Source organism: Trichomycterus rosablanca, chromosome 12 (assembly GCF_030014385.1).
Source record: "Trichomycterus rosablanca isolate fTriRos1 chromosome 12, fTriRos1.hap1, whole genome shotgun sequence".
Classification (NCBI taxonomy): Eukaryota; Metazoa; Chordata; class Actinopteri; order Siluriformes; family Trichomycteridae; genus Trichomycterus; species Trichomycterus rosablanca.
Genome location: NC_085999.1, coordinates 12825144 through 12884932, shown reverse-complemented (window position 1 = coordinate 12884932; position 59789 = coordinate 12825144). Strand labels below are relative to the sequence as shown.

Genomic DNA, 59789 nt, shown 5'->3' with positions numbered 1-59789 from the left:
AAATAACCAAGCATTTTTTTTAAATACCAGCCAAAATATTAGTACATCTAAAATCAGAAATACTTGATTAATCAGTTTAGTGGCCATTTGTATGTACTGATGGGCTGTATAAATGAAAACTGTTTCAGTAGAACAACTTAATGTATGATGTGCCAGACAAGCTTTGATTTTATTTAGCAGGTGAATTTAGAAGTCCAGATTTGACAAGCATGGTGTACTGTGACAGGGACACAGAAGAGGGTACATAGCGACAGGGGATGTAGAGTTAAGGGGATGTAAAAAATTTGGGGGATGGTACTGTGAGGGTCAGAGCTGGCGCAGAGGGACTATGTTTAATTTAGTGGGTAAGGTTACACATCAAATCAATTACAAGAACAAGGAGCTATAAATTGACTCAACATACCAACAGCTGTGTTCTTACGTTTAATCTTTTAAAGAGATTAAGGATTGGTTCTGAATGTTTTCTGCTATGATCTACTATAATCTGAAAGACGGTGTGACTGCTACAACAAAACACTTTTCCATGCATAATGCAGCTTTGTTAAATTCCATATACATATATATCATAGCTTGAAACTATTTTTTCCAAAGCAGTGCCATCTTTTCTATCTGTCTCTTCATTCTATCTATCAACGTGACCATACTACTCGTGCCCTAAATTTAAATTTAGTGTGCTCTCTCAGAGTCTGCCACCCAACCCAATTTCTCAGTCCACAGTCCTCAGCTGACTTTCAGGATTCATCTGTCTCAAGGCCCCTGTGACTGTGAACATGCCTGGGTGTGAAATAAACTTTCTGATAAGCTGTGAACAATGTTGTTGGACATTAATGATCCACCACACAGAAAATGATGGATGGCTGCAGTCCACCCCCGTCACCTTCTGTTCCTAATGACAGAACATCCCCACTCATCATCTGTTAAAAGATCCTGCTGTTTACCCCCGTGTCTTATTTACATACTGTTTTGTAGAGCTTGTTAAACACTGTTATGTATTCCTAGCCCTTCCTGGAATGTGTCCTACTCAGTCTTTGAGTGTCCTTTTGGCACTCTAACTTTTTTTCTTCAACGAGGGATCTTCAAAAAGTTTCTGCACTTTTATATTTTGGTTGGAAACGGTGAGGGAGGGAGGGAGGAGTAGTAATTGGTCATGTCTGAGAGACTGAGAGAGCTTATAGTTCGGATTTAGCGCCATCTGATTTCCACTTTTTTGGACGATCAAAGAAGCTTTAAAGGGAAGAAGATTTTCATATGATGATGATGTGAAAGCAGCAGTGCATCAGTGGCTATGCGCCCAACCAAAAACAATTGCTGATGGCATTAAAACGTTGGTTTGACGCTGGGAGAAATGCATCGGAAGGCGACTATGTAGAAAAGTCATGTAATTTGTTTTTAAAATTCTTAATAGAGTTTAAAAGTGCAGAAACTTTTTGAAGAACCCTTGTACAAGTATGAGTGTACCATACCCCGATCAGCCATAACATTAAAACCACCTCCTTGTTTTTACACTCACTGTCCATTTTATCAGCTCCACTTACCATATAGAAGCACTTTGTAGTTCTACAATTACTGTAATCCATCAGTTTCTCTTCATGCTTTGTTAGCCCCCTTTCATGCTGTTTTTCAATGGTCAGGACTCTCCCAGGACCACCACAGAGTAGATATTATTTGGGTGGTGGGTCATTCTCAGCACTGCAGTGACAAGACATGGTGGTGTGTTAGTGTGTGTTGTGCTGGTATGAGTGGATAAGACACAGCAGTGCTGATGGAGTTTTTAAACACCCCACTATCACTGCTGGATTGAGAATAGTCCACCAACCAAAAATATAACCAGCCAACAGCACCCCGTGGGCAGCATCCTGTGAGCACTGATGAAGGTCTAGAAGATGACCAACTCAAACAGCAGCAATAGATGAGCAATCGTCTCTGACTTTACGTCTACAAAGTGAACCAACCAGGTGGGAGTGTCTAATAGAGTGGACAGTAAGTGTACAGCAGCGCTGCTGTGTCTGATCTACTCATACCAGCACAACACACACTAACACACCACCACCATGTCAGTGTCACTGCAGTGCTGAGAATGATCCACCACCCAAATAATACCTGCTCTGTGGTGGTCCTGTGGGGGTCCTGACCACTGAAGAACAGGGTGAAAGCAGGCTAAAAAGATATGTAGAGAAACAGATGGACTACAGTCAATAATTGTAGAACTTCAAGGTGCTTCTATATGGTAAGTGGAGCTGATAAAATGGACAGCAAGTGTAAAAACGAGGTGGTTTTAATGTATTGTACGTGGCTGTCTGTAATCTGTAATTTGACTAAATACACATATTCACTGACCATTACTGGTCAGTTATATGGATTAAACAGTGCATTCATCCATAGCAGAACCGAGTATGGTCACTGTCATGAATAGCTTTAATGACCGCTCTGTAGAAGCCCTTTTCAGCTGATTCCCACACTGCATGTGTGATCCCTGTGTTTGGATTATGCTGTAATTCTATTGCTATAAAACCACAGAGAGCTGTTAATGTTAGAGAAAAGGCCGGTTAAGGGGCTGTTAAGGGCCATAGGTTTTCTCTGATGCGTTGGTCTGTGTCGGACAGTACGTACTACAGTATGTGTCCAAACCAAAATTGCTTGGAAAGCGGCAAAATGATTGGTGTTGATGTTGGTTTTAATGCACAGGCCTAATGACTGTGTAGTCTACGAATGAGGTAGCAGCAGATAGCTTTGTATGTGTGTTCAGAGGTGGCTAAGGCCGACTGGTTTGTTTTTCCAGCTGTTCGAAGGGAAAGCCCAGTCCCTCGTGACTTATGTTTCTCCAGCTGTTCTCAGATCAGCGAGAGCCCCCAAGTGGCCTCTGCCAGCACCAGTGCATCAGTTTAATAAAGATTCTATGTCATATCTGTCTGCTTATTGCTCCCATGGTTGGGTTTATTGTTTGTCCATTGTTTGACCTTTGAACTACAGAAAGGTTTGGTTAGAAAGAGACCTCTGGATTTGCTTCAACAAGATCTACAAAGAGGTGGCAGACCAAATCAAGTGTTGAGCCACCACATCTTTATTTGGTTGGTGTTTTGGTGATGCTGTAAAGGAGTGCTGTTTAACACAGTGGTTAGATTCCATAGCTGTTTAAATGGGTTAAGATCTGGTGACTGCCAAAACCATAGCTTGTTATTAACATATTTTTTTCCACTTATCAAACCATCCTATGGCCCTTTAAATGGGGGCATTGTTATCCTGGAAGTGACCATTCCAATCAGATGAAAATACATTTATGGCATTGATCAGACTGTTAGAATAACTTGGAAAATACCTTCAACAGTATATCAGGACCTCCAGATTCTTTGCTATAGGGGTCAAGGATTCAGCCATAAACAGTGCATACCACACATTGCACTCACATATGAGGGATCTTCAAAAAGTTTCTACACTTTTATATTTTGGTTGGAAACGGTGAGGGTGGGAGGAGTAGTAATTGGTCGTGACTGAGAGACTGAGAGAGAGCTTATAGTCTGGATTTAGCGCCATCTGATTTCCACCTTTTTGGACTGCTCAAAGAGCTTTAAGGGGAAGAAGATTTTCATGTGATGCTGATGTGAAAGCAGCAGTGCATCAGTGGCTATGCACTCACATTTTTTGCTGTTGGCATTAAAAAGTTGGTACGACGCAGGAAAAAAAGCATCACTATGGCTATGGTCACTATGTAGAAAAGTGATGTAATTTGTTTTTGAAATTCTTAAGAAATAGAGTTTGAAAAAGTGTGGAAACCTTTTGAAGAATTCTCATATTTGATTAAAAAAATTGTGAGTGATGGCTTATCTTACTGATCTCTAGTAGAAGTTGTTCTCAAACTTTGTGAACTTGGGATGCAACAGGACGCAGTACTAGTCCTTAACTCTACATCCCCGCAGTAATGAGTCTTCATACAGTATATATAGAAATAATAGGGCCAAAGTATACATGTAGCAGATTACAGGTTGGGAACCCCGCTTTAAAACAGTGCTTTTGACTGTGTATCAAAATCTTGATATTAAATAAAGAGAAACCAAATCTGCTTAGCACAGATATTTACATTTACAGCAATGTAAATTACAATTGTGACTATATACCATTCAAAAATGGCGGCACGGTGGCTCAGTGGGTAGCACTGTCGCCACACAGCAAGAAGGTCCTGGGTTCGGTCCCTAGGTGGGGCGGCCCGGGCCCTTTCTGTGTGGAGTTTGCATGTTCTCCCAGTGTCTGCATGGGTTTCCTCTGGGTGCTCCGGTTTCCTCCCACAGTCCAAAGACATGCAAGTGAGGTGAATTGGAGACACTAAATTGTCCATGACTGTGTTCGATATAACCTTGTGAACTGATGAATCTTGTGTAATGAGTTACTACCGTTCCTGTCATGAATGTAACCAAAGTGTAAAACATGACGTTAAAATCCTAATAAACAAACAAAACAATCCAAGAATTTAAGGGCTAAGGGCATTGCTTAAGGGCCCAACAGTGGCAGTGCTGGGACTTGAACCAGCAAACTTGCAGTACACCTGTCTTCAAGCTTCTACAGATTTTTTATCTGTAATATTTTATTTAGGTTATTTCTTTGAAATTAAAATCTGGTCTTGGATTTTCTTTACATGTATGAATGAATGCAATGTTTTCATGGACGTACTTCTGTACATACAGTCCTTTTTAGGTGATGGCTGGTGCTTAGAATATAAGCTCTGTGCTTCAGTCCTATCCTTAAAGGGTTAACATGTGCCATTGTTGATAGTCCCAGCTGGTCAGACATGTCTGTCAGCACAGCTATTACAATCCTGTCTGTTAGGAGAGGGGGAGCGGGGATTGTGACCTTGGAGCTGGAGCTGAACATTATCCTCTGACTGCCCCCAAATACATGTTACTTTTAGAAATCATTGAGGGCACATGTTTGTATGTGTGCATGGTGAACGTACCACCTGTTAATGCATTTTTATGTAACTTAAAGTCTTAGGCAGCTCTTTGTGGAGTGCCGCAATAACTTCCTGCTGGTATTCCAAAAACACACTCTGGCCTCTGCAAAGTAGTGCAGTGTGATAATTCAACAATGGTTAGTCATGATCTCTGTGTGTAAGAAAGAGAGAATGATATATACAAAGAGAAAGTGAGAGTGTGCTAATGTCTTTGAGGTACCCCTGAGAACTAAGCGAGGGTGTTAATTTTGCCTGCTCGACAAAAGAGCTTTGCAATATTTAGTGTATGAAGCCCTAAGTGGATAGTTAGCCAGATGTTATGCTTCGTGTGAAAGCGTGGGGTTGCACTTTACAACAAAACAGGCACACCAGAGAAAACACGGTGGTCCTCATACCGCTCTTTATAGAAGGTCAGTAGGTTATTGCATCCTACAGGGAGGATATTTGAGTCCACTGCAACAAAGACAGCCTAAACAGCTTTAATTTATTTGATATTCTTTTAATTTCCTCACCAACATGTGGCCTCATATATCTTTTTTTATTTATTTGCAGTCTGCATACTCTTTTTTTTCTATTCCGGTCGCTCAGCACCCTTTATGCTAAATTTAGATTTGACTTCAGTTCAAAACGTCTGTTAATGAATTAACACTGGGCACAAGGCAGGAATACACCCTGAAAACAGCACCTGTGCATTTTAGGGCATCATGTACTTACATACTCACTCACTTACCCCTATAGAAAATTTACAGATACCAATTTAGATGAGAGAACATGAGAGTTATGCAGGACCCATCCCACCAGCTGTGCCACTGTTCTGCCTTAAAATAAAGTATGCTTCCAAAATGCTTAATTATATCTTGTAGAAAGTATACTTTGCTTATTTATTCAGAAAAACTTAATACTAATAAATCATCACTACATCTGTTTAGCCTTTTTTTATTTAATTTACTAATGTACAGAGTTCCATTGGTGACATCCCATAAATAAATTAAAAAAATGCATGACCACGACTTAATGCATGGAAACAAGATAATTAAGTCATGGCTACAACTTAGTAAGGTGTGGGAAGGAGATATGTGAAGATATAGTCTGGTTTGAGTTAAAACTTAAGCATTAGCTTATATAAAGCTGGGCTTATCTTTCATACATATTTATATACATGCACCCCCCTAGACCATATGTCAGATTCTGTATGCTTGTAGGCTGTGGATAAAATAAAAGCATCTTGTTGCCACACATTACCTTACTAAGGCATTGCCATGACCTAATTATCTTATTCTCATACCTTACTAAGTCGTTGCTATGCATTATTTTTTATTTATACGTGACGTCACCAGCAGAGCTCAGTACATATGTGTTTTTGCTCTTGTTTTGTTACTTTGTTGTTTTTCTTTGCATTGTGTGATATTTGTCACATCAGACCACGAGCTAAAATCATAGACAATAAGGTAAAAGCCCTGAGTGGGAGAGCTGTAAAGTAATTGGTGCTTTACACCAGCCCTGATGAGTCTCCATTGCAGTGCAACTTGTTTATTATGGTATAAGTTATACCCAGGCATATATGTCTTTGCTCTTAATAGTACAGTGTGTAACTTCTTAATGTAATTTTTAAGCATGCATTAGTCTGTTCTGAATACAACCCTGCATAAACCAATTATAACAGCAACAGAAATTATAACCAGGATGTTCGAACATACGGTTTAAAACATCAGTATCAGACAAAAGCCCAAAATATGAAATGTGAAGCCCTGCACCTGCAGGACTGAATGAATACTAGTGTAGGATGCTTAACCAAGGTAGAACAATACTGTGGCTAACAAACTAACACTAACAAACAAGGGACAGTGAAGAAATAAATAAATTGGCCAAAATAACAGAAACAAGGGAACCCAAAGTAAAATGGGAACGTTCCATCAGCTGGCACAGCCTGTGCCCAGCGTTGGTCCATGCATGGAGTCTTTTCCAGAAACGGGTCATCATGCTGTCTCTGGGGCATTTTACCTTTCCAGTGGAAACAACAGTAAAGGCTGAATGCACTGCTACCTCAGCCAGGTTCCCATTGAAAAAAAGATAAAGATTCCGGACATATATAGTTGGTGGAAAGCCAGACCAAGTTCGAGTGTCATTGTTTCAGAGAAAAGCGAGCAGGCAAATAATGATCTGTTAACGCTCACCTGCTCTTCACTGAGTAATAATTAGCTCCAGGTGTGAGATTAGAAGTAAATTACTTGCACAAATATATTTTCATACTTTCATATTCTCTATTTGCTGTGGACTATCATAGCTTCTAGTTATGACATAGCCAAAATAGTATTTCACTATTCTCAGGAAATTTGGCAAAATTTCTTTCTCTGAAGAACAAATACAGAAATGTAATTCAGGATAGCCACCACACTGTGAGGTCTGATCCCTGATTTGTGTTTATTTGTTTGCACCCTGTCATGAAAACCTTCCCATCAACTGCACGTTAATCATGTCAGCAGACTTTCCAAGCATCTTCTTTGCTTTGCATTGAAACCACTCCCAGACCAGACCTCCGATGAATTTACGACTCTCTCCTCACCTCTTCATTCCTCTCTATCCTGCTTCTAATCTTCTTCTATTCCACCTGCTTCCCGCTGGTGGCTTCTTCCTGTCACTGCACAGAAATACATATTACATGCAATCACTGACTACACTTGTTTTATATATATTAAGATGCTACCATTGTGGTGAGGGCTACTTAAAAGCTACGGTGATGGAAAACCTCCGGGTCTTGCTGAGAACCCATCTTGAGTTTCATACCAGAGGACATTCATGGCTCAGCACTGGTGCAAATGGTCTAAAGTTGTACAGTTAATTTATGGTACATTGTTGTACTTTTGGTGGCTTGATTGGCATTCATGTAATTACTGTAGATTTCTAAACTTAGTACTAAGTTAGTTTAGTACTTTAGTACTGTTAGTATTGATAATTTCTAGCAACTCTATACATTACATATTAGAACTGTAATAAAGATCAATCTGAAGATGTAAATCACCACTCCTGCAATGTTTACATTGTTTTTCTGATTTGTTACCCAATCTTTACTTTATCCTATAATAAACACCACTATATAAATAGAATCTAAAGAAATAATTGCATGCAACTTTCCTTATTTTAATCCTAAATAAGTTGTACCCGAATGTTGTCTGTGATCAAAGTGTCATACTACATATACAAACAAAATAAACATTTTCAATATGCCAGACACCTCCATAATATTAATAATCACACAGAAATTTAAACATTGCTTTAATTCCACCTTGCACTATTTTTTGGATCTCCAAAAGAAATTATAAAGTTATTTCATATAGTTATTTCATTTTGAGAATAACAGGTGGTCAGCTGTTGAACCCCTGAGCAAGGTATTCAGTGTATTAGCTCACAGCTGTAAGTTGCTTTGGTTGCTTTTGAATCTGTCTGATAAATGCTGGCAACATGCGAAACAAGACTGACATCACTGACGTCATTTGGATGGATAGATAGATAGATAGATAGATAGATAGATAGATAGATAGATAGATAGATAGATAGATAGATAGATAGATAGATAGATAGATAGATAGATAGATAGATAGATAGATAGATAGATAGATAGATAGATAGATAGATAGATAGAGATACATTACAGATTACAGACTGTGAAAAGGTTGGCATGTTCTCTGTACTTGTTTTTCCCCAGTTACTTTGGTTTACCTTTAAAACATGCCAGTGGGTGAATTGGCAAATGTTTATTACCCTGGGTCTAAATAAGTAGTGAGTAATGAGTAAGTGTAATGCTCTCCAATGGACTGGTACAGTGTAGTTCCAACTAGAGTAGGCTCTGGACCCACGGCTATCCTGAATATGTCTCAGTATTGCACTGTGCCTAACAGAAATTCATTTTAACCTTCTTATCATCTCTTACTCTCGCATGACTTTTTGTTTTTCCAAGCATGACTGGATCTGTCCACTTCCTAAAGTTATGTCTCAAAGTTTACAAAAAAAAGATACATTCATTCAATCACACAAAAATGTCCCACAGGTGAACTGATAAAGGAAGCAAAAGCAGCGGTGTTGTTACAGACACTTTAATTTTATAGTGCAGACACACGACTTTATCATCTGATCCAGCCGAAAATGCTGCCCATCATAATTCACTTTCCAGTCAGACACTGCATGAAGCACCTCTAGAATAACGCTTCATGCTGCTCTGTGGCATTTTGCCCAGGGATGACCATAACATACTGAACACAGTCTGTCCTGACCTCATGGAGACTCAAAAGACGAGCATTGTAGTTTATCCAGACCACAGAACTGGGACACAGATTCATATCATCATACAGACAATGTGGTTTTCACTCATTTTAAACTGGTCTGTCATAAATTCTGTAATCAGGAGCCAGAATAAACATGTTTATATAGTATATTATTATATTGTATTTATTGTATTAGGATTTTAACATCATGTTTTAGACACTTTAGACACAGGACAGGTAAGTTACTGGTTACACAAGATTCATCAGTTCAAGTCTTTAATGTCAAACACAGTCATGGACAATTTTATATCTCTAATTCTCCACTTGCATGTCTTTGGACTGTGGAGGGAAACCGGAGCTCCCCGAGGAATCCCACCCAGACACAGGGAGAACGTGCAAACTCCACACAGAATAATAATAATAATATATTATATACATAAATACATGCATATACTGTATGTATATTATAATATACATTAAAACCACCTCCTTGTTTCTACACTCACTATCCATTTTATCAGCTCCATATAACACCATATACAGTGGGGTCAAAAAGTTTTTAGTCAGCCACTGATTGTGCAGGTTTTCCTACTTAAAAAGATGAGAGAGGTCTGTAATTTTCATCATAGGTACACTTCAACTATGAAAGACAAAATGAATCCAGGAAATCACATTGTAGGATTTTTAAAGAATTTATTTGTAAATTATGGTGGAAAATAAGTATTTGGTCAATAACAAAAGTTCAACTCAATACTTTGTAACATAACCTTTGTTGGCAATGACAGAGGTCAAACGTTTCCTGTAAGTCTTCACCAGGTTTGCACACACTGTAGCTGGTATTTTGGCCCATTCCTCCATGCAGATCTCCTCTAGAGCAGTGATGTTTTGGGGCTGTCGCTGGGCAACACGGACTCCACAAATTTTCTATGGGGTTGAGGTCTGGAGACTGGCTAGGCCACTCCAGGACCTTGAAATGCTTTTTACGAAGCCACTCCTTCGTTGCCGGAGCGGTGTGTTTGGGATCATTGTCATGCTGGAAGACCCAGCCACGTTCCATCTTCAATGCTCTCACTGATGGAAGGAGGTTTTGGCTTAAAATCTCACGATACATGGCCCCGTTCATTCTTCCCTTAACACGGATCAGTCGTCCTGTCCCCTTTGCAGAAAAACAGCCCCAAAGCATGATGTTTCCACCCCCATGCTTCACAGTAGGTATGGTGTTCTTGGGTTGTTCTTCTTCCTCCAAACACGACGAGTTGAGTTTTTACCAAAAAGTTCCATTTTGGTTTCATCTGACCACATGATATTCTCCCAATCCTCTTCTGGATCATCCATATGCTCTCTGGCAAACTTCAGACGGGCCTGGACATGTACTGGCTTAAGCAGGGGGACACGCCTGGCACTGCAGGATTTGAGTCCCTCTCGGCGTAGTGTGTATACTGATGGTAGCCTTTGTTACTTTAGTCCCAGCTCTCTGCAGGTCATTCATCAGGTCCCTCCGTGTAGTTCTGGGATTTTTGCTCACCGTTCTCATGATCATTTTGACCCCACGGGATGAGATCTTGACCCCAAGGGAGATTATCAATGGTCTTGTATGTCTTCCATTTTCTTACAATTGCTCCCACAGTTGATTTATTCACACCAACCTGCTTGCCTATTGTAGATTCACTCTTCCCAGCCTGGTGCAGGTCTACAATTTTCTTCCTGGTGTCCTTCGACAGCTCTTTGGTCTTGGCCATGGTTGAGTTTGGAGTCTGACTGTTTGAGGCTGTGGACAGGTGTCTTTTATACAGATAATGAGGTCAAACAGGTGCCATTAATACAGGTAACGAGTGGAGGACAGAAGAGCTTCTTAAAGAAGAAGTTACAGGTCTGTGAGAGCCAAAAATCTTGCTTGTTTGTTATTGACCAAATACTTATTTTCCACCATAATTTACAAATAAATTCTTTAAAAATCCTACAATGTGATTTCCTGGATTTTTTTTCTCATTTTGTCTCTTATAGTTGAAGTGTACCTATGATGAAAATTACAGACCTCTCTCATCTTTCTAAGTAGGAGAACTTGCACAATCAGTGGCTGACTAAATACTTTTTGACCCCACTGTAGAAGCACTTTGTAGTTCTACAATTACTGATTGTAGTCCATCTATTTCTCTACATACTTTTTTAGCCTGCTTTCACCCTGTTCTTCAATGGTCAGGACCCAACAGGACCACCAGAGAGCAGGTATTATTTAGGTGGTGGATCATTCTCAGAACTGCAGTAATGACATGATAAGTACACTCCACTTACTGTCAACTCTATTAGACACTCCTACCTAGTTGGTCCACCTTGTAGATGTAAAGTCAGAGACGATCCAGCAGCACAACACACACACTAACACACCACCATCATATCAGTGTCACTGCAGTGCTGAGAATGATCCACCACCTAAATAATACCTACTTTGTGGTGGTCCTGGGAGAGTCCTGACCATTGAAGAACAGCATTAAAGGGGGCTAACAAAGCATGCAGAGAAACAGATGGACTACAGTCAGTAATTGTAGAACTACAAAGTGCTTTTATATGGTAAGTGGAGCTGATAAAATGGACAGTGTGTAGAAACAAGGAGGTGGTTTTAATGTTATGGCTGATTGGTGTATAGTCGAGCTTTTTTAAATAAACATTTTATTGTGGTCAGGATCTTGTGGCTCATCAGAAAACACTGGGCACAAGACAGGAATACACCCTGGACAAGGTTCACTGACACATTTACTCAAGCACTGCTAGAGACAGTTTAACATGGCCATTCCTTGTGTTTTTAGAAGGTGAATGGGAAAAGGGTAATAAGAAAAATAGCAGCACAGACATGAGGTGATCATGCCAAACCTTTCACCACCAGTGAACCAAGGTCCTCACTCTACCAGCTGTGCCTTTCTTTGTATACACACATTTTACTCTTTAATTTTAAAGGGCTAAAAAATTAAATAATTAAAATGTGTTTATACATCTATGCACATCGTTGATAAATTGATATCATATAAAGTATAATCATCTCAAACTTAATTCTAAAAATCCTTTTTACTGACACTAAACAGTTACAATACACCTTCTTATGCTTACCAAAGTGTAGATTTCTTGTGTTTTCTATAACATTACTTATATAAAAGTTCTACTTCTACTTTATGCACTGTGGTTAGACAGCCTCCAATTTGTTTATGCGTTTTAAGAATGCAGGAATTGTAAGAAATTAATATTGGTAGTATCAGTTCATCCAAATATTACACAGGCAGTATAATGAACTCCACCTTTAACAGCCTAAGTTGATTCATAAATGTGTTCCATATTACCCAAATAAAATGTGTCTGAAAATACCCCTTACTTTCTTTCAATATTCTGAATAAATAAAGCAAGGTTATGGAGATTACATTTATGCTTTGTCCTCACGCCCCACCATCCTTACGGTTCACAGCAAACCTCTGGAGAGCGGGTCTGTCTCTGTTTAGTTAAAAAGGTTATCTGTAATATATGAAGGTGCTAAGCAGAGATCTGTCAGAGTTAGAAGGTCTGAGGAAGCGTGTCTGTGCGCTTTCATACATGACTTGTGTAGGTGTGGGTGCGTGCACAGCTTCACACAGGCGGCGGGTCAGTCTTAATGGTTTTATTGAATTAATGACATGAGTGAAAGATCAGCGATGGCTGGAGGCGGCAGCCGGCCCTGTCTTTAGACTGATGGCAGCCGATCGGAATGCCAGTTGCGAGCCTTGAAAGAATAGACGACTTCAATTGGGTTACTGTTCTGTGGAGAAAGCGAGAGCGTGTAGAGGCACACTCTTTAACTTAATTAAACACTAATATGAAGCAGTCAGAGCTTTATACTCAGTCTTTGTTGTGGGGTGTTTGGGGAGGGTCTGGGCCCCTCACAATGTGCTTGCGCTGCAGTGAAGGTGTTATTAGTGCTAGCAGGATTACATGGAGCCCTAAGGCCGTGTCGCTGGACTCCCGTGAGAGGAAGCATAGAGAGACAGGCTGTGATTCAGGCCACGCCGCGGTGTGATCACTGACTAAATAGATTAACTTTTTCTTTTATGATTGTTTTGTTGACAGGTAGAATGGACGTGTATTTTTCTAAACTTTCTGCTCGTTAGGAAGTCTGTAAATCTGACCTTTATATTATTAATCATGTGACATATGACATTTGAGACATACAGTATACACTATACTTGGACACCTGACCATGACCTTGTTGGGCATCCCATTTTAAAACCAAATGTTATTCAAATAGTGACCTCTTTCTGAGAAGGCTTCTCATAAGAGTTTAAAGTATGTCTGTGGGAATTTGTGCTTAATAAAGAGCATTTGTATGGCTGGGCACTGATGTTGCTCCAGAAAGCCTCAATTGATGTTCCAGTTTATTCCAAAGCTGTTAAGTGAAGCTGAGGTCAGGGCTCTGTGCATGCAAACTTTTCTTCATGTCTTTGTGCCCCTGTGTACAAAGTAAGGTCTATAGTGCTGGAACAAGAAAGAGCCTTCCATAAAGTGTTGCTGCAAAGTTGGCAGCATATACAGTAATTTCTATTATATAATTGATTTATTACACCTGTTAGCAATTAATGTGGCTGAAACACATACATTCCAAAATTTGAAGGGGTGTCCCAATACTTTTGACCATTAAGTGTTCATTCATCTTTGTCAATTTTTTTTAAAGCATAATAAACTTAAATTCTTTACTGTCCAATATATAAACAGATTCTAAAATAAAACTAGTATTGCTTGCTTGGCTGTGTTTGTTTTGTTTTGAATTTCTACAGTTTGGTTGTAGAAATGAGCATGTGTGTATATGCAGAATGATTGGCATGCTGTCTGGGTGGTCAGATTGGCACATGAAAGGACTTATGTCTTAACAGGATTTTTTTTTGGTGTGCTGTAAGGAGAATGACCATACCCTGTAAGAGACCAATTCCCTAATGGCAATTCTGACACAACCAACAGTCCATGTGTTTCTGGTCAGTACAAAATTTGAAAAATACAGGTTTTATTGACTCAAAGTATCGTTGAACAGGTCATTTTAAACCATTAAACTACCTGGTATGCATGCAATAGAGAAGAAAAAAACATGGCCTAGGACATTTCCACGTTTGCTCTTTTAAAATCCAAGAATCATTTAGCTAAATTAATATATAAATTCAAAATATCCCTGTCTGGTTAATGCCGACAGTCAAAATGAGCTTGCATTTCTCACAGTTGATTTCATATCGCACTCTCAATTATTGTGTTTTCTAGTGATTTAGAAAGACTGCATCCAATATCATACAACAATATCAGTATCAAATGTGCTGTTAGTATTCTGACCCATTGTAAAGTATGCTGAATGCAATTTGGAATGCAGCCTTTGGTGTATATGGTGTATATATACGGTACATAAGGTGTCTCGATAATTGCCAATAAACTGCCTTACACCGGTCATGAGTAAAATAAAGTGATATTTGATAAAAGTGTATTTTAACAAATATTAAGCCTACAAATTATTATAGCCCTAATACTTGATTTATTATTTATGTGTCAAATATACCAAATGTACTAAAGCTAATTCTGTTTTATGCACGTTTACTAGGTTGTAATTTAATAGGGACATTGTCATCCTACAACCCCAAACCAGAAAAAGTTGGGACAGTATGGAAAATGCAAATAAAATAAAATTGCAGTGTTCCTTACATTTACTTTGACTTTTATTTGATTGCAGACAGTTTGAACCACAATAGAGAATGTGTGGAGAATTTTAAAACAAAAAATGCGACATTGATGACCCCGTACTGTTGCACATCTTAAGATGTGTTTGCAGGAAGAATGGGACAAAATAAAAGCTGAAACACTAAATCACTTGGTATCCTCGGTGCCAAAACATCTTTTAAGTGTGGTGAAAAGGAATGGCAACATTACAAAGTGGTAAGTGCTTTACTGTCCCAACTTTTTTTGGAATGTGTTGCAGGCCTGAAATGCAGGAATGGATGTTTATTAATAAATGAAATGAAGTTGACCCAGACACACCATGAAATATCTCAGGTTTTTCACGCTGTCCCAACTCTTTCTGATTTGGGGTTGTATAATATATCCTAAATATTATAGGTCGCAGTCAGATATTTATATCATTTATAATGTAATAACACTTATAGTATATAACACTATAATAAATGTAATCTCCATAACACTATAATAAATCCTAAAAAATATCAAATAGAAATTGACAAATAGAAATAAGAAAAAGAGCTAAACACTGATCATGCCATAAATGACACAAAAACTTGGTGTGATTGAGTAGCAACCTTATTTTTCTTAGATCGGCTTTCCATAGAAGTATTTGGAAAACCATGAGAATGAGCTGTCCAACTATTTTTTAATAATGTTTAATAATGCAGCAACCATAAAATGTTAGCAGTCTACTTTATTTATTTATTAACATGTTGTGTACATGTTTTTTTCACATAAACCTGATTCAGCTAGAATATCTTGCAATACATTTACTGACCGGTCTTTAGACCCAGACTGTGTGCTTTGGATATCCACCACTGATATGCTGGTTAACACACCAAGCACAGACCATGATAATGTTTGGACATAGACTGGCTGTCTTAGACTTTCATCCTCTGTGGATGTTTGGGTAATCAGACCTCGGTGACCTCTGTAAACATCTGGTAATCGCCAAGTCTGGCCTGACCGGATGGAATAACGACTGCTTATAGATCAATTGAGCAAACAAAGGCATTGCTGACAGATCAGATGAGCTCAGAACTGCAGAAGCTTTTCTACACACACCTGTTGCCAAATCCTCACAAACAGATCTGATGGAACCAGTTTTACTTATTTTGCATATTCTTACGATTTCTTATAGACTTATCTGAAGCATGGGAAGAATTAGCTGCCTCTGTTCTTTCCATTTGCTCACTGCCGAGTGTACTGCAGAGAGAAAGTTAGGTCATTCTTCAGGACAGGAAATTGGCTGTATGTCATTTGGAGCTCTGTGTATTTAGTGTATGTTATGACTGAGGTAATATCACAATCTGAAACAAAGCTGCCTTACATTCACCACAGCACCTGAATTCTATATTATTTTTGCTTTACTGGTTGGATTTTAAGACGCTTGTGATGAGAGATTGGAAGCTGTCATGTCTCTTGTTTCACAAGAAAAAGAAATTATAGTGATTAAAATGTGAGTTAAAACAGATCTGTTGTCTACTTAATATCTGTTGTATTTCTTTTACACACCTTGTCAACATGTCTTATAATACTGTTCAGTGTTTCAAGGACATTTTTTTTAGTCAGACAATTAAAAAAACATTTTCTGGCTTAGAATTACCACCTTTATGCCAGTAATATCTTAAGTAACATTGTCAGCTTTCATCAATCAAAGATTGTTTGATTTGACTCTGTTTTTGGCTGATGCACCTACTGACGCAACCCTTCTTATAATATCTGGGCTTTTAACTGACACTGAGAGCACACTGACAAATGCACGTCACAATGGCTTGGCTGTTTGGCCTTCTTCCACCGCTAGGCATAGCTAATCATGTTTGTGTGGGCACCTGACCGGCCGATAGCTCAATTGAGATTCGAATCCAAGAACCCCTGTTAATGACCTAGTGTATTTTACCACTGTATCACCTGTCAGCTTTCATATAAAGAACATGGTTAGGCTTTTAATTGATTATATACAATTAATCTGATATAACAATTAACATAAATCTATCCAGCATCTACTCAGTAGATCAGTATGTCAGTAAATAACACAAAATGGTTATTGTTTTGTTAATAAATAAGGTTTTATTATCAGTCAAATCGCCATGATAAACTACAAATAAATAGTACTTTATAACTAATGATGGACTAATAATTTGTTAGTTAATTATTCTTACAATAACCCAGAGAATGACTATGGCTCCCTCATAACTACTGCTTATTTACTGATAGCTTCAGCATTTAACTGATCTTAACCAAGGGGCCAGTTAAAGAGCCCAGAGTGGCCTGCAAAAAATGGTTCAACTACTCAAAACAACATTTATTACCTGACTAATGTAGATCAAAACAATTCTTAGCATAGTTTACTGATTGTAAAACAAGAATATTACTCTGAGCTGTCAGCCGTGATGTAACCAGGCTTAATAAATTAACTGTGCATAATTGGACAGTTATGGATTAATTATTTAATTATTGTAACATGTATTTGATGTCGATCTTAAGTCAAAGGTACATACAAGAAAATATTATGGCCTGCACTTTACACTGCTGTGAAATAGTATTTGCCCCTTACTTGATTACCTCCACGTTTGCTAATTTGTCATTAATTTGACACATTTAAATGTTTCAGACGTTCAAGTTAAATTAAGATGAAGACAACATTAGTAAACGTAAAACGATCATTCAGTTTATTGAAGATGAAGATTTATTCAAAACCTGTATCACTCGTGAAAAAGCTATAATGTCAAACACAGTCACGGACAATTTAGTGTCTCCAATTAACCTGACTGCATGTCTTTGGGCTGTGGGAGGAAACCGGAGCTCCCGGAGAAAACCCACGCAGACCCTGGGAGAACATGCAAACTCCACACAGAAAGGACCCGGAGCGCTCCACCTGGGAATCGAACCCAGAACCTTCTTGCTGTGTGGCAACAGTGCTACCCACTGAGCCACCGTGCCACCCAATAACTGATTATGTCACCCTTGGCAGTAACAGCTGCAATCAAACATATGTGATAGAGGGTTTTTGAGCATTAATTTACCTTTTAAGGTCTTGTCACAGCATCCCAGTGGGATTCAATTCAGGACTTTGACTCAGGACCAAAAGCTAATTTGTGTTGGAATCAGGAAAAGGGCAAATACCTTCTACTTGACTGTTAGTGATTTGAAATACTGAAATGTACTCTTGGGTAGTACTCTTAAGGGTATGGCTTTTTCTCAATAATTAAGTGTCTTAAATAAAAACGTTTTAATTCAGACAAGGTGGCAAGCAAGACATTCACTGTGGTTATAGTGTTACTGATAAATGTCACCTGAAACCATATTGCAAATGATTGCCAGTAAATAGTACCTACCTACAATCTATGTTGAGTATAAAGATAGTTAACCTTTATTTATTTATGATCTGGTAATTATTAGAAGTATTTTGTGATTTACTAATTTAAATGAATTACTGTGTTGATCTTTTAGTAGTCTGTAGTGTTGACAGCATGACTGTAGTGGCTCAAGAATTTTTGGAAAGGCAATGCTGCCATCAAGTGCTGTAACTCACCCTGGGAATGTGATTTAAACTGGGCCTAAATTCACTAAAACTTAAATTTATTCCCTGTGACTAATCAACTGATGTCATGCCTGTGGTGTATTCCCTTTAGAACAGTATTTTTAATATTATTATCATTAATGTATCAAAGCCACCAGTGTGTATAGTTTAGGACAAGACTAAATCAACCAACACCTTCTGTAAACCTAAATCCTAAGAGCTGAAAAACATAATACACTCAGCAAAACACGTTTACAAAACACATTGGAGAACAAATGTTCATTTTGTGGCTCCAAGAGACAAGCACTGAAGCCTATTCAGCATAATAAAAGGAAAAAAGAGTTTTAGTTTTAACAAGGCTGACTTAAGTGTGGGGGAAATGAGGAGATGCAATCAACATCTCAGCCACACTTTCTGTGCCGTCAACATTATTACTAGTTGAAAACTGCTCTAGAAAAACATCACATAATTACAAGGATATTACTTGGCTTTGCAGGTACTATGCTGGAAAAAGAAGTGTGGTTTTATTACACCTCTGACAACAATAAAGAATGCAAAGTTGAGGTTAGACTTTCAAATGTGCAAATAATTATTAAAAATTATGAGGTCTGCTCATTCAACACAAGCTCTTATTATTCACGGCAATAAAGATTCTTCTCTAACAGCACAATGGCACAGTCAGTATCATTCTGTTAACAATTTGTTTTAATGTGCAAAGGTGTCTAGGTTTATTAATTTCCTGAGATATCTTTGTTAGGTGTGATATTTACAGCCTAAAGCACACATCCAGCCTTGGGGGGTCTGCAAACTAATGAAATGAAAAGAAAATGCACATTCACACCTCAACATGAAACTTGGTGTACCAAATACCTTCACACTTACTAAATAGTGTGTTAAATTCAAAGCTTGCAGTACAGACTTTTACTGTGCAGTCTAATAGAGTGATTTATGTATGTTACATCATAATATTTAATGTTGAGTTATTATATGTAGCCTTAACAGCCATGTGCTGTATTGAACAGCCTGTAAATTCTACTCCATACATTACTTAAACATCTCTTATTTAATTTGCATTAATACATTTTTTTTCATCATTGGCAGATATTTCTGTTATGTATTGATTGTTGAGGAGGTATTATATTTAAACAGTAGATTGGCCAATTAAGGACATTCATGTTTCAAAATACCCAAAATTTGCCAGATTTCTGACACTGTGCTGCAACCACAATCTAGATTTTTGCTGCACTGTTTACAGAGGCTCTGACTGTGACTTAAAAGCACTATGATCCAAAAGATGTTACACCTAACTCCGTTTATCGTAATCAGGGTAATGGGGGGTGCTGGAGACTATCCCAGCTCTCAATCCCTGGACATCGCAGGGCAGACATACACACAAACACATCCAAGGGCAATTTTAGTGCCTCCAATTAACTCCACATTTCATTATGGTCTTTGGACTGTGGGAAGAAACCGGAGCCCCCAGAGGAAACCCACATGATAGGAACCCAGACCGCTCCACTTGGAAAACAAACCCAGGCCCTACTTGCTGTGAGGTGACAATGCTACCCACCGAGCCACTGTGCCACCCTGCACCAGAAGCACTGTGCACAAATTGAAAAGAACATCTTTTTGGAAGCTTCATTACACCATAACGTCAAAATGCATGTAGGACATTATAACACTGCTGCCGTGCAGTGATCATTCAGCACCAGCAACAGCAGCTAAAAGAAAGTACAGTTTTGTTGGTAACATTGCTGCCAGGAAGAAATTGCTCATTTGAGCCATTTATTTTAGTGTGTGTGTGCTCACATTTATTTAAATCATTAATTCACATTTTTAGATTCAGTTGGCCGCTCCCACCTACATAACACAACTTCTTGTGCCAATGTTTTTATAATCCTATATTTACACAATATATCTTGTGTTCAGTGGCATGGACTATCAAACCAAATAGCATTGGTAAAGAAAGCTTTACTTCATCACTGTTACTTTTACCATTGTTCTGTGCATATAATTATTCACAATTCCTTATGGTCCCAACATCTGTTTACAGCCTTGACATGTTGATTCAAGATTAAACCAACAGTGCAGCACACTGGTCCTTAAACAGTTTATTACCGGGTACTCCCAGTGCTCACATAGGCCTTCTTTTACCTACCTGTTGTATTTCTGCCTTGCTCCCAGTGTTTCCTGGAACAAAATCAGTATCTACCAGGACCTTAACCAGGATTAAGGGGTGTTAGATGAATGAATAAAGACTAAAACAGTGGTTTGATCCAATTCTTGATTATTTCAACAATTACAAATCAAATCCTTTAAAAAGACACTCTTTAGATTTTATTTTAATGGAATTGAGGAGGAAAAACAATGAAAAGTCCAAAGTGACATTTCTAAATTGATGTTTTTTTGTGAGCTGGTTTATGTGATGGTCAGTATGGCCCTTTCTCGCTTTCTCCTCTTCCTTTTCTTCTCCTCAAACTGACCTGTAGCATCAGCAAAGAACATCACATCTTCCTTGCCCTCAATCTCCCGCTGTAGGAACTGTAGGCCGGCACTGTTAAAACCCAGCACATCCTAAAAAAAGTGGATTTTAACATGCTTAAATAATGTGTGGTACAAACAATATGTGAAGGTTGGTCAGGAAAATCGACATACCCTGATCTCTCGCACTTTGGTGATTGTGTTTGTCCTCAGCTCATCAATGACTGACAGCAGCATTTGGTTACTAGTGATCTGGCCAAAGTGAATTCTTTAAAATAGAACAAACAAAATGAATTTAAATCAAAGTTTAAATAAACCCTATAATAAAAAAAACACTTTATTCTAGTCATGTGCACTCATTTATTTACTTACAAAGAAAATTTAGTGAATAATTCTCAGCACAGCCGTGATACAGTTTTTATAGTATGTTTTGTGTTTGATGTTAGTATGTTTTGTGTACTGTTATTTTTGCATTTATTTGGCCTTGTTACATTTTCATATCTGTATTGTCCTTGATACTGGTACTCGTGCTGTTGGTGATTGGGTGGCACAAAGGCAATGAATGGATTTTTTATAACTGATGCATATACTGCTGACTGATCAATGGCACCTCCACTGAGACAGGGAATAATGAAGATTATATACAGTAGTGTTCAAAATAATAGCAGTCCAACACCATTAACCTGATAAATCACTGTTTTTAGTAGAAATGCTATTTCTACATAGCAAAAAATTGACTTGAAAGTGTAGTAGAGTAATGAAAACAAAACAAACCCAACAATTAGGACATGCATCCCACTCATTCTGAGTAATCTAAGCATTGATTGAAAGGGGCTTGTTCAAAATAATAGCAGTGAGGAGTTCAATTGGTGAAGTCATTCATTCTGCAGAAGAACGGGTGTCAGTTTTGGCCCTTATTTAAGGTAGGATGATGGCAAATGTTGCACAGGTTGGTCATAGCGCATTTCCTTCTGAAATACTGGGTAAAATGGGTTGTTCCAGACATTGTTCTGATGAACAGCGTACTTTGATTAAAAAGTTGATTGTAGAGAGAAAAAACATACAGAGAAGTGCAGCAAATTATTGGCTGCTCAGCTAAAATGATCTCAAATGCCTTGAAGTGACAACCAACACCTGAAAGATACAGAAGGAAGCGTGGAACTACTGTTCAATTGGATCGAAGATTAGCCAAAATAGCAAATACTCAGTCAATGATCACCTCCAGAAAGATCAAGGAACATCTAAATTTACCAGTGAGTACAGAAGATGATTAAGTGAAGCCAATTTACCAGCAAGAACTCCTTGCAAAGTCCCGTTGTTAAGATAAAGACGTGTCCTGAATGGGTTAACATTTGCCAAGGAACACATTGACTGGTCCAAAGAGAAATGGCTCAACGTTTTGTGGACTGGTGAAAGCAAAATTGTTCTTTTTGGGTCTAGTGGCCGTAGACAGTATGTCAGACGACCCCCAAGCACTGAATTCAAGCCAAAGTTCACTGTGAAGACAGTAAAGCACGGTGGTACAAAATGATGATATGGGGATGTTTATCATACCATGGTGTTACGTCTATTTATCGCATACGAGGGATCATGGATCAATTTAAATATATCAGAATACTTGAGGAGATCATGTTGCCCTATGTTGAAGAAGAAATGTCCTTAAAATGGGTGTTTCAACATGACAATGACCCAAAACATCTTGGTTACAGACAAACAAGACTGAGGTAATAGAGTGACCAGCCCAATCTCCTGACTTCAATCTCATAGAGAACTTGTGGGCTGATATCTGAAACGCGTTTTTTTGAGGCAAAACCCAAAATTGCAGAAGAACTGTGGAATGTCTAATCATCCTGGACTGGAATACCTGTTCAGAGGTGCCAGAAGTTGGTTGACTCCATGCAACACAGATCTCGGAAACAATTGTTCTGCCACTAAATATTAGTTCAGTAATTTAAAGTAAAGTGAAACCTCAAACATTTTTTCATGTTATAAATACATTTTTTGAGTTTTTAAAGAAAAATGCTGGCACTGCTATTATTTTGAACAGCCTAATATTCATTTTTCTTAATTTTCTGTAAAGGATTAACACAAACTGACTAAATTTTGTTAATGTTTTGATTTAGAATTGAAAGTGTAGTATTTTCAGTGCATTTGCATTTATGGAAATAAAAGTTATTATAATGATTTTGTGCTTTATTCGCTTTTTTAAAATCACTGCTATTTTTTTGAACACCACTGTAGGTGCGAGACAAAGCCTCATCTGAACCCGCCTCATGCAGGTGAAAAGAAGTTGCCGGCTATTGCACATGTCGGAGGGGGAGTGTGTTAGTCACTGGTTTCTCCTTGGTCAGGAGCAAAAAAAAATGCAAAATTCAAAAAAATTATATTAAACTTGCTATCAGCAATAAAAAAAATACAGATATGACGACAACTGATGTGCACACTTAAGATACACCTACTTTCAACAAACTTGTTTGCTGATTAGGACTATTTCAAACTTGTGAAAAGCTGTAGTAAAAATGCCTACTGTTACTGCATAGGCACTCTGTATTGTTATATGTAGTGTGTTTAATTCAGTGGTAAATACCTAAGCAGGAAGAAAAGGCAACGGCAGACCAGTTCCACCTCTAGGCCCTGTTTTATATATGCATTGAAGAGTGAGAGCAGGTCAGGGATGTAGGGGAAGGGCAGCACCAGCAGAGAGACCTCCAACTCACTAAGAAAAAAAACAACAATATTTTAAGCATCACAACACAGGTACATTTTTAAAAATATTTACTTTTTTTATAAGCTCAAAGTATATTCTAGATTTGGGAAGAGTTGTCACTAGGAATTTAATAAAGCAAGTGGTCACATGAACAAAGTAATTACTACTTGACACACTGACATTAAAAGAACATTTCCAACCTGGCTGGAGATTAACCAATTGAAAGACATGACTAGGGAGACACAGTGGGTATCACTTGCCCCGTCACAGCAAGAACGTCATGGGTTCACGTCCGAAGTGGAACGATCTGGGTTCTTTCTGTGTGGTTTGCAGGTCCCCCCCATGTGGGTTTCCTCTAGGAGCTCCAGTTTCCTCCCATGATCCAAAGACATGCAGTCAGGTAAATTAAAGCTACTAAAATTGCTCTAGATGTTACTGTGTTTGTGTGTGCGCACCCTGTGATGGACTGAAGACCTATCCAGGGTGTACCTTACACTCAGTAAACTAAACTCACTGCTACCCTGAATCTGATATAGCAGTGGTAAAACAGCCAATGAATGAATGAATGAATGAAGACATAACTAAAGGTGAGGATTGAACCTGGATTACTGGAGCTGTGTTGCATTAACATAAACAGCTGTCACTGTGCTACCACTAGTACATATATCCAATATTAACATAACAGTAGATCAGGAGTAAATCATAAACCTTCACTGTCTGTACATTTTCATATGATAGTTACAGTTTATAAAGTAAGCTCTGACTATTGCACATAAAGGATAAATAGTAAATGTTCCCCTACCTGGACCGAACCTTTTTTATGACATCCAGAACATATCCGGAGGGCTGCAGGTACCAGATAAGAATATGTTAGCACCAATACACAGCAAAAGCCATGGTACCATCAAGTATTTACACATTTACACTCGCAGGTTACACCTATCTGGTATGTACATCATTATTTCAATAAGACCTACAATACTAATGAAATTTGCTGTAGTCCATATGTTGTTCTGTAGACTCTGTCGCCCCCTGTATTCTCTTTATTAATCGACAGGGACCACACAGAACCCCAACTGACAGGATTTTTTTTTAGTTGTAGGCCATTCACAGTACTGCAATGACACTAACATGGTAATGACACAGTAGTGTGTTGTACTGTTATAAGTGTAGCAGGTTCAGCAGTGCTGTTGGGACTAAGTGTCCTAAGATCAGAAAGTGTCCACTACTAAAAGATAGATCAATACAGCTCTAATTGTAACTGTCTAGTTAGAGACTAACAGTGCACGTGTTCCTTATAAGGAGGCCAGTACTTTTAAGTAGTATTTAAAAATCCCAACAACACTGCTGCACCTAATACACTCATACCAGAACATCACACACTAACATGCAGTTACAGTTCATTACTGTTCCCAAACACAATCTGGTTAGTAGGGGTCCTATGGGTGTCTCATTAAATTGATAAATGGGGTGTAGGAGGATGACAAAGTGTAAAAAGCAACAAATGGGCTACAGTTAGTACCTGTATAACCACAAAGGTCATATGTATGGAAGTGTAGCTCATAAAAATCAATGAATAAAGGCGCTCAGGTGGCGCAGCGGTCTACCGCTCTAGCGCACCGCTGCAAAGTGTTTGACATGGTGAGTTCAAGTCTCAGCAGAGCCACCGACACAACTTGCCGTGTTTGAGGACAGGAAGGTCAGACAGGTAGGGCTGCAGCTATCGATTATTTTTGTAATCAAGTATTCTATCAATTATTCCAGTGATTAATCTGAGTAATCGGATAAGAAATACTTTTGCTTAAAATAAATACATATAAGATTAAATAAGATGTCTCTTAAACTGTACATTTTTATTCCTTGCATACAGGACAGTTTAAAGAGAAAATGACAAATGCAAAAACAAAAATAAATCACTTTTAAAATGTATACAGTCCGCGTTATCAAATCTCGGCTGTGTTTCAAATCGCTACTTTCATACTGAACAGTACGCAGGAGCGGCAAGTGTGTTCAAATACATAGTATTAATTGATCTGTACGTGAAAAGTACCTGGTTTAGGTACTGATTAGGTATGAGATTTGGGATGCACGTCACCTGCCCACAGCATGAACACGTTGTGAAAGTGAAAGTCGTCAGTGCGAAAACACCGTGAACTGTATATAGTTGTATGGATTAAACGATGCCGCGATGCAAAAAATTTGAATCGATGATATTTAATAATTGAATTACTCGAGTTTCTCAAGGAATCGTTTCAGCCCTACAGACAGGATCACATCCCACTGCGATATGTAATCTTCAGGACTGGTCGGGGCACCTGCATGAGTGGGGGCTTAACAAGGCTCTTCATATGCTATACGTTTCTATGTGGGCAGATGATAAGAAGTGGCCACAGATTGAACATGTGTCGAAGGGGGTGTGTGGTGATCCGGGCCTCCTTAATCAGATCAGGGCTTGTGCAAGCATCAGCAAATTTACATTGAGGAATTGGAAATGACAAGATTGGAAAATGAAGGTGGGAAAAAAAATCATACTAGAGAGGTATACCTAATAAAGTGCTATGTGAGTGTATATTTGACAGAGAATTCAAGTAATTTTGTGTGTAATGTAGATGAAAGTTTTTAAATCAGAGATTTTTGAAATCCACAAATCTCTTACCGATATATTTCCACAGGCCACAAGAATGGGGTTCATTTTTGGTGGAGGTAACTAAAAAACAAAGACACGTCAGTAATTAAGCAAACTTTACAAGGGGGGTGGGGGTGTATTGAGGGGACTCATACGATTAAACCACATAGTTCCCTGTTATTTGGCACATCCTCAGAAATTACTGCAAATGCTAAAATCATCCATACCTCCTTTCCTGCTGCCTCACAGGCAGCCCTGTGCTCATTCAGCTTTGTGCTCTCCTCTCTGTAGAGCTCCAGGGCCTCCATAATACGCTCCGCCTAGAACAAGAGGCAAAACAAATTTATTTGTCATACATTGCACAGAAACAAAAACATTAAACTTTGTGTTTTATATAACTAAGAAGAGGAATCCCAGGTTCTGGGTAACTCACAGCTTTCACAGTCTCTACAGTCTTCTTTCCAGCAGGTTCTGCCTCTCCTTTGGTCTCTCCGGGGACCTGACAAATAAATATGAGGAATGCAATAAGTCCGATTTCAGAATCAAGAACATACATAAGCACAGAGATCTGTCATATTTGAAGAGAGATGTACATACCACAGGCTCATCTCCTTTGGCCAAGGATTCTTCAAATTCTGCCTCTCGTTCCTGAAAATCAGATATATTTTAAATTTTAGCTGTTTGGAGATATATGTTAAAAAAACTTTTATTATATAGATGTATTAATATGGGCTTTATCATTTTTTTTATATTTTCAGTGCTTTTATAACTATGTTTAACAATTATATAGTTTTCCTTTCTTTTTAGAGTCAAGAGAAGCTACAGGGGTTGGACAAAATAACTGAAACACCTGGTTTTAGACCACAATAATTTATTAGTATGGTGTAGGGCCTCCTTTTGCGGCCAATACAGCGTCAATTCGTCTTGGAAATGACATATACAAGTCCTGCACAGTGGTCAGAGGGATTTTAAGCCATTCTTCTTGCAGGATAGTGGCCAGGTCACTACGTGATGCTGGTGGAGGAAAACGTTTCCTGACTCGCTTCTCCAAAACACCCCAAAGTGGCTCAATAATATTTAGATCTGGTGACTGTGCAGGCCATGGGAGATGTTCAACTTCACTTTCATGTTCATCAAACCAATCTTTCACCAGTCTTGCTGTGTGTATTGGTGCATTGTCATCCTGATACACGGCACCGCCATTGGATGCACATGGTCCTCCAGAATGGTTTGGTAGTCCTTGGCAGTGACGCGCCCATCTAGCACAAGTATTGGGCCAAGGGAATGCCATGATATGGCAGCCCAAACCATCACTGATCCACCCCCATGCTTCACTCTGGGCATGCAACAGTCTGGGTGGTACGCTTCTTTGGGGCTTCTCCACACCGTAACTCTCCCGGATGTGGGGAAAACAGTAAAGGTGGACTCATCAGAGAACAATACATGTTTCACATTGTCCACAGCCCAAGATTTGCGCTCCTTGCACCATTGAAACCGACGTTTGGCATTGGCACGAGTGACCAAAGGTTTGGCTATAGCAGCCCGGCCGTGTATATTGACCCTGTGGAGCTCCCGACGGACAGTTCTGGTGGAAACAGGAGAGTTGAAGTGCACATTTAATTCTGCCGTGATTTGGGCAGCCGTGGTTTTATGTTTTTTGGATACAATCCGGGTTAGCACCCGAACATCCCTTCAGACAGCTTCCTCTTGCGTCCACAGTTAATCCTGTTGGATGTGGTTTGTCCTTCTTGGTGGTACGCTGACATTACCCTGGATACCGTGGCTCTTGATACATCACAAAGACTTGCTGTCTTGGTCACAGATGCGCCAGCAAGACGTGCACCAACAATTTGTCCTCTTTTGAACTCTGGTATGTCACCCATAATGTTGTGTGCATTGCAATATTTTGAGCAAAACTGTGCTCTTACCCTGCTAATTGAACCTTCACACTCTGCTTTTACTGGTGCAATGTGCAATTAATGAAGATTGGCCACCAGACTGGTCCAATTTAGCCATGAAACCTCCCACACTAAAATGACAGGTGTTTCAGTTATTTTGTCCAACCCCTGTATATACAAGTACTTAAAGAAACGAACAGTGTGCAACACAACACAAAGACAGTACAATAAAACAGTACAATAAATACAAAGACCTACAATAAATACAAGAGACATTTCTAATCTAAAAGTAATAGAGGGGAATGGGACCAAATACCAGTGTAGTGTTGGCCAGTACATGGTACTGAGTTAATGACGTTTATTTATTTTATTAAGACTCTACACACTTTGGTTACATTCATGACATGACAGGTAATTACTGGGTACACAAGTTCAAGTTTTTAATGTCAAATACAGTCATGGACAATTTTGTATCGCCAATTCACCTCACTTGCATGTCTTTGGACTGTAGGAACATGCAAACTCCACACAGCTTTGGTGGATCCTCCTTTTATACCCAATTATTCCCTCTGTTATCAATTGCTTGCGCCTGCTTATTGTAGAAAACTGTAACTTCAATACTCAATAAACTTTCCATTCCTATTTTGCCTCTGTCCCAACGTTTTGTAGTGTGCTGCAGGCATTACTCAATATATCATCAATGTATATCAGTTAAATAAATATTTTTAATAATATTCACAGATGACAGATTCTTCTTGTTTGCATTTTACAAAATATCCCAGCTTTTTCGGGAAATGGGGTTTGTAGGTCACTATTCAGGTTTATTGGCCTGAAACCCTGGATTGGCTTCAAATATTTTCTGTCAATTCCGCTGACTATTCTTTGCTATTAAATTGTGAGATGACTGATACAAAACAGATCACCAGTAAAACATGTGACATAGTCAATATTTTTCTCTGGCTTATAGAGACTCACCATCTCTTTCTCCTCCTCTAAAATGATGGGCTCCCTGGTTCTCTCCCACAGCCTGAGGGACTTATCATGAGAAGAAGAGACGATGTGGTCTCCATTGGGACTGACAGCCAGGCACCACACTTCACCATGGTGGCCCTGAGGAAGAAAGCACCAAAGTCAAAGGTCAGGCTGACAGTGTAGTAATGCCTGTGTATGTTTTCTTTTAAAGCATTAGATCAATTGTTTAACTTGCATAAGACAGTTAACCTTTGCTGTTTATCGAAACTGCAACGTAAACTGCAAGTCAATAATGACTGTTTTTACCCTGTAACCTTGAGCATATCTATTTAGCATGCATAAGGAGAGTGAGGCACTATATTAAAAAATAATCACCTCCAGGGTCTGAATGTGCTCAAACTTGTCGGCATCCCACTGTTTGATCTTTCTGTCCTTCCCCGCTGTGAAGAACAGATGGGTTTTGGGGACAAACTGAAGAAACATAACACTGGAAATAGAGAAAAAAAGGAAGAGAGTAAAAAAGCAGAAGATAAATATTCACCATCTGGAATGACATCATCATCTTGTGACTTTTCACCATACAGGAGATGAACTAACACCAGACAAACGTAACAACTGACTAAAAGCAGATTGCGCAGAGGAAATTACCACACTTATGTCATACACCAACAGCGAGGACACACATTCTCCTGCACACTGTAACCCAGGTCATTTAAGCTCTGAGAATATTCTGTTGCAGAGACAGGGAAGCAATATTGTATGAGAAACAGAAACAATTATTACCTGTCATCATGTGCGAACATTGAACGATGGCAGTCACCGAAATCCAAACCCCAGACCTTTACATTTCTGTCTGCAGATCCAGTGGCTATTAGTGCACTGTCCTAAAGCACAAATACAGTTTGTGTGATATTAGAATGCACATATTTTTACAAAGCATAAACTGTAGCACTGAAAGAAATCTCAGTTTAAATCTCAGTGGTGCTACCTGGCTGGGTGTCTAACACAATTAGCTGTGTCTCAAATAAAAAGGCTCCTTATTGTCGCTGCAAAGTAAGACCTCTGGTTGAGGCACCATCACGAGTGGTGAGAAATTCACACAGGACATATTATGACTTTTCATTAACGGTATGTCTGTTAGTCAGTCCACTGCTGAATGGTGTAAAAGAAGCCCTCTTTGGCTAAGCGGTAAAGGAATTGCAATAAGGTCTTGAAAATAAAAAATGGTGTATTTTTCTGCTGGTATAAATTGAGGCCTAGAATCCGAGTTAATTTACTTTAAGACCAAAAGTACATGGACATCCAAACTTAGTCTACGATGGGTAGGTTGAACAAAATATGGAACATTAATCATCCAAAAGATAGTTCCTTTATAAATTCATTTATCACCATTTTTTTTAAGTTCTTATCAGAACTGAGCAAGGCCTGCAGTTCTGTACATATAGGTTTAGGTTTGTTGTAGACTTTGGCATGCTATATTCAGCAATATGCTGTTGGAGAAATTTCAGTAGGGTGGTCACTTGTATAAAGATTTTGTACTGTTCTGAATTTCTATTTTGGAAATAATGGCCTTAGAAATGGCTTTGTAACCTAAAATGATTAAATACTCTTTTTTTAATGTCATACAGAGATACGACTCCTTCAGATATATTACCTTAATTAACACAAGCTGGCTTTTTTAACACGGGCCGGTTGAAGTTTTTTTTTTGTTTGTTTTTACAAAGAATCATTAAAAAGTAATTAGCTTGTTTTTTACTACATTTACTTTAAAGGTCTGAAACAAGTGTTGCAAAATGGCAATAAAATAAAAAGAGGGCAAACTCTTAGAACTTTTAGAATCACTGTATATTAGGGCAAACTTTTAGAATCACTGAATATTAATTCATTACTTTGTTACCTTTTCTAGAATACAAATACTATCATGGGATCTACTGTTTTCAAGTATAAGACACAGAAAATAAATAAATGCCGAGAAGTGTCTCGTGTAGTGTAATAGAAGAAATGCATCATGGGACTAGTGTATTTTTTTTTATTTGATGCCAGTTTAGTGCAATATCATAAACCAGCAGTACGCAACAATTTTAGTTAGGCTGCATCTTCAAAGGCAAGTTTCACAGGCTCTATAATCATTGTGGCTTTACTATAGGCATTATTTATTCTATACATGCACTTCCATGAAAAGGACACTAACTGAGAACTGCTGTGAAAACTCATAACAGCGGGTTGGCCATTTATATTGTGATCTAATAGTGTTTGGTAAAGAACTCACATGTGAAATGTCCATGCACAGCACTGGCAGTTTATGTCCATAGAGAGACAGGAAAAACTGAAGGAGAAAAACATGTATTCAGTTAGATCTGGTTTTCAAAATACAACAATACATGTATTAGTGCAGATTTTGGAAGAATTTTATAAAGGCAATGTGCTGACATTAATATAGTATGTTGTAGATATACTTTTTAGTGATATAAATCGCTCAGTAGCTTGAATAAATATGTATATTCATTTTCCTACTGTGGACATTATGTATATTGTAAAATGCTGTGTTGGGTATTTCTTGTTGTTGAAAGTACATTGAACTACTAAGTACACTGAACGTAAAAATTTTTGATTCCAGTATGGTATGCTATTTATTTACAAACTTTTTTCTGTATCTCAAATCCAATGGCATCGATTTTTAATTACAGCAAAACATTCACAGTTAGATTAAAACAAATATTTTTTTAAACATTTAGTTGTATTAAGTGTTCAACTGCATTTTACAGAAGTGATAAATATGCTGCATATCATGTTCCTTTGCTTTATTTTATCTTTAAAAACAAGTCTAAAACCTAAGCCCTAAAGTGGCCAGCGATTGTAAATGTATGTTTAATGTACAGACCACCCTAGTGACCCATAATGATTAATGCATATTTACACATTCTGGCCCCATAAGTATCCACGCTGTGGACGGCTGAGTGAAATACCTTTAGTGTATCTGTGTAAAATATTTTGATTGTGCAGTCAAGCAGAGACACAGCCAGCAGTCTCTGATCAGGACTTAAACGCACACACAGTACATCCTCATCCAACTGTAATGTGCGAGTGTGTTTCACCGTCAGTCTCCTGCAGAAATATTCGGAAAATGTATATTTATAAGCTCTAGACGACCAAACACAAATACAGTGAGAACTAGAGTCAACAGTAATAGTCTGTCTTGTCTCACTTGTTTGGTCCCGATTCCTTGTCCTTTATTAGCTCAAAGTCCCAGAACTTCACTGTCTTATCAGCTCCTCCGGTTACAATGCCCCTCTAAACACACACACACACCAAAAAATTTAAAAACAGAATAACATGCAGACATAAAACCGGTCACAGTACATTCATTTAAGAACACAAATGACAAAACAGGAAGAAAGCACAGATGCAGGCTTAAAAAATAACTGACGTAGCTTATCAAACATGGTGCCTTTTTTAACCAGTAGCCAGTCAGTATTTTGACTAGACAAAACACCACCAGCTGAAATTGAATATGATCGTGTTGTTGGAACAAAAAAAATAAAACACTTCACAGATCACACACCAATGTGTTTCATCACAAACATTACTGACAAAAATTAGCATGTTGACCATAAACACTGGGTGAACAGTTAACAACTAGTCTGGGAAGGACTCAGTACCACCAGTTTTTCAGATAGATTTTTAACATTATAGTTTTGTAGTGATGAACTCATAACTGGTGAGTTTATATTATTCATTTAAACCAATTAATATAGCCTGCTAGTGCAGTTACTACAGTAATTGTATTCTTGTAATGGTATTATGCAGTGTAATAAATGTTTATTGTAGAAATATCAGTAAATGCTAAATCCCTGAAGGAACTGCAATATAAATTTTACTTCTTTAAAACAATAACACCTGACTAAAATTGTTATTGACCTGACTCTTTTTAACTCTTGCAGGTTTACCACTATTAAACCAGATCTTTCACATTAACTGTATATTGCCGCATTCATCCAAGTTCAGATAAGTGTATTGCGATATTTTAATAGTATACTAAATGTCTTACAGTACCTGATCAGGAGAGAGACAGATGGACCACAAAGCTCCCTCATGGGCTTTTACTGTCTCCAGCAAGCTGCCCGATGCCAGGTCAAAGATCTGAAGGTTTCCACTCTGAAATAAACCCAAACAAATTATATACAAACATAAACATTTTAACCTAAGGCCTGATTTACTCTTCTTTGGAAAGCTGCCTGAAATCACATTTGAAAAAACTGACATGGCCGTGGTTAACAAAAATGTTAGAGGGTTTATGACTATCCATCAAACAGGAAAGTAGCAACCAGGTAAAAAAATGTAAAGGCTTTGTTATCAATTGTTAATGCAAAATGCTTTAGATGAAAACAGATAAAATACCTCAATATTTATGGTAGTTGATTTAAAATGAAGTCATAAAGCATCGACTCCCCTATAAACAGCCAAATTTAATTCAGTTAAAAAGTTACTAAAAGCCAAGGAACTTTTTCAGCAAGTGACTAACTTTAACTGTTTAACTGTTGTTACACTTTAACTTTGGAAGCCTGTTTGAATGGAAGCACAAATCAGGTCCTAATCCTTCCAACCTTTTTTGTAACCTTTGGAACAACAGTGTGATATACCTTAGTTCCTATAATGATCTGTCTATCTCCAGGCACAAACAGGGAACAGAGGGCATACTCGCAGGCCATGGTGCGAATCACCTGCAGGGTTGACCTGAAAACAAACAAACAAAAAAAAGACTTTCTGTTGAGTAGAAGAAACCAAATCATTTACTGCAACCACTGTCGGCAAACTCACCGACAAGTCTTACAAGGCCCGTTATCTGTCAAGCCCCTACAGTTTTTACAAAATCTAACTGGTTAACACAGTAGACAATAATTATAACACTAGAAAACCTTCAGTTTTCTTTTATAAATGCACTGGTGTCCTTTTCTACGTCCTTCCCGTAAGTGACAGCACACAATATACATTTTTGTTTTGCATTTGACCTTAATTATCTCTTAATCTTAATAATTATCTTCCAAACTGCCACACGCCCAGTAGCCGGCCGCATTGTTCCACCTGCCAGTGGCAGAGCCTCCCAGAGAGCTGCACCATGCCTGGAGAAACATGCCATGCACCATACTAACACCTGTAGTGAAACGCTTTTAGATCCACACCAAGGCACAGCAAATTCTGCCTGTGTGTGTGTACACCTAGTTTTGTTTTTATTTTTAATGCATGTTCTCCCTTTTTCTTCCGATTTTTAGTGCGTCTATAGTTTTTACCCAATTGCGTTATGCTTCCTCTCTACTGGTGCTGACCACCCCGCTCCTAATTGAGGAGAGCGAACTGACACCTCCCCTCTGATACGTAAGCAGTAGCCGACTGCATTTTTCACCTGCACCAGCCGAGTTTATATGCGAATCAGCCCTGTGCACGGAGAGCCACACCCTGATCAGCATTATTCCTCTACTCTGTGGAGACGCCATCAATCAGCAGCAGAGGTCGTAATTGCATCAGTTATGAGGTCCCCATCCGGCTCCCTAACCCTCTATGAACAACAGCCAAACGTTGTTCATATAGCTAGCTGCCCAGCCCAGCCAGATGGCAGAGCTAAGATTCAATACTAATTAAGGCCCATATTTAAACAATTAGGACCCACAAAATCACACTTAGACTAACCTGTTCCACACTTTGACCGTATCTGCAGAGGCAGACAAGATTGCTATGTTGTCTGAGCTGAAAGCCAGAGTTCTGGCATCTGTGCGGTGGCCACCCAGTGTGAGCCGGGAGGTTTTGGTTCCTGTAGGGGTTTTCTCTGTGGTCTTTACACTGTACGTCTCTACAGTATTGTTCTGTAGCAACAAGGCAACCTTCATTTCTCCATTTGAAGACAGAATGCAGTCCACAGACCTGAGAAAGACATAGATTATAAATAATATGTTATCAAATATACTTCATCACAGATACACCCATGCTGCAGTATAATTTATTTTAAGGGATCATATTTAAGTGTTCTAACCTGATCTTGGAGGAGGCTTTTATACTGGCCAGTTTCTGTATCTCATCTGTTAGTTTTCTGTCCACAACTGGATCTGCTGCATCAGCACCACCTTCCTGAGATCTAAACCAGAAGCAGCAGTTAAGTGTGTGTTAATGCATAATGATACCGCAGTCATGATCAGATTTCATTCATGAATAGCACATTCATAATTCATAAACAGCATTTATTATTTCTTTCAGCTTTCCCTACTTGCACATAGGCAGACAGAGACCACACAGAAGAGCAATGCATTATGTGTATTTTGCAACTAAATAAGTATATAGCTTACGTACGTAGCTTGGTTAGATATATATAAGTAGCTTATTATTTCTTAAACAACCATGTTGGAAGATGTATCATGTGATCACAGGAAAGATGCTACTGTGTTTTATAAGGGTCAAATCATTAGCCTGCATCAAACAAAAAACAGAAGAGGAGGTTGAAATTGGGATAAGAACTGTAACTGTTCAAAACCTGCAAGTGGTACAGATAGAGGTAAACCATCAATGTTGCGGAAGAAATGTGGTCTGAAAAATTCCTGAATGCTTAATAAAGTCTTAAAAAAAACACAGAAGAACTTACATCAAAGAGAGAGATTTCCCACATGCACAATGCAATGAGAATTTAAAGCCTTTCATTTTTGCTAGGAAGCATAAAGATTGGACTATGGAGGAATGGTAAAAGGTCACATGGTCCGATGACCCCAAAGTTATTATATTCCAGAGTGATAGGTAAGTCAAAGAAAGAAGTAAAGTGCATGAAGACATGCACTAATCATGCATAAAACCCACTGATTCAGTTGGTCAGTTCTAGGCTTAGAAACGTTATGTGGCAATAAAATGAAATCAGCTGATTAACTCAATGTACTAAATGATGAGGTTATCCCATGACTGGACTTTTTTCATCCCTGATGGCATGGGCAAATTCCAGGATAACAATGCCAAGATTCAGTGGGCTTAAATTGTGAGAGAGTGTTTCAGGGAGCATGAGGAATTACTCACACATGACCTGGCCACCAATTAGGGTTAAGTCCTGACCTTGACCCTATAGACTTAGAAGACTTTAGGATGTGCTGGAGAAGACTTTACAGAATGGTCTGACTCTCCCGTCGCCGTTACAAGATTTTGGGCAGAGATTAATGCAACTCTGAATGGAACTAAATGTTGTTGCATAAGGTTGTCGGAACAATGTGAATGCGTGTCGTAATAATTTTTTGGCCTGGCAGTTTTTACAAAAATTTGACCTCAGAGCTTTAATTAGTACCCTGATAATTATTACAATCAAAAAGTAAGTAGTAAGTATTTGCACTTACTGGTACAAATAATACATTTTCTCATTATAGGCCATTTGATTTATATAAAGTCAACTACCAGGTAAAGAGACACACTGCTGTATAAAATCTGAGTACGGGCCGATTTTAACCATGATAATGATTTCCATTATTAGATTGAATCCACGTAACTTTGTTGATCATATAATTATAAAATCTGACTTCTTGCAGTTATCTGATTACGCATTGTTCTAAACCCTGGTTGCATACTTCGCCTTTTTTCTGGCTTTCTTTAGCTTTCTCTCCATTTTCTTCTGAATTTCTTCTTCTGGAAGGACAGCAAAGAGCTCCAAACTGTTGTCTAAGCCCTAAGAACGTAAATAATGTGAATAAATAAAACATAAGATATTTAGAAGTAATACATTATTGTTAAATTTGCAACCACAGAAAATACCTACATGACATGCCACGAATTTAGCTTTGGGATCGGCGATCAGGGACACAACCCTGTCTCTGGCTTCTCTTAAAATAGAGCCAGCTTTCTTACAGCTCAGGATCCTCTGCAGAACAGGACAGATTTGATGAACAGTCTAAATATTAAACACAATCTAAATTCTAAGTTGGCTTTAGCAATACTGGCTGATAAGGCATGCTGGTATTAAAAAGAACATCAGAGTATTACATCTTCTGGCTCTTCATTAGGACCTTCATCTTCATTATCATCATCATCATCAAGAAGACTTTTTCCTTTCTTTTCCCTTGGCTCTCCTACTGCTTTAACCTGAAAAGAGATGGTTGAATTAGGCTTTTATATAAATAAATACCAAGAGTCCACACATTATATTTCAACTTCAGCACTGTCTTAGGACTGTAGGTCGACTGTAGGTCGACTGTAGGTCGACTGTAGGTCGACTGTAGGTCGACTGTAGGTCGACTGTAGGTCTAGTCAGACAATTACATTTATAAGTCATTCAGGTAGGTAGGTAATATTTAAAAACTAATAATAATTTTGGAGACAATGTATATAAAAAAAAAAGAGAATTACTTTTTAAGGTGTACACAGGTAACTGCCATCATCTAAGTATGAAAATACAATTACATTTTTCAAATGTGACCATAAAAGGGTTAAGGACCATGCTCAGGAACCCAACACTGGTAACCTGGCAGTGGTGTGACTTGAATTAGCAACCTTCTGATTATGAGTCCAGTACCTTTTGTCCACTTTCTGTGTATCTATACACTTAGGAACAATTAAAACATACAAATCGTTCATTATATAAACAAACAGTCTGAATGCTATCAGTTTACCTCCTCCAGGTAGTCAATGTCCCAAGCTCTGAGTTCACTATCAGCCGAGCCAGTCAGCAGTCTGTTTTCCTGGTTCAACAAAGTCATTCCCCATACCTACAAAGAGTAAATCAGTACTGTGCTTATTCTAAACTGTCAATACAGAAGTGGATAACATTAAACCTTTTAACCCTAAAAGTTGTTGATTTGGGTTTTCACATCTCTTTTGATTATGTGCACATAATTACTCAATGCTTCTTTGCTTTGCTAATCATCTAAAGAAGTTGTGTCTAATTCCCAACTGCAACTTTCTTTACCGCTGCAGACCCCTACCCTGACTGAGGAAAACCGCATACTATCACACGCCCCCTCCAACATGGCTGCAGCAATAAGAAAACCGTTTGACTTTTCCCACCCTCAGACACAGCCATTTGTGTCTGTGTGGGTGCCCTGCTGGTCAATAGTACCACTGAGATTTGAAATAGAGAGCTTAAGATCTCAATAGTGATGACTGCTGCACGGCCCATGAGCTTTATTTATTTCTTTATATGTGAAAGTTACTCGTGTTTAAAATAACTTTACATGTGTTGTTAAATCATCTTGTTATATCAGAGACTAAAGTAAAATTATGTACAGTGTGGCCAATGTAAAACCTGAAACAGATAGTAGTGTAACATGTTTATTCAACTTTACACATACAGCCATCCAAAGTTGCTTACTTAAAGCTAACACCAGACCAGCACCTTGTTTCAAAAACCTCACACACCCACATGTACCATGTTTAAAACAATCAAGCAAGTGTGAAAATGCCCAACAAACAATCCAGTCTCAAAATGCCAAACTGAAGATTTCTGACTTGAAAAAGTATTATACAGAGATTGTGCTCACCTCACTGCGATGGCCCACCATGGTCTTAAAACAGTGCTGTGTATCCAGATCCCACCATTTAACAAAGCTGTCTTTCGAGCTGGGATTAAAAGATGGCAAAACAGGTCAGTGGTTTTAACAGTTTTACCAGCTGACATAATTTTTCTAGTCATGCCACATACCCCATACCAAATCGCATTTCTAGAAAAGTTGGGACATTTTGTAAAATGTAATAAATACAAGAAACTGTACAAGATAGGATTTACAATGTTTTCACTGACCAACCTAAATATATTTTGTAAATAAAATCACCAAAAAATATTCAAAATGTATTTATATTTACAAGATACAATCCAGCCGGTCAGCCAAAACATTACACCACAGATTTTTGTTTTAATTACATTTTACAAGTGTTGATCAGTGCTATAGAAAACATTTTTCACCAGAGTACAATAGTTATAATTATTATAAGTTATGTGATGACTTAAACTAGCATGATTTCATATTCTAATACAACACATGCATAAAATGAATCTTGACTAACCTTGTGACTAGGAGATTTTTGTTCTTTAAGAGCAAAGCTTGTGTTATGGCATCTTTGTGCCCCTTAAGCCTGTACAAGCCACATTCATTTATCACGTCCCACACAATTACATCTGTGTCCTACAGAAACAAAACACATCATTATTTTAGCATGATAAGCATTAATAATAAAAGCTTAAAAAAAATTGGTGATTGATTGGTGGAAATAATTTTTCACCTTTGACCCAGTAACAAGTCGTGCTCCCAGTCCATCGTAGTGCATGACTGTGATGGCGGATTTGTGTCCATTAAAGGAAATGTTACTTTCACCATTTAACAGGCTGAAAATGCGCACACTGCCATCCTCATAACCCACAGCTATGTGAAGACCATCAGGAGAGGGGCACATATATGTTACCTCATGCTTCTTACCCTCCAGAATCAGAACCTATGAACAGGAAATTAAAACTTTAAACACTAAAACTTAAACTGACATGTTAAACATGCTGTGATAAGCCACAAACAGTCCAACAAGTCTAAACATGAAAATTAATTAATCATTTTCATTTCATTTTTATCCACCACTTTATCACAGGAAGATCCTGCACAGTGCCCTACTATAACGCATGGCCTCAGATACCCCCATCCTCTTTCCCCAAGCAAAGTTATTAATGTCTGTGAAGACCTGTCGAAAGCGCAGCTGAAATTCAAACCTGGATATCAGCACTGGTGGGATAGCATAATAAACCATTTGCACCACCCGAGCACCCAGATAATTTCATTTTTTAAATGAATTAGGTGAAATCCTCAAAATGTAAATGTGCATTTCTACTCACTAGTGATGTGCTAAGTAAAATGTGGCATTCCCACAGTAGATGCTCTGTTATACCAGATTTTTGGATGTAAAATTACATTCATTTTGTTGAGATTAACAGCAACTATCAAAATACAGGTAAATACAATTTGCCAGAGAAATTAAATGTAGTTCAATGCAAAGTTGTACAACTGCTCTTTGATGTTGACTTTGGTGCTTCATGTTAATACACAATGTAACTATAATTGTAGACTATTTTCACTAATATGTTTCAGGCTGTGGTGTTCATGTGTGTATAGGCCATGACTGTGCTATAGTGTAGTCTGCCTATATGCTACACATGCTAAGTTTACTAGTGGTATGGGCAGTAAACAGAAGGTCACTGGTTCAAGCCCCACTGTTGGAATCTTGACCAAAATCATTAATTGTATTTGGTCAAGATTACAAATCCCTTTCTGAAAAGCAGTGACCTGGAACAGAATTGTAAATCACATCCACTTCTAAATAATGCAATAATACCTTTTCAGCTTTGCGCACATCCCAGATGAAGACATGTTCACAGGCTCCTACAGCCACATATCGGCCCTGTTCTCCTCCTCTCAGCCTCACAAACACCAGGTTCGCCTTCTGACTGCCGATCACCCCAAACACAGCGCTGGGTACATAGCGCAGGTACTGCTTAGTCAAGCCCATGCTTAAATCAGTGTCCTACAGTTGGAGGAGAAGTTTTGAATACAATTAGCACACTTTTAGACACGTCTAAATCAAAGTAGAGTTTACCCAGAGATCCTAGTGAATATATTAGTAACTGATAACTGGACTTGTTGTTTTTGTATTTAAATAATACATTATAATAAAACAATAATACAAAACAATAATTACGAACTAGTACAGCTCTGTGAGACTGCTGCAGGACTACATGTTGTGGTAAAGCTTAAGGCTGAAATTCATTCCCACGTGTACTGCATGTAATGTGATCCAACCAATCCAGCAATCTAACCGCTTAGTTTCCACGCTTGCAATATTTAATTATGTTGATTATTTACCGACTTACCCTTAAAGTCGATTGTTTTTACTACATATAGGCAATATTCAGTTTTTAACGAGTGGATATCGCGATCATACACATCGAGTCGCCATGTGTAGCATTCAATGAAGGCAAACGTAATCGATTCAACAAATTCGGCAGAATTTTATGTGAACTAAATGTAATTAATAAATGTAACTACAAAAGGTAAATTCTAAAGTACAAAAGTATATGAGAACACATGTTAATGTTGCATGTTTCTTGTTTTGGATTATTTTTTTCTGTCGCAATTTCAAATGATGTGTGCATTTTCGATTACTTCGGTCTTGCCGTGTTACTGAACGTCAGTAGCAGCGCTATCAGACTATCTGAGCTAAAGGAGGAAAATAGATTTATTTAGTTATTAAATAAATTGTGATAGTGATACGCTTCTTATTAACACTTATTATTATTAAACAATAAAGAAATGCTTAAAATATATAATAACACTTTTGTCTAACTGCAAGTCCAAAAGAGCAAAAAGCCAAACATGTACTGTGTCCAGCCCACAGAAAGAACATACTGTATTTATATCATTATCAAATCTGCTAAGAAAGTTGTTTCTTGTAGGATAAAAAAATACGTAAAAATAAGCATGTTCATGCTTTAAGAGTGATACACTTATGTGATTATTAATCCCTTGCTAGGGATCTGTTCTACAGTATAAAGTGTAAACCAGTTAAATTGGATTACAAATTATTGGGGGTTTGTAAAATACAGAATTATTAAATAAACATAAATTCATGACATATTTGGTGATGTTTAATTTCCATTATATGCAATTTGCAATGAAATTTCTGAAAACCCACTAGAAATTCAGACTCTACGTTTTTCTTTATAGTTGGTTAAATTGTGACGGTCCCTTATGAGACGCCTTCCGGAAGTGAACATGTACTGTTGAAGTGAATCAGCTGATCACATGCGCTGCACAAACGAGACATTACAAACAAATGTGAGAAGGTTATTAACGCTGCGTGTGATTACTCCTAGTTTATAATGTTACAGTCATATTAAGAGAATGAAAAGCTTCTGGATAAAGTTTTCTCAATAATTAATAGTTAAACTGACTCAGTTGTATTAGCTGGATAAATCCCAGTGTTTATAGCTGCTTTGATTAGGTTCGGTTCACCAGGTTGTATTTTTGACGGTTCAGCTCACTGGTGAGTAGCTTAAATTCTTCTTTGTTTATTTCACTTCAGCGGTATTTTTATATTTTTAGTGTTCATGGTATTTTTCATAGGGCTCTTAGTGCAGTTCACTGTATCATAAGTTTTCATTTATTTATTTATAGTCATTAAATGATCAAAACCTTCAAACTTTACGCTGATATTCAGCCTTCAAAATATTAGCGTATAAATAACAGTAGCCATGATTTGTAAATCTACTTGGGCCTGTATTTAAATAAAAGAGTGCCACCTAATATACTTAATTATTCATTGTAAATGTGCATGCATTCTTAGGCAGGTTGTAAAAAAAGTTTAGACAAGTGACAATGTAATGTAATGTAATTTTAAAATGCAGGTGATGAAATCAAGCTTAGGTTTAAATAAAACATTCAGAACTTGTGCTTACTGCTAATCATTTATTTACTGCAGTGGTTCTCAAACTTTTTGAAGCTGAACCCTTTGTATGCATAAATAAACAAATCCACAAGAGCCCATTAATTTATATTAAGGAACTTTTTTAGGGGACAGTGGTAGCCTAGTGTGCAGAGCTTTGAGCTATCAACTGAAAGGTTGAGAGTTCGAATCCCAGTTCTACCATGCAGCCACCGTTGGGTCCTTGAGCAAGGCCCTTAACCCTCTCAGCTCCAGGGACTGTACAATGGCTGACCCTGCGCCCTGACCCCAGCTTCCAAAAAACAAGCTGGGATATGCAAAGAAAGAATTTTGTTGTACTGTACACCTGTATATGTATATATGACAGGTAAAGGTATTCTATTCTATCTATGTCTGTTATTTTACAATAGGGGTAAATATGTATTGGGTAAAATTAGGTAAATTATTTTTTTTTTACTTTTTATAACAGGCATTTTTAAGCACCCCATGGAACTTGGGTTGTAATTCACTTAGTTGCGTATATTTAGCAGGTGAAAGTTCCTCCACAAGAGGGAGATGTGAGCACAATTTTAATGTAGTTCACATCATTGTTAGTGTACTTCATTTATCAAATGTTTTTGTAAGTTCAGTGGACTTTATTGCCCTCAATTCAAGTGACGTTGAAAGCAATGGCATGAGCCAGCTTACCAAATAAATTCTTTAAAAAAGTGGCCTAAACTGTTTTGATCTCAGTGGGACCTTGTGGTTCCTATTTAATCTCTTAAAAGTGTTTTTTCCAGATGCTTCCAGCTTTTCATTTTTTAATGGATACATTCTAATAGAGGTGGGTGATTAAAGTGTCATATAACAGTAATATTAAAACTGACTTTTTTTTTTTTTTACAAAATGTCATGTATGGATCACAGTATTTAACCTAATTTACACATAAATTATACTTAACTAGCACAAATTAATGTTTGGCCATAGATGTAGGAGTCTTGAAAATTACCAACGAATTATTAGTGAAAACTCCTTTAAAATTGTTTTGCATGTTTGAAATGAAAATGAAATGCAAAAATGCATAACTGATTGGTGTTGCACCAGAGATGTTAATTTATGCTCATGATTAAGCAAAAATCTAAAGGTACAACTGAACAACTAGCAAGAATCATAAGTAATTTTCACAGGGTGTATGCAGTAATTCTGTACAAAATAAAATATCAACAACGGGATGTACGTATCAGGTTACACACAGAGCAGGGGAGAGACAGTTTAGCACATGTTCAGTAGATGAGATGGTATTTAGACCACAGGGTTCTTCATGCACAATGTCTTGTGTAGCCTGATAAAGTTTACAAAAAGAAAATTTTAAGAGAGGGATCTGTCCACCTAAGGGAACAAAGGTCACAAGCTTTCAGTGTTGGTTTTTGGCCCTGTCATTCATGCACAGAGATTATTCTGGATTATCTGAATGATATGGACTGTAGATTGTGAACACTCACAACTCCTTGCAATAAGAAATGTTGTTTTTAAATCATTGGACTTTTTGCTCACACAGTGCAGTTCCATTCATGCCCAATTATGATAACATTACCAAAACAGTTTTACATTATTGCACACACTTTGCAATCTTATATCGCTTCTAAATTAATCTTTTTGGAATATTTTCAGGCATTACATTTGGAATTAATTAAGATTAATTAGGACATTAAGCTATCCCTTTGTGTTTGTAACTGAATACATTGCAGTTTACAAATCACTGCCTTCACTTTGTACTTCCACACTGACAATCAAACACATATTGACGGACTGCCCAACACTAAACACAGAAAGACTGAAATTCTTTAATGAAAACAATATACAAAACCTGCTTAAGACATCACCAGGGAAAATACAGAATTTTTTGTCACACTTAAATCTAAAACATAATTTATAAATTGATTAAAATGACATGCACTTAAGATAAAACCTATGTACCGCTGTATAAATAGCCTAAATGTGCTGATACGGCGTTAAACATAAACAAACAAACACTTTGTACTTGCATCATTTTTCAATTTGAAACAAATTTGATTTTAACGTGTGTAACAAAATGGCCAAGTCAAGTGATTTTAGTTTTATGTTGTTAAAATGAAAAATATGTAATGTTGCTGTCACACCCAAATAGTAACCAATATATAAAACAATAAAATAACCATATAATATAATATAAACCATATAAATAAAAAGAAAACTATATAGATCGTTTATAAATATAACCATTTAGGACTTATTTAAAGATATCTGCAGTTGAGTTTAAAGTTGGTGAGTTGGTGTTTGTAATTTTTTTTTGTTGCAATTGCAGAGTTTGACCAGCAAGTGATGCTGATGTGTTGTTGTTGTTGTTTTTTTTAAACATGGAGTAATTGTAAAGACATCTTTTTTCAATAACTGAATTTATGAGACAAAAAATCTTAATGTCTTTTTTACTAAGTTTCCCTTACTGGTTACATTTGTTACTCTTTTATAATTCTCTTTTATAGCTTTATTTAGTTGACCCTAAATGCATTTAAGTGCTGCTGTCCTTTCAGTTTGGCATGTCTCTGCTGAACATCAGGCTGTATGATGTGCTACTAACACAAATGTCAAAAATAAAGTAAGTGTGTTTTTTGTGTTTCGTTTACAGCTGCCCTGTAGATCAGCAGTATGGATCCGCTGGGTGCTCGCTCTCAGTTTGTGGAGGTACACACTCTTCCCACCTGGGACCAGCATGATGAAGTGGATAACAGGGACAAGTGTGGAGAGTCTCACCAGAAGGATATCGCTGACAACCTGACAAACGCCACAAACTCTCCCCTCTCTCCCTTCCCATTTAGAGAGGATATCAACAAAAAGATTATTCTCTTGTAAGTCTCAGTAATAACAGTATTCAACTGTACCTGCTTTCTTTTGGAATGAAATTTGTTTTTAGCTCATCCTTATCCTTTTTTGCATCCTTGTTTTTGAAAAATATAGTGTAAGGCTTCTTCCGTATGATAGTTGTATCTGCTCAGCCGTGGTTACATAACAAGAGTTTGTTTCCTTTTTCTGAAAATGAAAGACAGAAGCTGTTGTAACAAGTTACCCCAACATTAATGTTTATGTAAGACTTTTGCATTGTGTGCTACATGTAATTTAAAAATAAAAATGCAAATAAATTGTAATTTGGTTTAGAATTATAAGCAGCAATAGAAGAGAATAGGCTTTTCAGCACATTTCTTATGTTTGTGGATTGATGTGAGATCCATAAAAAATTTTACCTTGTCTTTCAATAGAGATTAATTTTATAGGTAAAACATTAGAGACTGTAGCTCATATAGTGCTATTCACAACTTCCCTCTCTACACTGCCAAAGATTAAAATGAGTAGATTGCATAATGCTTATGCAGTTTAATATGACAATATAGACTAACATTATTCAAGGCTTTTCATATTTACCCAAAACTCATTAAAGTCAAGTTACAATTATTTGCATATCATTTTTTACAAATGGACATTGTCTAAATGCAACTTTACAGAATCTAGTTCCAAAAACTCCTAATGAGCTAGTTTAGGATGACAGTGCCAACAAAACTCTCATGAAGAATTTTAACAAATAAACCTTGAGAGGAAACAGACTCAGCAGTGAACCTTCCTCCATGCGCACTCTAGAAGATAGTTGGATTAAGCCATTCAATTAGGAATAAACAAACAAATACTAAACAGATTAAATGAAAATTATGGTGAGTTTCTGGACATTGTAAATCCAGATTAAAGATGAAAGGAAAATCGTATAACTCTCTGTACTCCTGTACAGAGGATTTGTTTTACATTGAAAAAATAAATGAATCATCACCATACATAATACATTTAAATATAAAAGGGTTCATGTATGGCATCAAGAGGTGCAGGAACATTTTGTTCTGACAATCTCATTCATAGTATATACACAAATGTTGATCTGTCAAGTTAATTTATTAATAAGATGCATGCATTCTATTTCTCAAATGTTTTAGGATATTCCATATATATTAAGGCTACTGAGCCATTTAAACAGTAAAATGTTAAGTGTGAGTGAGTAAATGTTGGGTTTTTCCTTGCTGGACTGAAACTAAGTTGTTACTTGATGCTGCAGAGATTTGTATAAACCAATTGATTAATACCTGTTATATACACATTACAGTAAGACCAAAAGACCTAAATACAGACTAAGTATAAATGTACAGTATATTATTGGACTAATTAATTTCACTTTAATTCAAGCTCCAAGCTAAATGTAGAATTCTAAAAGAAATAAACTAAATTTACATTGTAGTAAGTATGTGGTTGAGTCCATGTGTTCCATCACTTTACATTAAAAGCTGCCTTTAGGGTTTTGTGTTGGGAGTTAATTTTTCCTAAAAGAATTAAACTTTGCATGTTTTATTTGCAACTACTTTTTGAGGGATTTGGACCATTGTGAACTGTTCTGTTACACAAATGTAAGTAAATATAAGTATGTAATAATGTGATATATCTTTGTTATAGCAATGGAGACGTGGCACTTTTAAACTGCACTGCTGTGGTCAGTACGAGCAACGAGACACTAACAGATAAGAACCCGATTTCAGACAGCATTCAAAGACACGCTGGTCCTGAGCTTAGGGAGGAACTGAGTAAACTGAAAGGTAAGCGGCAAAACTGAGAGCAAAACAGACAATAATCCCCATAAAACCTACTTTTAATTCTTCTTAATTTTTAATTCAAAACCACATTTATTGATTATGTGCGTCAGTCATTGAACCACTGTCGCCTCACGGCAAGAAGGTCCTGGGTTTGATCCCCAGGTGGGGCGGTCCGGGTCCTTTCTGTGTGGAGTTTGCATGTTCTCCCTGTGTCCGCGTGGGTTTCCTCCCACAGTCCAAAGACATGCAAGTGAGGTGAATTGAAGATGCAAAATTGTCCATGACTGTGTTTGATATAACATTGTGTAAACTGATGAACCTTGTGCAATGAATAACTACCGTGTCTGTCATGAATGTAACCAAAGTGTAAAACATGATGTTAAAATCCCAATAAACAAACAAACAAACAGTCATTGAACTGATTCTTCATCTGTTCTCAAGAAAACATGTCTTTTATTACAGGCTGTCGGACAGGAGAGGCAAAAATGACTGAGGGCTTCAACTTGGCTGCACGCTTCGTCATTCATACAGTCGGACCCAAATATAAAGCCAAGTATCGCACAGCTGCTGAGAGCTCACTATACAGCTGCTATAGAAATGTCATGCAACTAACTAAGTAAGCTATACCTTTATTTTTCATAGTATCTGGTTAGAACTGACATTTTCTTAATTGCCGTAAGTACATATAGAAACACTATGTATAGACATTGTAGACACATTCAAAAACTACTGAATCATCAGTGTAGAACTGTAAAAACACTTGACTTCTTGATTTGGCATTCCAAATTTTACTGCTAGAATACCAATTCCCACTTCAACAAATAATAGGTTTTTCTTTAATCAACTAATTGGATTGCTTTTTAATTTTTGATGATAAAGATCCAGATCTATGCCAGTGAAATGTTTCATGTTTCATATTATGGAAACTATAATTTAGCTGTAGTTTAAATCTAGCCATATATATCTAAATGCCACTTGTCTCACAGTAACAAAATGACCACAGCCAAAGTTATTTCATCAAAGTTGGGCCAGTGGCCACCCTGCTGGTTATTTATTTAAGAAAGTCCCCTCAGTCTTTTCTACAGTCTATAAAAGAGAAGTAAGTGGCTTCACACATGTTAAATGAAGCATGTCTTAGCCAGCAGCCCTCCTTAGCCAGTAAAGGTGCAGTGCAGGAATCAAAAATATTGGAATAAAGGGGGCGGCATTGCAAAAATGTTCTTGGAATGCTCACTTGCTCAGTTTTACACCTCAGTCTTACAGCTGTGGTGTGGTTGGATTAAGCCTTGTTTATGCTTAGTATGTCTTTAGCTGCTGTATAGCAAGCTGTTTTATTTTAGTAGTGTAAGTAGTCTGCTGTGAGACGATCTGAAAATGTGATCTGAGGTATAAAACCTTCTGTCATCTTGTTTTTTAGGGAGCATGCCATGGTTTCTGTGGGTTTGTGTGTGATCAGTACTGCAAAGAGAGGATATCCACTTGAAGATGCTACTCACATAGCCTTAAGTAAATTACTTTTACATAAACATCCTATAAAATGTGAAATGAAAACCGATGTGAAATTAAAATGAACTTTATTGCATTGTTAGAACATTACTTAATGTCACTTAAATCTGTATCACTTAAATAGATTAAATGTTGTTCGAACCAGTGAGTTTTAAGACTTTAAAGCAATAGTCTGTTATTTAATATGAAATTGTATGGCCTGTTGTATGGAGACAAATCTCATTGTACATGGAGCTTCAGTTAATTTCAGCCATACCTTCTCCGCAGAGAGCTCAGTTTTGTTCAACCAAAAGCTTTTATTAGATAAACATATGGCCAAAGATTTAAGGTAATGCTGGGGTCTAAGGTCAAGCATAATTACTTGTCTGATGTCATTTTATATGGTTTTAGATTTAGATTTGGTCCTTGTGTTTCAGTTGAGGTTATTTACATATTTAGTAATTTAGTCATGTCCAAGTCCAGATTTTATATTCGCTGCTGCATGCACAGCCCCGATCTGATCAAGGAGAGACGGATCACCACATGCCTGTTCAGACACATGTCCGGTGTTCGGCCATTTATTACTTGCCAGAGTTAGGTTCCCACACAGAGCCATTTTGGAGAGCCACTCTAGGCTTCAAGTGACCCTGCAGTCTGACCTTTCCTCCCTCAACCATGGCCATTAGTGTTGGTGTGGATGCCCGGCCAGGTCGGTGGCTTGCAGTGGTGTGCTAGTGCATTAGACCACTGCACCCCTCAAGCACCCAGTAGAGGGAAATCTTAATGTTTTATGCAACATTTTAGGTTATCAAGAAAATTCTTTGCTTCCAACTTTGTGACAGTAGTTTGTGAAAGGCTACTTCCTGTTTAAGCATTGCAATGCTATTGTGTACACAATTCAATTTGAAACACTGAAATTGACTACAGTCCACGCCTGTTTAGCCAAAATGCCTCTTATTCTAATGGCTAAGTAAGATAAGTGCCAAACGTGTAATTTTCTTTCATTCTTTTATTTTCCCCACAGGGACGGTGCGCAGGTTCCTGGAGAATCATGGTGAAACCATAGAGACCGTGGTGTTTGCTGTGTCAGATGTTGAAGAGGTCAGTTTCATTTTGTTACAGCTTAAGCTTTAAGCTTGTTTGTTTGTGTGTGTGTGTGTGTGTGTGTGTGTGTGTGTGTGTGTGTGTGTGTGTGTGTGTGTGTGTGTGTGTGTGTGTGTGTGTGTGTTAAACATTGCTTACATTTTCTGTTCTGACAGTATTTTACTGTATTTAAATTTTTGTATCATAGATGAACGTGTGTAACAATGTTTACATTCAATATGGAATTCTGGTCTTATTTTCTGAATGCCCTGTTCTGTTTAGGCTGTTTACCGAAAGTTGCTCCCACTATACTACCCTAGCTCTGAGAAGGAAGAGAGAGACAGTCTCCCTTTATTACCTGCAGACATTGGAAATGCAGAAGGGGAACCGGTGGTGCCTGAGAGACAAATCCGCATCACTAAAAAGCCTGGTACCCTTGAAGGTAAGAGTTTTGTCTTTTATACCATTTACTCTTGGTAGTATATGAAAATGGCTTAGGACGCTCGGGTGACACAGCCAGCTGAAGCTTTAGCCCAATGTTTCAATCATGTTGTAACCTAATTTTAGGTCATACAGACTAGCAAGGATGCTTTAAGATCAACAAAATTATGTAGGGGTTGCAAAATTGTGACATGGCAGTATAAAATATCTTTATTTTTTGTTCATTTGATGTATTATTCAACTGATAAAGCCTTTATTTAAAGTAAAATCTAGCTTTACAAAACATTTTTATCCCTATTTTCTTTGGGGAGTTGAATATTTCCCAAATGCAGGTATGTGCTCATCTCTGGTTTTTGCTTGGCAGTTTTATAATCGAAGGCACATACACAGGTGCTCAGGTGGCGCAGCAGTAAAACATGCTCATCAGTTTGTATCTCAGCTCTGCTACAGGCAGACTGGGTGCCTTCGTGAACAATGATTGGGATTCCTCATAACTGGTGCAATTACGACCTTTGCTGGCTTATTGATGCCGCCTGCACAGAGACGAGGGATAAGGGGGTCAGGGTGTGATTCAATGTGCGCAAAGCTGATCCACGTGTGAACTCACCTCGTGCAGGTAAAAAGATGCAGTTGGCTACTGCACACGTGTTGGAGGGGGCGTGTGTTATTCACGATTCCTCGGTCTGGAGTGGAAGTCAACATCAGTAGAGAGGAAGCATAATGCATTTGGGTAAATGGATACGACTAGATTGGAAGAAAAATGCAAAAAAGACATACACAATGTAATATTAATTTTACAATTAATGCTATCATTACACTTGGTTGCAATTTAGCTTAATTAAAATGTCAACACAGTGTAATGAAAATAAAAGCAACCTAAATACTGCATCATAAAGCTGTAAATGTTGCTACATAATCATAGCAGCAACCATGTAAATACCAGTGTGGAAAAGGTACTGTAGTAAAGTTCACTAAATAAAATATGTTTACTGTCTTATGTTATTTGTTAGATTCAGACCCAGCCATTGTCTGCCCGTCATTCTTACAGGCCCAGATCTTTGGCCTGTTGTCCAGCTGTGTTGATAGGTTCACCCCAGCTTTGAGCTATCGATCCAGTTCAAACACACTGTGAATATGATGCTTCCAATGTAAACAAACACACTTTCTCCCTGCATGTGACCCGATGCTTTAGTTTAGGATGTGAGGACAGCCCAAGTTCTCTGTGTAAATCTGTTCACCATTTTTAAAGCCAAGCTTAGCCAGGGTGACTCAAGGTCATTAGGACTCTGAAGTGGATGAAAAGCATAATATGATGCCATTGTCAAAGAAAAGTCTCAGCTTATTCATTTATATGATAGGAGGATCATGGCCAAAAATAACATTTTCAGACATCTGTATTTTATTGCATCCTGGTGTCGCCCCAGTTTTTCAAACATTATCATTAACATATAGGCAGTTTTAAATATTCTCCATTGCATGCTGCTCCACAATGTGACTGTGCAGTGTTACAGCAGAGAAGCTAGGTTTGGCTGGCTGAATCAAGTTTTATATAATCAAGGTCATGTGACTTTACATCCTGCTCACCAGACTTTAATTATTTGGGTTCAGGGGTTACAATTGTTTGTTAGTGGCCTTACTTGTTAATGAAAAATACTGTATACAATTTGTGTTGTAAAACATATATCATATGCTGAATAACACAAGTCTAAAAATATGCACTCAGAGTTTAAATGTTTATCTCTTTGTGTTTGTTTTAGATGACTCGGGAGATGACTCCGAGGACTCTGACTTGGGACTGGTGGGCAATCATGCTTTTGCTAGGATGGAGGGAGACGTCGATAAGCAGCGAAAGCTGATTCTCCAGGGTCAGCTCTCTGAAGCAGCCCAGCACAAACAGCATCAGAGAAAGTAAGAACATGTTCAGAATAGGATACATGAAACAGTGAAACATTTGTGTTCACACAGTACTCGTCCCATATTGATTCAGTCCCTTTTGAAATTACTCCAGAGTGTACTCAGGTGGCGCAGCTGTAACACGCTCGCGCTCTACTCCAGAGCAATGCAGGTGCCAGAGAAATTGCAATAGGTCCTATCTAAATGTTTACTGCATTCTTATTTGAACTGTAAATTATACAAATATTATATATTTAAATTATAAGCAGACTACCATGCTTGTTAACAGACAGAATGTAGTGGGGTGTGTTTTATTAACAGAATGATTTCTACATTTATATTACTATGCTGTGTGATTATTATATTATTATATTTTGCTCTCTTATGATATTTGACTCTGAATGCCAAACCATTCATCATGGTATTCCTCTTCTTTACAGTGCATAATACATCTTTTATGTTCTTTCTATCTTAACTAATGCCATGTTGTCCTTTTACTTACAGCTATAACCGCTGGCTGTGCAGAGCTCGAGCAGAGGACCTCTCAGACATAGCAGCGCTCAAGGCTTTGTATCAGACTGGTCGGTTTCTGTCTTTGTTCAGCATATAAGTGTGTGTTCGTATGATTTTGTTCCAGAAATGTGGAATCAATATGCACTTTTAAGAAGTTTTTTTCCACTTCTCTCTACAAGCACACACTAGCTCATTTTCATCCCTCCTTTTCTGAGTCTGTGCACATCTGTGTGCTGGATCTTCATTCTGCGTGTTTGCGAACGAGACAGGAAGTCTCAGTTCCAACTCATTGAGCTCAACAGCGGGGGATTTTGTAATGCCCTGTTTTCGCTTCACAATTTCGGGATTAAAAATAGCCTCCAAAGTGGTTGCTGTGGTAATGTTTTGGCTCATCCTTTTTGTTGCTTAGGTCATGTAGTGTTGTAGCTGTTGTGTTGTGAGCTCCCCTGCTGAGTTTAAAACTGAATCATGTGGCAGATTATGAAAACTATAATTCTTCATATATATTGTGTCAGGCTGCTAATGCCAGCAACAGTCATGAATTTACACAGTGCCGATTAGCATCTCAGTAGTTGTAAATGACCTTTTCATTTCTGACCAAAAGGGGGCAGGCTTTCTCTATATTCATGTTGTAAATCAATAAGAACATCTGGTTGTGTTTAATTTAAAACGGGAAAACATGCTTTACTATTAAAGTGTGCAATATAAGTTCAAGAAAGTGGCTGAAACCGATTATGAAAATATTTGAATGAGCTAAAACCAGTTTAGTCAGTAAATAATGTTAATTCTGACAACTCTTGTTTTCATATTTAGTTTCCAATTAAGTGTCATGTTTGCCCCCAGGTGTTGACATGTGCGGCCGCACAGTAATGGTGGTTGTAGGCAGGAATATTCCAGTAACTCTTATTGACATGGAGAAGGTAAAAATTGTTTTCCTAGTTGATTTGTGATGTTAAACCTAATCCTTATTAATGCCATATGTTTCACTTTCTCTGTGTGTGGGTCTGTCTCATCACAGGCTTTGTTATATTTCATCCATGTAATGGATCATATCACAGTGAAGGAGTATGTGATGGTGTATTTCCACACACTTACTGCTGAACATAATCATCTAGACACAGACTTCCTTAAAAAGCTCTATGACATTGTGGATGCAAAGTAAGTCACCTTAGCTTTTATAAATATATTGATTAGCCATAACATTAAAACCACCTACTTGTTTCTACACACGTCCATTTTATCAGCTTCACTTACCATATAGAAGCACTTTGTAGTTCTACAAATACTGACTGTAGTCCATCTGTTTCTCTGCATACCTTTTTAGCCTGCTTTCACCCTGTTCTTTAATGGTCAGGACCCCTACAGGACCACCACAGAGCAGGTATTATTTAGGTGGTGGATGATTCTCAGCACTGCAGTGACACTGACATGGTGGTGGTGTGTTAGTGTGTGTTGTGCAGGTATGAGTGGATCAGACACAGCAGCGCTGCTGGAGTTTTTAAACACCGTGTCCACTCACTGTCCACTCTATTAGACACTCCTACCTAGTTGGTCCACCTTGTAGATGTAAAGTCAAAGATGATCGCTCATCTATTGCTGCTGTTTGAGTTGGTCATCTTCTAGACCTTCATCAGTGGTCACAGGACGCTGCCTTTGTTGGTGGACTATTCTCAGTCCAGCAGTGACAGTGAGGTGTTTAAAACTCCATCAGTATTGCTGTGTCTTATCCACTCAAACCAGCACAACACACACAAACACACCACCACCATGTCAGTGTCACTGCAGTGCTGAGAATGACCCACCACCCAAATAATACCTACTCTGTAGTGGTCCTGGGAGAGTCCTGACCATTGAAGAACAGCATGAAAGGGGGCTAACAAAGCATGCAGAGAAACAGATGGACTACAGTCAGTAATTTTAGAACTACAAAGTGCTTCTATATGGTAAGTGAAGCTGATAAAATGGACAGTGAGTGTAGAAATAAGGAGGTGGTTTTAATGTTATGTCTGATGTATAAGAATAATGCAAAATAATATATTTGCTGTTTCGACCCAAATGTCTCACCAGCTGCCCAATTATTGTCAATTAATTTTGCTAATAACTGCCTGTTTACTACGAGCCCTTTGTTTATTGGACATCTAAAGAACTTTTGTTTTGAGATACTTCAGGTTTTTTAGTATCTGTTTTGGGCTGCTAGTAGACACACTTTAAAGGAAGCATACCTGACTGAGCATTAATGGGTTGAGGTTTATATTATTTGTAGACTTGACGTTTGCAGTAATTGTTTGCTCCAGTCATTGAAAACTTGTTTATGTATTCACTGTTGCTTAAGAAAATGTTTAAGTAGATATGAATTGATTGTCCATTGGTAGTATTCATTTAATGGTTTATGTATATGCATTAATGGTTATTATTTACCATTAATATGTATTTTATTTTAACCTGGCAAATAACCTTTCAGTCATATAGATATTTTTTTGTAAATGTCAGTGCACTGACATTTGTTGTAGATAAATGAGAAGTATAGCTAGTGATTCTGTAACCATAAATTCTATATCCAATTCCTTCTTGGCATTGTCTCTTGGCCCTGTTGCTCTTTAAATGGTTGTTTAAATGCAGCCAAGGGGATGTCATTTAGTTAGTTTGGCACCATTATGGGAATCTGGAACAGGATTTTGATAATAATAGTCAGACTTTTTGGGCTGTATTAGCTTTGACACTATTAATCAAAACTTGAATATTTTAACTTTGTCTTACACTGTAGGGATGATTCTAAGTGTCAGGTTGTTTATACAGTACTGTGGAACTTTGTCATGAACGCACATGAACATACAGACTAGATGCTTTTCTGATAAAATGGTTTGAGTTTGTGAGTATTTTCTGAATTAATGAGAAGTGGGACAATGCGTGAGGTCTTCAACATTCCCACAGTGGAGCACTGGGGATTTTCGTGACCCCAGTCATGACTTCTGCTTTTTATTTTTGAGGAATTAGTGTCTCCTGTAAACACACTGCATGTGTTATCAGATGTAATAAATTTAACCAGTTGTGCTCTTCAGTCTGACTTGTCTGGAACATCCTGTGTTTAAAGAAAAACTTTCTTTCTTATGAAGTCATTTCATTCAGTCTTTCTGCACATGCTGATTTTTAATACACACATTTATCTTTTAACAATGTTAGGAACTAAAGATGATAAAATCCCTTAATCCTTTCCAACTGTGCTGTCAGAAACTATGTTTTATATCTGTTTTACTACTCCTTTATGAAGTTTCTTGAAAAAAGGTCAAATAAGGCTTTGTTAATGGTAATAATAGCATCATGATGGGGTTACCTTGTTTCCAGTGTAAAGTTCCAAAACTGAAGTAGGGTTTGTACATACTGATTTCTTTCCATATGTGTATTTGCATATAGGAGCCTCTGCAAAACAGCTAAATGTAAATGCAAGTATGGTGTCATACCATTTAGCCAAAAAGCTGGAAGCGCCAAATCTGTAGCATTAACTTTTGTACTTGTCAGAGAATGATTGCAAGGTGTCTGTTGTGATCCACATTAGGTCTGCCTGTGTCCTCCTGGACAGCAACTAAGCATATGTACTTCAACATGTTTCACCATTTGCTTAACCTGAAATAAATGGTTTTCTGTTTAAATAGTTTTGATGTGCGATACAAGGTGTTGATTAAATTAATGTATTTTAATGTACAGTATAATAATTTAAATGTATTTTTAAATATTTTTTCAGGTTTAAGATACATCTGAAGGCTTTCTACTTTGTCCATCCAACATTTCGTTCCAAGGTAAATTATTGTTCTTGATATTGTTTTGAAATAGCTACTACTGTTTGTGTGGCACTCAGTATGATATACATAAGTGACATTCACACCATGTTATTCACCAAAATCTGATCTTTTTGCTTACATATGACTCAGTGTGAACTGCAAAAGTTAGCAATTAAGTGGCCTCTGTCTTCTAACAACTGACATTTACAACATTTAGCAGACGCTCTTATACAGAGAAGTGCTTCTTCACTGAATATTTTCTTACTTTAGTACAAATAGAGCACAGTCAACACAAGTCTACTGAGAGACATACCGGAAGACGAACAAATTAAATGGTAAATAGACTTTTTAGTAAGTGCAGGGTTTGTTCCCATTTCGGTGTTTAGTAAAGAGGTGGGTCTGTAGTCGTCTTTTGTGGATGGCAGTAAACTCAGCTGATTGAACAGAATGGGAATGTTCAATCCACCACTTTTTACAAATACAAATACAGAAAAGAGTCTTGATGCTTGTCTTTCTCAAACTCTGATTGGTGGATCTAGAGCTTTTGCTCAAGCATTGCTGCTTGATTTGTTTAACAGATTTTTAATGATAAAGGCCTGATTATAGTTTTGCTTTTTGCTTAATGTGTCTGTTTCTTTTTCAGGTTTCCACATGGTTCTTTACCACATTCAGTTTACCTGGGATGAAGGAGAAGATCCATCACATAGAGAACCTGCAGCAGCTCTACACCTGCATCCTGCCTGAGCAGATCGACATCCCTCCATTTGTGCTAGAGTATGACAACAGAGTGAGTCCAGCTACCCACACTTTTTTTTTTTATTCCACATACTGCAAATAATTTAGCATAGTAAAAATGATCTCTTCATTTTTGAAAAGCATTATAAATACAATGCAATACAATTTAATTACAGTGTACAATGTAATAACAGTATACAAGCTAAAATGTGCATATAGCTCAGCTAATTTAAATGGTAGGCAGCATTCTATTAACACTCCAAGCTAAACACCTTAAAGCTTCTTTGAGCGGTGCAAAAAGGTGGAATCAGATTTCACTAAATCAGGACTATAAGCTCTCTCTCAGTCTCTTAGACAAGACCAATTACTACTCCTCCTGCCCTCAAAGTGTGGAAACATTTTGAAGATCCCTTGTGTGTGTGTATAAGTGTGTGTGTGTGTCTTTATTTATTTCAAACATTAATAAAGTATAAATGGCCTAACAGTAAACATGGCAGTAACAAACTGAAACCATGAGCAGAACCAATTCAACAGCTAACAGTTCATTACAATTAAAAAATAATAATGCGGCTAGCAAAGCTCTACTTGCAACATAGATGAAGTTAATACCAGATCAACAGAATCCCACTGGAGCATGATGCAAATCCACATGTGTGCACGTGATGTGGGGATAATTTTATGGAATAATAGTTCCGTCATTCATAACTAATGTTATATAAGGGCAGTTGTAGCCTAGTGGTTAAGGTACTGGAGTAGTAAGCAGAAAGTTGCTGGTTCAAACCCCACCACTGCCAGGTTGCCACTGTTGGGCCATTGAGCAAGGCCCTTAACCATTAATTGCTTAGACTGTATACTGTAAATTGCTTTGGCTAAAAGCGTCTGTTAAATGCAGTAAAAATAAATACATAAAACTGGTTCATACCTGTTCAAGTGGCAACTGCAATGTGGTGTCCTGAAAGGAGCAACAGCTGTAAACAGGGCACATAGTTCAATTTAAGACCTGTCACAAGTGTTGGTTCTTGGAGGGTGCATTCCTGTAATGACAAACGATGTGTCTCTCTGATATAGCCACTATAGACCTTTACTCAGCAATTGTGTACTTACCTGACCTTTGCCACATATTTTCCTTATGGTGTGATGAATCGTGTAGTAATATTTTTCTCTTTTAGATAAATGGCACATATAACACTTCCCACTCATCAGGCCTGTAAAGTCAACTTTAAGTGGACCTAATTATAAATGTGGACAGGAAAGAGTCACCTGTCCATTCACCCTGGTGATGCATGTGCAGGTGCTGAGTTTACTGACTGACTGTGACAGAACTACTGTGCCAAACATGAGTTTCACTGACTTCAACACAATGTGTGTGATTGAGAGAAGCAAAAAGGAAGTCTGTCAACTTTTTATTACTCTGCAGCAGTGTTAATCTCTGTAAGAATAATCAGTCATTACTGGAAATGTTTGTCATAAATCCAAGCCTTTCACAGTTCAGAAGGAGCAAATTCAAAATGTGATTAAATTATATTTAATATTAAAATTTCGTGTTGCAAAATAAAAGCAAATATTTTTATTTTTTCTTTCTTAATTACCAAAGTCATGGTAACATGATTGTTGTTTTTAAATTATTTTTAAGTGTTCTTATTGTATTGTTTTATTGACAAAAGAATGTCTTGGCAAACACTTGTTTTTGCTTGATGGTCTTCACTTTGCATGTGATGTAGAAATAAATAAAAATGCTATTACTGTCAGGAGGTAAAAATAATGGTATCCAATACACTGTTACATTGAGCCTCAGTCAGTGCTATTGGAAATGAGTTTAGCTTTTTCAGAGCGTATCACAGCATTGTCATATTTAAAATGTTACTTTTTTTACAGTATACGGTTTTGTAAGAGCTGGATGATGCAAAGTAATTTTAAACAGAAGGTACTTCAGCATCCAATGCTACTTACTCTGGTGTGTGCCATAACTAAAATCCATTATTTAAAGAACCAAAATGTTAATGAATTATTACAGTATTTTCTCCCTGCAAATCCAAATAATAAATGTCACATTTTGTATATACACATTTTTATAGTTGTTTTTTAATAGTTGTAAATAAATAAAGAACATTTTGTCTTATTTTGTGTTTTGAGTTAAATGAAATATAAAACTTTGTAGGAATTACAGCTAGTGCACCAGGACTCTTGTCTTGCTTTTATTATTTAATCCATACTTACCCAGTGGACTTACATGTAAGCATTGTTTGCTCAAATTTGCACTTCTTTTTGAACAATTCATATATATTTTTTTTTAGCATTTTTGTTTGCACATTTGCTGTGATTATTGCTGTCACTGCCAGTATTAAACTGCATAAAAATGAACAGCATCTACTAATGGGGTGGCTAAGTGGGTAGCACTGTCGCCTCACAGCAAGAAGGTCCTGGGTTTGATCCCCAGGTGGGGTGGTCCGGGTCCTTTCTGTGTGGAGTTTGCATGTTCTCCCCGTGTCTGCGTGGGTTTACTTTGGGTGCTCCGGTTTCCTCCCAAAGTTCAAAGACATGCAAGTGAGGTGAATTGGAGATATTAAATTGTCCATGACTGTGTTTGATATAACCTTGTGTGAACTGATGAATCTTGTGTAATGAATAACTACCGTTCCTGTCATGAATGTAACCAA

At 37.6% G+C, this 59789-nt stretch overlaps 2 protein-coding genes across 2 annotated transcripts; one reads left to right on the top strand and one right to left on the bottom strand.

Moving 5' to 3' along the window:
• Positions 1 to 20721: 20721 nt before the first annotated feature.
• wdr3 (WD repeat domain 3) lies at positions 20722 to 41079 on the bottom strand. The gene is made up of 27 exons (XM_063006298.1): positions 40996 to 41079; positions 40461 to 40649; positions 39366 to 39575; positions 39150 to 39268; positions 38627 to 38705; positions 37760 to 37855; positions 37134 to 37232; positions 36910 to 37011; positions 36722 to 36819; positions 35161 to 35262; positions 34821 to 35051; positions 33776 to 33869; positions 33189 to 33290; positions 32341 to 32426; positions 32102 to 32240; positions 31405 to 31461; positions 29919 to 30019; positions 29511 to 29622; positions 29139 to 29273; positions 26863 to 26913; positions 26699 to 26764; positions 26493 to 26585; positions 26296 to 26346; positions 24442 to 24485; positions 23520 to 23648; positions 21107 to 21200; positions 20722 to 21025 (listed from the first exon to the last, which is right to left on the bottom strand). The coding sequence occupies exons 2-27, from the start codon at positions 40632 to 40634 to the stop codon at positions 20870 to 20872; spliced, it is 2820 nt and encodes a 939-aa protein (XP_062862368.1). The 5' UTR covers positions 40635 to 40649; positions 40996 to 41079; the 3' UTR covers positions 20722 to 20869.
• Positions 41080 to 42036: 957 nt separating this feature from the next.
• Positions 42037 to 59251, top strand: gdap2 (ganglioside induced differentiation associated protein 2). Its single transcript, XM_063005898.1, has 14 exons — positions 42037 to 42167; positions 45211 to 45430; positions 47070 to 47209; positions 47669 to 47822; positions 48624 to 48712; positions 49716 to 49792; positions 50057 to 50216; positions 51973 to 52123; positions 52613 to 52689; positions 53465 to 53541; positions 53640 to 53779; positions 56361 to 56415; positions 57041 to 57184; positions 58302 to 59251. The coding sequence occupies exons 2-14, from the start codon at positions 45231 to 45233 to the stop codon at positions 58341 to 58343; spliced, it is 1506 nt and encodes a 501-aa protein (XP_062861968.1). The 5' UTR covers positions 42037 to 42167; positions 45211 to 45230; the 3' UTR covers positions 58344 to 59251.
• Positions 59252 to 59789: the final 538 nt, after the last annotated feature.

What these genes read in the sequence shown, in the direction of transcription:
- wdr3 (XM_063006298.1), bottom strand. Translation starts at nt 40,634, where the DNA reads ATGGGCTTGACTAAGCAGTACCTGCGCTATGTACCCAGCGCTGTGTTT. An exon ending in CTAATGAAGAGCCAGAAGAT is followed by an intron (nt 37,012 to 37,133) that starts GTAATACTCTGA and finishes CCTGTTCTGCAG; the next exon opens with AGGATCCTGAGCTGTAAGAA. An exon ending in ATAAAAAAGGTTCGGTCCAG is followed by an intron (nt 23,649 to 24,441) that starts GTAGGGGAACAT and finishes TTTTTTTCTTAG; the next exon opens with TGAGTTGGAGGTCTCTCTGC.
- gdap2 (XM_063005898.1), top strand. Translation starts at nt 45,231, where the DNA reads ATGGATCCGCTGGGTGCTCGCTCTCAGTTTGTGGAGGTACACACTCTT. An exon ending in CACAAACAGCATCAGAGAAA is followed by an intron (nt 52,124 to 52,612) that starts GTAAGAACATGT and finishes TTTTACTTACAG; the next exon opens with CTATAACCGCTGGCTGTGCA. An exon ending in TATGACATTGTGGATGCAAA is followed by an intron (nt 53,780 to 56,360) that starts GTAAGTCACCTT and finishes ATATTTTTTCAG; the next exon opens with GTTTAAGATACATCTGAAGG.